Source organism: Helianthus annuus, chromosome 1, assembly GCF_002127325.2.
Source record: "Helianthus annuus cultivar XRQ/B chromosome 1, HanXRQr2.0-SUNRISE, whole genome shotgun sequence".
NCBI classification, from domain to species: domain Eukaryota; kingdom Viridiplantae; phylum Streptophyta; class Magnoliopsida; order Asterales; family Asteraceae; genus Helianthus; species Helianthus annuus.
In genome coordinates this window covers 2580789-2652877 of record NC_035433.2, presented here as the reverse complement: position 1 = coordinate 2652877, position 72089 = coordinate 2580789, and the positions used below count along the sequence as shown (strand labels likewise).

General features: G+C 39.3%; 4 protein-coding genes across 7 annotated transcripts; 3 read left to right on the top strand and 1 right to left on the bottom strand.

Annotated features, from left to right (window-relative positions):
• The first annotated feature begins 21488 nt into the window (after positions 1-21488).
• LOC118482230 lies at positions 21489-23052 on the top strand. Its single transcript, XM_035977865.1, has 3 exons — positions 21489-21763; positions 21862-21956; positions 22847-23052. The coding sequence occupies exons 1-3, from the start codon at positions 21574-21576 to the stop codon at positions 23012-23014; spliced, it is 453 nt and encodes a 150-aa protein (XP_035833758.1). The 5' UTR covers positions 21489-21573; the 3' UTR covers positions 23015-23052.
• On the top strand, positions 21549-33793 carry LOC110899387 (ABC transporter C family member 14). Its single transcript, XM_022146269.2, has 14 exons — positions 21549-21763; positions 21862-21956; positions 22847-23085; positions 27109-29273; positions 29382-29702; positions 29789-29875; positions 29969-30589; positions 30677-30841; positions 30925-31219; positions 31946-32160; positions 32244-32549; positions 32908-32971; positions 33062-33301; positions 33386-33793. Exons 4-14 carry the CDS (start codon positions 27180-27182, stop codon positions 33484-33486), a joined length of 4509 nt encoding a protein of 1502 aa, XP_022001961.1. The 5' UTR covers positions 21549-21763; positions 21862-21956; positions 22847-23085; positions 27109-27179; the 3' UTR covers positions 33487-33793.
• Positions 33794-35659: 1866 nt separating this feature from the next.
• On the top strand, positions 35660-55034 carry LOC110899388 (universal stress protein PHOS34). The gene is made up of 4 exons (XM_035977860.1): positions 35660-36150; positions 36241-36335; positions 53872-53993; positions 54701-55034. The coding sequence occupies exons 1-4, from the start codon at positions 35955-35957 to the stop codon at positions 54792-54794; spliced, it is 507 nt and encodes a 168-aa protein (XP_035833753.1). The 5' UTR covers positions 35660-35954; the 3' UTR covers positions 54795-55034.
• Positions 55035-55619: 585 nt separating this feature from the next.
• On the bottom strand, positions 55620-63262 carry LOC118482226 (caffeoylshikimate esterase-like). Of its 4 annotated transcripts, none has more exons than XM_035977855.1 (8): positions 63108-63262; positions 62727-62817; positions 62621-62653; positions 59969-60115; positions 57972-58102; positions 57106-57243; positions 56918-57016; positions 55620-56086 (listed from the first exon to the last, which is right to left on the bottom strand). In XM_035977855.1, the coding sequence occupies exons 1-8, from the start codon at positions 63120-63122 to the stop codon at positions 55739-55741; spliced, it is 1002 nt and encodes a 333-aa protein (XP_035833748.1). In that variant the 5' UTR covers positions 63123-63262; the 3' UTR covers positions 55620-55738. The 4 variants fall into 4 exon arrangements, with proteins under 4 accessions (XP_035833748.1, XP_035833750.1, XP_035833751.1 ...); XM_035977857.1 differs by having other exon boundaries at positions 55620-56083; positions 63108-63261; XM_035977858.1 differs by lacking the exon at positions 57106-57243.
• Positions 63263-72089: the final 8827 nt, after the last annotated feature.

Here is a 72089-nt window from a genome sequence, read left to right as displayed (position 1 = left end):
TGCCACGACCATGCGCGGTCCCGCATGTATCCCGCATAATCCCTCGTGGATTACTCTGACTAGGTATTGGGCGTCTGTTTTATCAACACAGCGTAGTAATGGGCCCATGAATGATTTTCGATAAAGGACGCCATCCGCCATCTCGTAATTTAGTGCTTTGTGTTGTATTTTTCGAGCTTCTGCCTTTCCTTCCGGAAGTTTTCCGTGTTGAAGGTACAAGATAATTGGAGACATCCAGGATGGATCTCCCATTTCTATGACGCTTACTTGCTTGAAATGAATGGAAGGGTTGGATAATACCTCTATGCGTACCTCCTTTGCTAAGTGCTTAAAGCTGGTAGCAGCTAACTTGCTTAGCGCGTCAGCGTGCTTGTTCTCGCTTCTGTTTATGTGATTAACTTTGAATGTTTGAAATTGGTTGATTAACATCCGCGCTTGTTCAAGGTATAACGCCATAGCTTCCCCTTTCGCATCATAACGACCGTTAACTTGTTCGGCTACTAGCTTTGAGTCAACGTTGGCTTCAAGGTTTCTTGCCCCCATTTTAAGTGCTAGACGGAGACCTGCTAAAAATGCTTCGTATTCTGCTTCATTGTTGGTACTTTGGAAATCTAAGCGTATGGCATATGTAAGTTCGTGATTATCCGGACTGACTAATCGGAGGCCTGCTCCTGCTCCATCATCATTGGAAGCACCATCTGTGTGTAAGGTCCAGACTCTGTCATCGAAAACAGGTGTTGGGTTCTGGATTGCCTCACATTCTTGTATTTTATCGATGGGAACTTCAGTGGCGAAGTCTGCTAGAACTTGCCCTTTGATTGCTGGTCTTGGTCTGTAAAAAATGTTGTAGCCTCCCAGCTCAATGGCCCATTTAGCTAATCTTCCCGCCACATCGGGTTTTGACAAGATTTGGCCTAAATGATAATTCGTGAGAACTGTGATGACATGGCCTGAGAAGTACCTACGCAAGCGTCTGGATGCGTGTATTAGTGCTAGAACCAATTTTTCTATCATTGAGTAACGAGTTTCGGGGCCAGTGAGCATTTTGCTGATATAGTAGATTGGAGTCTGGATATTTTCCCGTTCTACCATTAATACTGCGCCTACCGCTACTTCCGCGGCTGACAGATATAAGATTAACGGTTCTTTTTCTTTTGGCGCGGTCAGTGTTGGCAGCTGAATTAAACATTCTTTCATTTGCTTGAATGCTGCTTCTGCTTCAGGTGTCCATTGAAAAGGAGTTTTCTTTCCGCAGTTTCGCAGCGTACTGATAAATGGATAAGATTTTGCCGCATGATTAGCCAAGAATCTGTTGCAGGTGATGGCATTAGCTGGATGGCCTGCACTTTTTCTGGATTAACCTTAAAGTCGTCTCTTGTAACTATGAAACCCAAAAATTTTCCTTCTTCCATGCCGAAGGAGCATTTTGTCGGGTTAAGTTTTAAGTTCACGCTACGTAAGGAATCGAACGTGCGTTGGTTATTGTTGAGCATTGTCTCCTCTTCATGGCTCATGATGACGAGGTCATCCATGTATACTTTGACAGTTTTGCCAATATCCTCGCTGAAGACTGTGTCCATTAGGCGTTGATAAGTTGCGCCTGCGTTGCGTAAGCCAAACGGCATTTTCGTGTAGCAATAGATGCCTTTATCTGTGCGGAACGCGGTTTTGTCTTCGTCTTCTTTTTTCATCTGGACCTGGTGATAACCCTTATAACAGTCGAGAAAGCATTTCCATCTGAATGACGCTAGAGAGTCGACTTTTTTGTCTATCTCTGGGAGCGCGTAGCAATCTTTGGGGCATGCTTTGTTTAGGTCCTTGAAGTCGACACACATTCTCCACCCGCCGCTATGTTTTTGTACCATCACTGGGTTGGCAACCCATGTATGGTATTTCACTTCGCGTAGGATTCCCGCATTGAGTAACTCTGTTACTTGCTCATCCATTGCTTTTGCTTTTTCTTCACTGAAGCTGCGCCTCCCCTGAGCAACAGGTTCTACTGATGGTTTGATGTTTAGACAATGTTGCGCGATGTCGCGTGGAACTCCAGTCATGTCTGCTGGGCACCAGGCAAATATATCTTTGTTGTTGGACAACAACTCTTTCAGTTGTATGCGTGTTGCTGGTGAAATGGCTTGTCCTAGCAGAATGGTCTGCTCTAGGTATTCGTTGTTCAGAACCCATTTCTCTGGTTCGTTTGGTGCCGAAGATTTGACTACCTTTGCTGGTGGTTCATCGTCCACGGACATGACTTCTTTGCTTGAATAGAGAATTGCAACTCCGGTTTCTGTCGGAAATCCACAAGCAGCATGTGGAATGGAAGTGATCATGCTGAATTCTCTTTGTGACCTTCTCCCGAGCAAAATATCATGACGTGATGTTGCTGGCATGACCATGAAATTGACTGTATCTGTTCGTGAATGTTTGCCATCTGATAAAGTCACCGGGAAAGTGATTTGCCCTAATGGGAATACAGCTTCATTGCAGAATCCGGTGAGGGGAAAATCGACCGGTTCTAAACGTGCTTTATCTTCTGAATCGAGCTGTTTAAAGCACTATTCGTATATGATGTCCATCGAGCTTCCTAGATCTATGAACATATAGTCCGTTCGGTAATGACCGAAAATACCAGTGATAATCACTGGTCGTTCTTCCTGAGGGCCCCCAGGAACAACAGGGAACACGACTTGCTGTTCTCTCCAATGTTGATCATAGTTTCGTTTATTTGGTCTTCGTGACGGACCTCCTTGAACCATGTGTATTTGTTTCTGATAACTGCTATTTCTGGATTGGCTGGATTGGATGTCCCCCCAACGTGGTGTTGGTGGGTCCGATTCTGTAGTATTGATTTCTTTTCCAGATCTGATGTTTGGGAAATCAGATCTGGCGATTTGCATAACGATTGTGTCTAACGCAGCTTGGCATCTGTTAACCCAATGTTCTGGGGATCCTTCTATTTGGAAATTGTTTCCGACTTTTGGTCGAGGACCAGGTTGCCGGTGAGAAGACAAATTTTCTGCTATGTGCAAAAACAGAAAAAATGGAATGAACTGAATCGAAACGAGGTAGAAACTAGAAAAACTGAGAAAACGGTGGACGCCAATGAAGAAACACTAGATAAATGGTCGGAACCGAAATATCTAGGGGGTTTAAATCCGCATAAAAGGGTTAGCTCTCTCTCGGTTGATTCAGTTGTTGCCGAACTTCTTCTCCGGTGTTTCTGCAAAAAGAGCACCGTTAGCCTCGCCAAGGGGAGAAGAGGGTTCTCTCCTTGACCCGACTCCGGTGTGAGAATAAGTATTGGTGATGGAGAAGAGAAAGTATTTGAGAAGTGAGTGTGATCTGAGTTTATACCTGAATAGTTCTTGTATTTATAACCGGGAGTTTGGGAGGGAAAACATGTTATTGAAAAGATGACAGAAGATGCTAACGCCGTAGCGGTTATATTTTCTTCCGTTAAATTCTTTGATCCTACGTCAAGTTGCCTCGATCCGATGTGAATGCACAAGGATCGTGGTTTGATCTAAGGCTGGGGGATTGCCACATGGAAAGTGATTAAGTGGAGATCATTCTCCAATTGCATGCTTTCGTTGTGGTTTCAGGGATGCCTGTGGTAATGACACGTGTCCAGACGGTTGTAACCGTCTGGGTGGTGTACGATCATATTCTTTCTAGAAGATTACTGCTGTAATCTAGTGTGGCACCTTACCGTGTGGACACAGATGTGTAAATCCCAAGTCTGGGCAAAATAATATCCAAGTTTGGATATTTGGGCGGAAGTATTGATCTTCAGGATTTCAATCCTTTGCTAATGGAAGAAGGCGCAAGGATTTTATGCTTTCCTTTGGGCGCGCGACTATAAATTGTTGATTACTTTCTCCCTTTTGTAAGACCAATGCATGGTCGCGCAAGGTTAAAAGGTTGAAAGGCCAGTTTGTGGTATGGTCTCAAATCCTTTTTATGAGGTTTTTGGGAACTTACCCCTTCAGGTTTGTAATGTTATTATCTTTTGCTTCCGCTGTGTATTAAACTCTGATAAATTGTCTATGATGATATCAACTACGTCACGATACTCCCCACCGGGCCCACCGGTAATACGTGGAAATATCGGGGTGTGACAGGTTGGTATCAGAGCCAACATTGAGTGAATTAAACACTAGCCTTTTGTGTTTAATCTCAATGACACAGTTTGCACATTCCTCGACTTCCGAGTCTAGACAAAGAACTTAGGACTAATCCTAATTCATTTTATTTTGCTCTTTATTGTTTTTCTTTATTGTTCTTTGTTTGTTTGGACAGGTTCAACAAAATGCCACCAAGGATCAGAAGAGGTCGAGGCAAGGCGCCATTTACTAGCCATGATCATGAGGCCGGACCTTCTCACCGGCGAACTCCATCTACAACACTGGGCACAAGTCCTCAAAAGGATTGGAGGACATATCTAGAGCCTGCGACGCGATCTGTCTCGCTAAGTTCATCACCCTCTTACCATCATTCCTTTGGGCCGCAGTCGGAGAATGAGCCCAACGATTCGCACCATTCATACCTACCTCGTCAGCGGTCGGGGTCACACCGCGCGTTTCAAGACCCGACCCCATTTTTCCAAAGCCGGTTTAACCCGGCAAATCAGATTGAAGAACTAATGGTTCATAACCCATTGGGCCCCGAAGACCATTTCCCTGAGTCTCATGACATGAAGATGGATGAAGATACCGATCCTGCCGAGCCACCGTCCGGGACACCGACTCACCCAATCGAGATTTCGGATGGGTCGTCTTTTCATGGATCACCTTATCGTGGTCCAGACAGCTATGAGGCAAGATTTGCCCAATATGACTGGGTGTTTACTCCACCGCCACCACCGCCGCTAGAGCAGCAACCGCCTCCGGAGCCACCGAGGCGTAGGAGATCAGGAGCACGGATGTCTATGCGAGGGGGATTCCATTTCAGCACCCCTCAGCATTCAAGTGGCAGTCATTACCCGCCACTATACGAAGACTCGCAGATGGGTGGGCCTTCGAACCCCGTTTCCGAGGTGGAATCTGCGCCAGTCGCACCACCACCATCATACATGGGTTATGATAACTCGATTCCTACATACACCGGTGCAGCGACATACAACCCATTTGAGCAGCCAGCCCATACTAACTACAACTATGCCGAGGTTAACCCATACCTCGTAGCGGCGAACTACAATGCTTTCCGTCCTGAAGGGCCCTATGGAGGTCCCTGGACGACTGGATACCCGACCTATGGGTATCAATACCCGCCACCTCCTCAACCTCTGCAGCATCAGCAGCTGCCGCAGCCGCCACTGATACCGCCACTGCAACAGCAGGAGATTCTTCAAAGGTTGAGCCAGGTGGAACGGGAGGTTCAAGAAGAGCGTAGGAGCCACCGAGGATTTCTCAAAGGTCTGGCGAATCTAATCAGGGGGAAAAGCAGAATGGATCATTGAGATTCCTTATTTATTTATTTGTATTGTAATTTCCTTGTTTCAATCAAGTCCCTGCATGGACATCTATTTTCGTATTCAGCCCCTGTGAGGACTTGTATTTCCAGTTTAGCCCCTGCGTGGGCAAGTCATTTCTGTTAAAGTCCCGTTTAGGGCATTCATGTACTCTTTTATTTAATTATGAAATGTGTTGAATTTTAATCATCATTACATGCATAAATATAATATATAAAATAAAATAAAATATCATTCCTTTTAAAAATAAATCTGCCATTATATATTAAATAAATCTTAAATGCAAAGCCTAGTCCATGTGTCATATTAAGACAAGGGCCATGATGGTAATTCCTTATTAAAATTCAAATTCTTGTTAACATCTGAAAACATGTTAACACTCCTGGAAAAATGTGATTCGATAAAATCACATAAGTCATCCTTATATTGGACCCTTCAAATTCCTTTGATATTATTTAAAACATCCAGTAGTGATGTAATGCCTGCAAGCCATATTCATTGTCATATAAGACAAAAGACAGTTGTGGTCTTTGACTCTCTGTCAAGAAAGGTAATGAACTGCGTTCAAACCTTAATGCCTTGATTCTATAAAATCATGGCTTGAAATTTAAACTCGTCCTTGTGACTTGGCCTTTTATGCCATTATAATATTTTAATGAATTATAATTAAGGATAAATATAATGAAAATCCTGAATATATATGCTTAACAAATTAACCAATATGGTTTATTAATACCATGGTTAATAAATCATCAAGAATGATAATACTGTTATAGACTTCTGAATAAATTAATATCATTATTTTATTTAGCAATCAAGCTACATGGCAGAATCTGAAGAAGTCAACAGTCACCCTAGGGAAAAATCATGATACCACCAGAATTAACATAGCTGGTGCATAACTGCAGGCATTGATAGACAATGTCGTTACTCGAGCTCTGGACAAACGAGACAATGAATCAAGTGGTACTCGAAGCAAGACCCTATCGGTACCTCATTCCAACTCACACCCTAAGACTCATTTTGAGGCTCATAGTAAGCCACCATCTAAGAAGGATGATGGCCAGCACTCTTTAAATTAGCATAGTGTTCCGTCTAAGAAGATTGTATTCAATCAAGAACCACGTGTTAAGGGCTGTTCTTACAAGTATTTCGTCTCCTGTAAGCCTAGAGACTTCACAGGGGAGAAAGGAGCCATCGATTGCATGGCTCGATGAAATGGACACTATGGTTGATATTAGTGGGTGTGCTGAGCAAGATGTTGTGAAGTATGTTTCACAGTCGTTTAAAGGAGAAGCACTAGCTTAGTGGAGGTCTCTAATCCAAGCTACTGGAAAGATCCCATTATACAATCTGTCTTGGGATCAGTTTGTGACTTTGATCAAAGAAAATTTTTGTCCTCAACACGAGGTTGAGAAGATCGAGACGGACTTCCTGACATTGGTGATGAAGAATTTGGACTGTCAGGCATACCTTACAAGTTTTAATACAATGTCTCGATTGGTTCCATACTTAGTGACACAGGAACCAAAACGGATAGCTCGTTTCATTGGGGGTTTAGCCCCAGAGATCAAACCTAGTGTGAAGGCCTCTCGACCGACTACCTTTAGGTCTGTAGCTGATTTGTCATTATCTCTTACCTTGGATGCGGTCAGGCAGAGATCGCTTAGGAACTTTGATGCTGGGAAGAGAAAGCGTGAGGATGATAACTCACACCGTTCAGACAAGAAGCACAAAGGGAACTCTGACCACAAGAAGAGTTCCGGGTTTAGAAAGGATGATCAGAAGTCGGGTGAAAAGCCCAAGTGTAAGATTTGCAAGAAACGTCATCTAGGAAAATGCAGATACGAATCAAAATCCCAATCGCAGCCCAGGGCTTGTGGGATTTGTAAGTTGACTGAGCACAAGACGTTAGACTGCAAGAAGATAAAGGATGCGACGTGCTATAACTGTAATGAGAAGGGGCACATCAAGTCCAACTTCCCAAAGTATGCCAAGAAACCCGAAGAAGGCAAAAAGACCAATGCTAGGGTCTTTCAAATGAATGCACGGGAAGCAGTTCAGGATGATAATGTGATAACAGGTACCTTCCTTATTAATGATGTTTATGCAAGGGTATTATTTGATTCGGGTGCAGATAAGTTATTTGTTGATGATAAGTTTTGTAAATTGTTAAATCTGCCTGTTAAAACCCTAAGCATAAAATATGAAGTATAATTGGCCGATGGTACCATATAGACTGCCTCAACTGTGTTAGATGGATGTTTTATATCCATTAGGAACCACTCCTTTGTGTTATCCCTGCTTCCTTTGAAACTAGCGGGTTTCGACATAGTGATAGGCATGGATTGGTTATCTCATAACCAAGCCCAGATCGTTTGCGACAAGAAACAAGTGGTTGTCAAGACTCCGTATGGTGAGCCACTTACCATACAAGGAGATACTCAGTATGGATTCCCTAAGCAAGTGTCTATGCTTAAGGCGTCAAGGTGTATGAAGAAGGGTTGTGTCATTTACATAGCACAAGTGACTATTGATGAACCAAAGCCCAAGGTTGAAGACATCCCTGTTATTTCTGAATATCCAGAAGTATTCCCCGAAGAGCTACCTGGTTTACCCCCAGATAGGCAAGTGGAGTTCAGAATTGACATCATTCCTGGAGCAGCACCTATTGCAAGAGCACCTTACAGATTAGCACCAACTGAAATGAAAGAGTTGAGGACTCAACTGGATGATTTATTGGCAAAGGGATTTATTAGACCTAGCTCATCTCCTTGGGGAGCATCGATTCTATTTGTGAAGAAGAAGGATGGATTGATGTGTCTATGCATCGATTATCGCGAACTTAACAAGGTCACTATCAAGAACAAGTATCCATTGCCCAGGATCGACGATCTGTTCGATCAATTGGAAGGAGCAAGTTACTTCTTCAAGATTGATTTAAGGTCAGGCTATCATCAACTGAAGGTCAAAAATGAAGATGTGCATAAGACTGCATTCAGAACTCGTTATGGTCACTACGAGTTCTTGGTGATGCCTTTGGGGCTCACTAATGCACCAGCAGCATTCATGGATCTCATGAATCGCGTTTGCAAACCCTACTTGGACAAGTTTGTCATCGTCTTCATTGATGACATCCTTATTTATTCAAAGAACCGGGCTGATCACGAGAAGCACCTTCGTTGTATTCTTGAACTTCTTCAGCAAGAGAAGCTCTACGCCAAGTTTTCAAAGTGTGAGTTTTGGCTTCGAGAAGTCCAATTTCTTGTACATGTGGTTAGTAAGCATGGTATCCAGGTGGATCCCGCTAAGATTGAAGCTATCATGAATTGGCAAGAACCGAAGACGCCCACAGAGATTCGCAGCTTTTTGGGTTTGGCAGGATACTATAGGCGTTTCATTGAAAACTTCTCAAGGATTGCTGCACCCCCGACTTCGCTGATTCGCAAGAATATCAAGTTTGATTGGGGTCCTAAGCAACAAGAATCCTTTGATATCCTTAAACAGAAGTTAAGCAATGCACCTGTGTTGACATTGCCTGAAGGAATCGAAGAATTTGTGGTTTATTGTGATGCATCACACACAGGTATGGGATGTGTGCTTATGCAGAAGGGTAAAGTTATTGCCTATGTTTCTCGATAATTAAAAGTGCATGAGAAGAATTACACTACCCACGACTTGGAGTTGGGTGCCGTTGTATTTGTACTGAAGCTTTGGAGGCATTACTTGTATGGGACCAAGTGTGTGATCTATTCCGATCACAAAAGCCTTTAGCATCTGTTCAACCAGAAGGATTTGAACATGAGGCAGCGTCGATGGATGGAGACACTGAATGATTATGATTGTGAAATTCGCTACCATCCAGGCAAAGCGAATGTTGTAGCTGATGCTTTAAGCAGGAAGGAAAGGGTTAAGCCCATTAGGATCAATGCCAAGAGCATTGAATTGAGAAACAGCTTGAATGAAAGGTTGTTAGCCGCTCAGAAGGAAGTTGTGTTAGAAGCTAACTTCCCAAATGAAAAGTTGGGTGTGACTGCCGATCAACTGTCCTATGGCAAGGATGGAATTCTAAGACTGAATGGACGAATATGGGTTCCAATTTATGGTGGTCTGCGAGAAGTGATTCTTCAAGAAGCCCATAGCTCCAAATACTCAGTTCATCCTGGAAGTGATAAGATGTACCAAGATTTAAAGGCAAGTTACTGGTGAATAGGTTTGAAGAAATCTAAAGCCACTTATGTGGCCAAATGTTTGACGTGCGCGCAGGTTAAAGCCGAACACCCGAAGCCGTCAGGTTTGTTGCAACAGCCTGAACTTCCCAACTGGAAGTGGGAAACGGTAACTACGGATTTCATCACAAAGTTACCAAAGACAAAACGAGGAAATGATACTATTTGGGTTATAGTGGATAGACTGACTAAGTCAGCCCACTTCCTACCTATTAAGGAAACACACAGCTAAAGGCTTAACCTCTAAACTTCGATTCTCGAAACTCGTGCACTGATAATTCTAACCTATCCTATTACATGATACAAGACAAAGTCAATAGACATAGTGCACTAACAGACTCCCCCTTGGATATTGACGAAGTCTTCAGTGTCTAGTCTCTATCATGACACCTCTTCAGTCTTGATCATTCTGCCTTCTCATTCAGATTGTAACATTGTAAGCATCCATCAATCTTTCTCTTTGATCAGCTTCTCTTTTACTTTTACACCACGATCTCATCACTGGCTCTATCATCAACAACTTCATCAGGCTCCCCCTTTCGTCAAGCTTCCGTGCTTTTAGGGATCGACACCTAGCTTTCCATCTACAAGCTCCTCCTAGCTTCAAGCTTGTCTTCAGACTCCCCCTTAGATTCTGCTCTCGGGATCATAGTCTGGTACTTTATCTGCAAACACTCATACATTTATAAGTAACAACGTTTTGAACATTCAATTTTTCAGAAATCGTAATCTGGCAATTCAAACTTTCTAAATCACTTCTCATGAATTTGGCAGTTTCATCGAATCGTATCAAGAACTAGCTCTATAACAATATAAGCAACCAAATCCCCCACAGTTAATCATCCAAGTCCAAACTAATGACCTTGGAGATATCACAAACTGTTTTTTGATTTTTTTAAAGAAATTTCAAGTTTCAAAGTAATGAACTTGTTCTATTTACAGAAACACAATCAGCTTACTTTAGATTTTAAAACTCAGCATCTCAGACATCGGTTGTCGAAAATAAAACGAAATCAAAAATCTTTTTGTATTTTCTGAAAATATAAAGCAGTAAAATATGTACAAACATATTTACAATCAATATTTTTGTTTGAGTATGCGTCAGAGGATCATATCAGTTTATGACAAGTCACAAGTACCGTTGAGCTTAATTTCACTTTAAGAATTAAACAATTCACTTAGATTGTCGATATACTGGTCCACTTAAATTTTCAAACAAACTTCAACTGATTCAGGATACGAATTAGGTGTTTTAAGAATTTAAACTCATTCATGTGTCCCACCTCTTGAATATACTCCCGTATCCAGATCCCAATATTCAGTCTTACAGGTGAGTATACCACAGATGATATCTGTAAGGGGTTAGATGCGAGGGCCGTGAGAGCTCAGGTCGATACTTCCGTATACGCAGAGAGATGACGGCTTCGTCTTTTTGGTGTGTCCCCTTTAGAGGATCTTTTGTTTCAACAGCAATGATTATCAATTTTATTGTTTAATCAATTTGCTGAGGGCGATGCTATGTTTCAAGCATTTGCGGAAAGTATTATTCGGGGACTAGGTCAGAACTTCCATTCAGCAGAAGTCCCGGAATAATACCCCAGATATCACTGAGTATAAAGACCTAGTATTTCAGAAAGAGGGGTCCTTCAAACGAGATTTCAGGGGTTACCTATATATCGAAGTAGTGTTCCCCACGAAATACGTAAAAATTCAAACTTACTAATGTTTATATCCCGAAAAAGTTTACTAAATGTATAAAAACCTATCGGCATATCATCAGTGAAACTGTTTAACACTTTTAATCATTACAATTCTTTAGCATACTGTAACTGTCTACTGATGTACTATCATTTCCTCTTTTCTCGCAAAAACTCAATTTTGAATTTCATCATGTTTTTGACTTTTTTCAAATTTTCTAATGTTTTTGGATTTTCTAATGACAAATTTTTCTCCCCCTAAAATGCAAAAGCATTAAAAATTTGACAAACCGATACTGATCGCTTTGTCTCGCCATCCATTTTCTGCTTCTCGTGTACTGAATTACAGAAAATATAACATATAGTACTAATTACCCCCGTGATTTACAACCCATTGATTTTTTGACAGTTTGAAAACCGTTTTTCAATCTTGTGAAAGTAATCATGTTTGTTCAGCCGTGAGGGTTTCGGCGTATTCAATCAACATATATACAAAACAAAATTAAAAACAAACATATTTTTGGTTTTTAATTTTTCTAAATTTTTAGGGTTTTTGAAAACATTGTTTATTTATATACAGAAAATGTTAAACTCCCTGTTCAACCAAACCAGGGTCCAGCAACCTCTTCCTGTGCCAGGTTGTCCCAACTTCCATTTTCACAATCTTCAACTTTGTTGAGCACCTGCACATTCAAACTCTATTAATTACTTGAACAATTTAGCCCAGGTCTGTTGGACCTTAGGCATTTCAACACAGTAACCTTCATTCAATTTCAGAAAATCTTTGTCAGTTGGAACAAACACTTGTTCAATTTTAACTTCATCTTTTTCATCAACTTTTGAAATCATTGGTTTCTTCACTGACCAAGTTTGTCCTTTTGGAGTACCTCTTTTGTAAAAATGTGAATCTTTTTGAATCTTTTGATTTTGAACAACATTTTTTGGTTTCCAAAACTCTTGAGGTTTTGTCATATCAACAGATGTTTTCCAACTTTGTGTTGTTCTCAATCTGGGTGTGTGAACATTCCATATATGTCTTGAATCGAACCTGTTCGGGTTTGATTTCCAAGTTTGATTTGAAGCAAACTTGTTTGTATTGTACCTCCAAGTTTGTTTCGAATCAAATCTGATTGGCCTTGGTTTCACACCCTCAGATTTCTGTGTTTCAACATCAACAAGCTTTGGATTTGGACACTTTCGTGCAACATGTCCAATTTGATCACATTTAAAACACACTTTCTTTGAAACATCCTTGGCCTGTTGTTGTTTCTTTTTCTTATCATCAAATTTTAGTTTTTCCTCTTCTTTCAAACTTTTCCCTTGAACAAAATTCATCTTTTGTTGCAAATTCGGTTTTTCATTTTGTTTCCAGTTCTGTTTCTTTTTATAACCCAACCCAGCCTTCGTGTTTTTCTTTTTAAAACCAGGTTTGTTATAAAAGTTTTTACAACCTTTACCAACAAACTTTGAAATTTCAGATTTCTCAATTTCAACCATTTTGAAAACTTTATCAACCTTTTCTGAGATCACATTCTGAATCGGGAATACAATATCTAAGAATAGTTTGTCCGATCCAATCATGGTGTAAACCAATCCCTTTGAATCATCATCCACAACTTTCTCAGATTTTGTGTTTTTCAGGTGACCATCATGAAAATTACCTTCATCTTCATCTTGTGATTCAGACTTACCTTTTGTAGACTCATCTTTCAAAACACTATCAACAACCTTACTTACCACCTCTGAATCATCAGCTTCATCAGATTTGGTGTAAGTTACATCGATACTTTCAGGTAATTGGTCAACTATATTCAGACCTTTTGCCACCTTTTCCTCATCATAAAAAGTATAATTGTTTCTCAATGGTGGTGGTCCCTAATGAAATTCTGAACCAATACCCTTTTTACAATTGTCAGTATCTTTGTCATCTGATGTGATGTTGAAAATGCGTTCGAGAATGTACGAAGAGTTATGATAACTTTGAAGTTTGGTAAAAACCTTTTCTTTTTCAGCCAAGACTTGTTTAAGATTAGCAATTTCATCAACACACTTGTTTAATTCAAGTTGCTTTTCTTTAAACTTTCTTTCATACATTTCTTTAGTGACTAAAGTTTCAGACAATCTTTGATCAAAACTTTTGACTTGGCTCTTCAAAGTATCATAAGCTTCTTGTACTCTCTGACTCGACCATTTTAAAGAATCATACTGTTTTTGTAAATCTAGAAATTTAGTTTCTTTTTCAACACAATCGACACATTTTGCTGTACACAATTGTCGGTAAACCTCATTATCCTTTTCAAGACCTTGACATTTCTGTGTCAGTTTTTCAACTTTTAATTTCAAAATTTCTTCTGTTTCAATCATTTCTTTACATTTCATTTTGAAAACATTTTCAAGTTTGTTTGTTTCAATTTCTTTTGTTTTTATGATGTCATCTTTTTCAGTACAGGCTTTGCACATTTCTATGCAATTCCTGCACTTGTTTTCATTTTCATCAACAATTTCAACATTCGATAGATCAAAAGATTTCCTTACCTCAGTCTCTTTCAGCACTGGTTCTTCTGTCTCAGCTTTCTGATTTTCCTCTTTGTTCTCCTCTTTTTTTTCTTTTTGTTCTTCTTCTATCTTCTGCTCTTCTTCAGCTTTCTGTTCCTCTTCAGCAGCAATCTTCGCAATAATCTTCACTTCTTCAATCATCTTCTTCAATTCTTCTTCTTTTCTCTTCTTCATTTCTACCACCTTTGGTAGACTTGCTTCACAGACTTTTCTTATCTTGTTCTCCAAATCCTGCAAATATTCTTTATCAGATAACCTTCTTGTGTTGAAAGTAGCCTGTCTTGGAAGCAAATTTGTTACAGCTTCAAAATCCACTTTTGATGGGTCAACAACTGGATTACCCCGTGGATCCATGTAGCACTCCAATTCATCATTCCATCTTTTGGCTCTTTGGGCTTCTTTGAATGATTCTTGGAATTTCTCAATTTCCCATCTTTCATAATCAATTTTCCACCATCTATCAGGATCAGCATCAGCCACAAATGCATATCCAACTGCATCCTCTTCATGGCAAACTTGACTCCAGTCGTAACCTTCATCGTCATGAATAACTGCAAGAGCCCTTGATTTTTCTTCAAGCTGCTTCAATCTTGGCGGTTCTGATTTGTTCTGATGATAAATCGCTTTCTTGTAATAATCTTCTTTGAACGGGTTTTCAGAATCATCAGCATACGCATTTCTGCACTCGCGCTTAAAGTGACCTTTTTGTTTACATTTGAAACATGTCACCTTTGATTTGTCAAAGCCTAATTTGGTAGAAGGTCCACCAATAGACTTTCTTCCAGTTATCTCCATGAAGCGTTGTGCCCTCCTCACTGCACTGGCCATGCACCATCTTATGTCGATAAATTCCATCTCCTCATGATCGATTTGATCGTAATCTTCTTTTGTCAAGTTGGTGTTGCCAATTTTCCCTGCAACGAGACTTTCGTATGACTCAAGCACAAATGCCAGGAAAACCATCTGTTGTTTTGTTGACTCTTCACTGAAATTCTGTCCATTCTTCAGATCCACTGCGATATTACACTGAAATAAATTCTTTGAAGCAGATTGGCTTGAAGTGGTTGAAGAAGATCCACTGTGAAAACCACTGTGAAGACTTTCATTGTTCACTGAGTTTGAGCTTTCTGCAGAAAACGCTGTTCTTGGAGACCCAGCCTGTGGTACATTTCCTCTGTAGTAAAGCTCCACATTTTGCTAATGAGCTGGACTGTTGACTTTAGATCTCTTTATCTCCAACTCATGGCTTTCAAGTCTTTCGATCAGCAAATCCACTGTTAACTCTTCAGGCTTGATTGTATTTTTCAACATTAAAGCAAAGTATTGCCAATCTTGATCATTTGGCAATGAATCAAACAATTTATCCACCAGCTCCTCTTGAGTATATGTGATTTTGTATCTGGCCAGCTCCATCTTTAGATGTCCAAATCTCTCAATCATTTTTCAAACAGATTCATTTTTCATGCAACTAAATAGATCAAACTCTTTACGCAACAATTTCTTTTTGTTTTTTACAATCTCATTACTTCCTACACATTTTCTCTCTAACGCTTCCCACAAACTTTTCAATGTTTTCTCTTGTTCAAGTAACGAAATAATATCTTCTCTCACTGACTGTTTGATCAATGTAATCATTTTATATTCAGCCACAACATTTTTTATATCTATGTCTGTGAAATCTTTTTCATCTATTAACTCTCCTCCCTCTTTTACTGGTTCTGTATATCCATTTTTCAGTTTTAACCAACTTTCAGGAGCGAAAGCTTTTACCCAACCCTCAAATCGGTTTTTCCACCAGTTATAATCTTCAACCTTCATTAGCTTCGGTGGTTTCTGTTGACTTCCATACATGTTCTCAAACTTCAAATTTTCTGAAATCTCTTTCGAATATTCTCTCATCTCAGATCTTCTCTCTGTCGATTCTGAAGTGAACGCGTTGTAGAATGTGTTGTAAAATTCTTCACTGCTGCTTGACATCTTCAATCACCTGAGAACAAGATAACTACAATCAGTTTAAACAGTATGAAATATCTTGAAACAGACTAACACTCAGTTGACGTGAAATGATCTCGACACGACATTTCACTTTTCAAGAGAAATCACAAGTTGACACTTGAGGCGAAAACAACTTTTATAACTTCGGGCGGAATCACTTGATTAACATTTTGGAGCGGAATTAGACTTGATCTTTCGAGCGGAATTAGATTTGATCTTTCGAGCGGAATTAGATTTGATCTTTCGAGCGGAATTAGAAGACACTTTTGAGCGAAACCCCAACGTTCGTTTGAGCGGAATCACATCGGAGGTCAATTTTGGTCATTTTTAGGCCGAATTTTGTCCTGTAACTTTCAAGGTTTTGTTAATATGCACTTTTACACAGTCTGTGAAAAATTTGGCCAATTTTAACCGTGAAAACTTGTTCAAATTGAAAAAGAAGGTGTAGAAGTCAGAAAACTGATGTAATTGAGCGAAACTCTTCCTCCTGCGCTCTGATACCACTTGTAGGATCGTTGTTGGACCCAAATGAGTCGATCAGAAGAGTCTTTTATCCGAATCAAAGGTGGAATCAATGAAACGGACACTCAATGTAATTATAATGCCTCTTGTATTGATTTAACACTGATTACAACCTGAGAACAATTTGGCAGCACTTCGTTACACAATCCTGATTTTGTGCCAAATGAAAACGACGAATGCACTATTTATATTATGTTGATTTCGCTCCAAATGAACCAATGTCATTTCGAGCGGAATCAGAAGTTTCTGATTTCGCTCCAATGACCTTGGTCCATTTCGAGCGGAATCAACACCTTAACCTCTAAACTTCGATTCTCGAACCTCGTGCACTGATAATTCTAACCTATCCTATTACATGATACAAGACAAAGTCAATAGACATAGTGCACTAACAAATTTTGACACCAAACCTTTTACCCACTAATGTAATATAATAGTTTGGGATTTTTGAAGATTTTTATTTATTTTTAAGCTGAGCATAACATAGGGTTCTTGCTTTAATTCGGTAATTGTCGGTTATACCCTTTTTGCTAATAAAATGAGTTTTACATAACATTTTGATACCAAACTTTTTGCTACTAATTTTATATGATAAATAAAATATTTTAAGTCTTCTGGAATGATAAAAATATCAGCTTTTCTTATATAACCCGAAAATCGCTTAAAAGCGACTTTTTACGCGTTTAAAACGCATAGTATTAGTTAAAACTATTTTTTAAACATATAAGACTTACTATCTACTGATGTTTTTAGTAAATTTTTATACTTTAACGTTAAGCAAAAGTTTCAAACTCAAATTTCCAAATTTGACCTTTAAAGCTTATGTGAAATTACGAAAATGCCCCTACGGTGCATAGTTTGGTTATAAATGATAAATTTCACATATATGCAATACCCTACTGATATAACTTATTAAATTAAGTATTTTTACTAAACATATCAGACCTGAACCTCAGTTTAATATTTAATCTCTTTTATAAGCTTTAAAATGACCAAAATACCCCTACGGGGCATAATTTGAGTTTAAATCCATTTTGGGCATAATGGAAGGTATCCTATTGATATCACAACATATTTACAGCATATTAACTTAGGAAACCTGTTCATGACTCATTTGTTTACCCGTTATGCATTTTTCGTGTTCAGTTCGGTTTGTGTAACTAGTTTGCTTAAATTAACCGAAACGGGTCAAACCTTATCATTTTTATTTCAAAATCCAGAATGTGTTTAGTTTACCCATATTATACAAGTCTTCAAACTTGTCGGGTCTAAACCACATTCTATTCCGGTCTTCGCTTATTCTTACGTTTTGAACCGTATACTTTTCTTTAAAACTAACCGGTCTAAGTTTAAACTTAAGTAAGACCCGTTAGGAATCTAATAGGTTAATTAAAACCTTCGTTCCAGATTTAGGAGACCAGTAAAAGATACTTGCACTTGCTGATTTGTACGGCTGGGATAAATTTGAATAATTTGCTCAGGTAAATACGTTTAACTTATTTTCCCTTATACGGGCTTGGGGTACGGTATATAAAATACCGCTTGGTCGGGTATTGAATTTTTAATCATATGAAGGTTAAATCATTGAGATAACCCGTTTATTCTGTTATGTTTGTTTTAAGCCTTTGGGGGGTTAATGACCATGTCCTGGATATCCTCTGCTCATTCATTGAAATGGCCACGACTTATGCACGAGGTGTAGGCATACATCTACTGGTGCGTATGTAAAATAATATACCCACCTGTTCGAGAATAACTCGTCGTGGGATATATTATGTGGTGTGTCTATTAATATTTAACCCGGTTTTCAGCCCGGGCTACTGAACGTATAATAAACATGTAATTCTTTAATAAGTTTATTTTTAAATAATTATCCCAAGTTATAAAAGATATTTTGTGCCTTGTGCATTCAAATCAATTTTCTTAAACATTTTCAAAATGAGTCGGTTAATTGTATTTACCAGTGAAAACTGACGTATTTTTCCAAAAAGGTTAAGTGCAGGTACTAATCGAAATAGGTTGGCTTCTCCTAGCATCAATAAAGAGTCTTGCAAGCTTAGATGTTAAGAATCTGTTGAACAATGTTCCTTTTATCTTTGATCCGCCTGTGGATCTCTTACAACCGTTTTTGTAATACTTGATATTACTTTTCTTCGGTTTGTAATGGTATTATCTTTTGCTTCCGCTGTGTATTAAACTGTGATAAATTGTCTATGATGATATCAACTACGTCACGATACTCCCCACCGGGCCCACCGGTAATACGTGGAAATATCGGGGTGTGACACGTGGATGATGCCAACAACAGTGTTCTCAAGCACTCCCGTAAACACAATTATGTTTAGGGGAGAGTATTAGACATTATAAACATAATTATTCGTATGTTATATGTATTTAATGTAGGATATATTACTTATGTCTATAAGTATGTAACGATACGAACGAAATGGTATGTTGGCTGGTTGACACCGATTCAAAAGACGGTTATTTCCGCCAAGTTTACCCGCCACATAACCGCTCATCACTATGTATAAATGTTCGTTGACGGGAACCTTTTTCCGATACCAAGACAATTTATCCGCCAAAATTGTCCATCATCCAATCTCTACAAATATTGTTCAAACCAAGTTTATCATCATGAATCTGATGAAACATGATGCTTCCGCTGTTTATAATTCTGGTGTCCAACAGATTTTTGATCATCATCATCAAAACTATGGTTAATATTGCTTGTCTAATTCACCCTAAAACACTATCACCAAACGATCTACGTCAAAGTCGACTTTCTAACCACCTATCATTTGAATGTGAAGAAGATGACGACATAACTCACGCTTAAATATGTCTTAACGTGTTATGTTCAGATGAATTTGATCCGAGATGGGTGATGAGAAATGGAAGGTTGAAATTTATGAGGGTTTGGTTAGGGACAAGAGTTTTTGAAATTTATTAATATTCTTAGGGAGTAGGGGCGCCCATCACTCACCACTCGCTCATCACTCCCAACATTCAATCAATTTCCGTCATGTCATCGAGCTTTATTCCATCACTAGTGATGGATTTTAGTGGAAATTCTCATCACTAGCTCAAATTAACTAATCTTCATCATCACTCATCACAACAGTGTTCATCATCGCACATTCTTCATCATCATCACGCGTTAAATTTTTTACGCGTTTTAAAATTGGCGAGTGATAAAAAGGGGTGGCAACAGTGTGGAATTGTCTTCCACGCGTGGGGGCTCCCCGTCCCCCCTTACTATGAGTATTTTTTAAAAATTTATTTAAGAAAAAAAAAACATTATGCTAAGTTTAAAAACCTTAAGTCATCAATAACGAAACGTATTACATTTAAGTGACATCAAATATCTCTTTTATTAACAACAATGCTTACTCAATCATAATTTACACCAAATTAATCTTAGGGCATGTTTGGCTAAGCTTATTTTACCTAAAAAGGACTTTTTGTGAAAATGACTTATTGACTTATAACTTTTTAAAAAAGAGTTTTTAAAAAAGTGTTTGGATTAGCTTATGGGTTGGGAAAAACCAATAAGTCAATAAGTTGTTTTTTAAAAAGTGTTGGCTTAGCTTGTTGATGTAAAATGACTAAAAGGGACATTCTTTTATAAGTCAACAAATATAAGGAGTGTTAAATCAGGGGTAATCTGGTAATTTGGTCTTTGAAAAGTTATAAGCTGATAAAAAAGTCACAAGCCCCTAACTTCTCAAAAATGACTTTTTGATGATTTTTTCTCCTTTTCAAAAAGTCATTTTGAAAAGGATTTTTAGATTTGCCAAACACTAAAACTCCTTTTTAGTTTTTTGATTAAGTCAATAAGTCATAAGTTGGGTTGGAAAAGCTTAGCCAAACATGCCCTTAATCTACTATTTGCTTAAGATTGAATCGAAGACCTCCCACTAATGTCTTGCGGTGTACTCTAATTTCATTGGTGTTAAAGATGACATGGCAAGTTATCATGTCTTTCAAACAACTTCCTCCGTGTTAAAACCTTCTTTGGTTAACATGTTAAATTAGGCAAAAAAAAAAATTAGTGTTGTTGATTATCAATGTTTATTTTAGCTAAGAAGTTAATGAAATGATATTATTATTATTATTTATCTTATATTGAATTTAAATATTTATTTATTATTCAAATTTTTAAAAAAAGATGGATGATGTAGACTAAGAAGGTTAAATCATTTTCTTAACTTAAGGTATATCTCAAGGTTTTTAACTCTTAAGAGACAACATCGTAGTCCCCAAAAATAGTCAATATAAAACTATAATATAGAACCATCCGTCTAGTTAACTCCAAAGAAAATAGAAATCCATACGCAAACATTATTCCTTTTAAAACTATTAAAACTGAAAAATAATATTACAAAACCTATTAGGTAATAAAATAATTGAAAAAAACAATATTATAAAAATATTTGAACACTATTCATCAACACTTTTTTTTTAATATGTATAATCATATTTAAATCAACTGTTGAAATGCTTGTATTTTTTTTTAGAGATGCAAGTTGAACTTCTACTTGGTGCAGAGTGAGACATTGGTGAACAATGATAGGAGACCCATGGAAACATAGGTTCGATTCTTGAGCCAAACAAGTTTTACTGGTAATTTCACCGTCATGCCTACGGGTGAGTGGGCTACCGGGTTTTCCTCGAAATTGGTGATGAACTCGAATTACTCTCGGAATATTTCGTTTGGTCCAGTGGGTCTCCGAAAGTGCTTGGGATTGATTCTGTTAACGGTTAAAAAAAAGTGGACGAAGTGAATCACGTGTGCCTTTCAGCCGGTATCCAATTTCCAAACGAAGTCTGTGGAGGATCTACGTACGTATCGGTGATGGATCTCCGTTGAAAGTGTCTTGTGGGTCCATCTGCGTCAAAAAACGTCTCCCCAGTCTGATCACCGTCATTTTCAACTAACGCCGTTAATCCTCGTTGAAAATAGATTTTTTAATTTCTTTTCTCATTTTATTCTGGAACAAGGTTTCTCTTGCTTGTTCTAGAATTCCGGTGTGCTTAAACAAAATTATATATTCATCGTCAACTACTACACATACTGCAAACGAACGAAGAAGCAAAATCAATGGCGAACACGGAAGCAGAAGAGAAACCGGTGATGATCGTGGGAATCGACGACAGCGATCACAGTTTTTACGCACTTGAATGGACTCTGGATCACTTTCTAGCATCTTCTGCTCCCAACACTCCCTTCAAGCTAATCGTTGTTCATTCCAAACCTTCTCCTACTTCCGCTATAGGTTTCGCCGGTCCTGGTAAATCAGTTAATCATAATTTCTACTTTAATCAGTTTCTGTGTTGTTTATGTGATTGTGTGTGCTTAGATTTTGCTGATTTTGTTGTATGTGTTTAGGTGCGGCTGATGTGTATCCGTTTGTTGATTCGGATTTGAAGAAGATTGCTGCGAGAGTAGTGGAAAAGGCGAAGGAGCTCTGTCATTCGAAATCGGTTCGTAGTTTCTTTTGCTCCGTACACTTGTCTCGTTTTTTTAATCTTTTTAAGTGAGAATTTTCTTTGATGTCAATCTAGTCGGATTCTGAATCTATTATGCTGGTTGAAATTGAATCCGGTACAGAAATTTTGAGATTATGATCAAAACCTAGGTTGAATTTTCGGGTCGGGTCACATAACTAATGATAATTTGTCTTTTTAACCGGTAAAACTAGGAGCAAAAATGAGGTAGTTGACAGCAAAAAGGTTATGGTAGTGGTTTTGGATGGTGGATTAGATGTGGTTAACATGGCGCCTACGTGGAGGGTCATGGCCACACCCCTTAGCCTTACTGTTTTGAAAAAATAAGTAGCTTACTTAATCGAATTGATGTGTTTTTTTTTTTCAGCTTGTTTTTCTAATGCAACATGTATAGATTTAATCTTTTCTAAGTAAGTTTAAAAATCTCTAGAGTTGGTCAGAAAGCCGTATATTACGTTACATATAAAATAAAAAACTGCGGGGTCGGTTGACCCTGCACCCTATATAGCAGGTCCATCCATGAATGGTAGTGTTATTGAATATGAACTATATTACCCTGAAGCCTGAACAGGGACATGATTTCTTTTTATGCCTGATCATGCTTTGTGATTGAAATTGTGAACTGATTGAATTATTGGAAAACTTTTAGCTTCTAATGATTAGAATTACAGGATAAAGGCTTCTGCAATTGGAATCGTATGCGAATTCTGAATGATACTTGATCTTTTTTTTGTTTTTTGGAACTTTTAGCGCCATATGCATTTGAAAATCTTGATTGTTTTGTGTTAAAATGTTTCATTTGTTTCTTAAACTTCAATCATTTGCATTTGTTTAATTGGTTATTGAAGAAAACGTTCTCTATGTAGGTGGATGACGTGCTTGTTGAAGTTGTGGAAGGTGATGCTAGGAATGTTCTATGTGAAGCTGTAGAGACGCACCATGCTAGGCGAAGCTTGGGGGGTCGATTTTTCCCAATTCCGCGGGGGCGAAAACGTATATACCTAAAAATTTCTATACGAAGGTACTGTTCATAACACTACGCCCCCTCCCGCCCCAAGGAAGCTGCGCCCATGGTTGGTAGCCACGGTTATGGAGCAATCAAAAGGTATTCATCATTCATGTTAATAGAGCTTCATGTTATCCTATCAAACCTTTATTCTTTATTCAAGAAGCGCCAAAAAAGCATGCTTTTGGGGGATTTTTCTGGTCTTTATTGGCCTGAGGCACGCGCCTCTCGTACCCGAGGCGTTTTTATCCATCCAGCTGTTGTACGTTGAGTTTTTTGGCTTGTACATGCAAGTTAAATCATACAAAAGCCTTAGGGGCTGTTTGTTTACCTCTTAATGGGGCTCTTAATGGTTCAGACCTCTTACTGGTTCAGTACTTAATGGTTCAGACTGTTTGTTTCACGAGCAAATGTCTGAATGGTTTAGACAATTGCCTCTGAATGGTTAAGCATTATACTGAATCTGAATGGTTTTGACCTCTAATCTGAATTGGTCAGATATTTGCCTCTGAACGGTTAAGCTCTATACTAACTCTTAATGGTTCAAACTGTAGGGGTGCAAACGAGCCGAGCCCGAGCTCAACCAAGCTCGAGCTCGAGCTCGATTAACTTATGAGAGCTCGGGCTTGGGCTCGGCTCGATTCGAGCTTTGTTTTCAAAGCTCGAGCTCGGCTCGTTTGTATTTTCTCAAGCTCGAGCTCGGCTCGGGCTCGGGTCGTTTATTATCTATTAATTAGTATATTAAATAAAAATAATATAAATAATAGACTTTTTAGGCTCGCAAGCTCGATAAGTGAAGCTCGGGCTCGAGCTCGTTTACTAAATAAGCTTATTTTTAGGTTCGACGTCGGGTTGTAAAGAAGTTTAAATAAGCTTGGCTCGACTCGGCTCGTTTACACTAAGGCTTGATAAGGCTCGACGAGCCTAACGAGATTCACATGCGAGGCTCGAGCTCGAGCTCGGGCTCGATAAACAAACAAGCTTTGTTTTGAGGCTCAAGCTCGGCTTGGGCTCGATAAGGCTTGGCTCGTTTCGAGCTTTTTCTCGAGCCGATCTCGAGTAGCTCGTGAGCCGCTCAGCTCGTTTGCACCCCTAGTTCAAAGCTCTTACTGGTTCAACACTTAATAGTTCAGAGCTCTTATTGGTTCAGCACTTAACCATTCAGATGTTGCCAAACAGCCCCTTTATATATGTAATTAGCTTGCGCCTCAGGTACGAAAAGCCCGCCGCTTCTGCGCTTCGTGCATCGGTTTTAGACATCGTCGCTTGTGTGCGCCACTCACTTTTTAACTGGACATTCGAATCTTCGGTTTGAGTCGTGACATAACTAAGTAGGGGTGTTCAGAAAAAAGCCGAAACCAAATAAAAACCGTAAACTGAACCATAACAGTCTTAGCATTATCGTATATTTAGACTTGATTTGTATAGAGTTTATTTCCATAATTATTCTGTATTCATTCCCTATATAATGGGATTGTATTGTATTGTCAAGATCATCAAATCAATAATACCATAGATCATTTTTATGGTATCAGAGCTACGGCTCTCTAACCCTAATCGCCGCCGCCGTCCTCATCCCTCTCCTGTTCGACTTCGATTCCGATCATGCCAGGAGATATGGAACATCCCGAATCCTCGGCTACGGCCGCAAAACCTGTAACCCTTCACCCCGCGTATTCGGTAACCAATATTCAATCCAAAATACGCACCCTGGATGGCAAAACCGTCACCTACACCTCCTGGGTAAAACTATTCCGTTTACACGCTACTGCATACAAGGTGCTGGCTCACATCGATGGCACAGACCCACCCAAAGATACTGAACCCGAATACCCTCTCTGGGTCGAACTCGATGCTCTAGTCCTTCAATGGATTCTGAGCACCGTGTCCGACAACCTTCTTCCCCGTTTGCTGGGACAAGTCTCTACGGCTAGGGCTGCATGGCTCAAGCTTGAAAAGACTTTTCTTAGCAACAAGAAGGCACGTGCAGCCGCCTTGGAAACTCAGTTTTGCAACCTCACCCTTGCACACTCTTCGTCCATTGATGACTATTGTCAGCGCCTTAGTGATCTTGCCAACCAACTCGAAGATGTGGATCAACCTATCACCGAATCTCGGCTCGTCCTTCAACTGGTTCGTGGACTCCCACAAGAATATGATACCACGGCCTCGCTTATTCAACAACGCTGACTGGGACACGGCTCGCACGATGTTACAAGATGAAGTTATTCGGATGGACGCTCGGCAGTCCGCGGCTTCTTCTGTTCTCGTTACCCAACAACCGAATCAGGCGTCTTCATCATCTTCACAACAGCCGCAGAACAGCCACCCCAACCCGAACCCAAACCCGTATCAACATCAGTATTCTTCACGGGGACGGGGGAGGGGTAGGGGTCGGTCCAGTCGAGGAGGAAGAGGACGCGGGTCAGCCCGTGCACCATCCGGTTGGGTTCAGCAAATGCAGTCCTACCCCAACTGGGCCTGGTGGGCCACACCACCCTGCCCATACCCCACCCAGCCCGCCTGGCAGCCGAGCCCACAGTCCAAACAGCCCTCGGGCCAATCGCAGTTCACTGGTTACGAATATCCAACCCAGCCCAACATCCCCGCGGAACAGCCATCGGCCCAGTACACCGGCCTTGCAGGCCCGCCGCCATCGACACCTACTGCCCCTTACGGCTTCACTGCCTTGTGCCCGTCTGACTTAAGTGCTGCTTTCTCAGCCATGCAAATGCAAGCTCAAGACCCTGCCGGGTACATGGACACCGGTGCCGAGGCACATGCTACTCAAAACCCAGGTATGATTCAAATCCCCTCTTCATCTAGTGCGTGCAATAAACTTTTGGTCGGTAATGGCGCGTGTATTCCAATTCTTAAATCTGGGACCGGCTTTTAGACCCTTCCAAACCGAACCTACATCTTACCTAATATCCTATACAGCCCCCACATCATTAAAAACCTTATTTCCGTTAGAAGTTTTACACGTGATAATTGGGTTTCCATTGAATTTGATCCGTTTGGTTTTTCTTTGAAGGACCTTCGCAATGGAAAAATTCTCTCCCGCCACAATAGCACTGGGAACTTATATCCATTCACTGCACCGCAACTGCCGCCTGTTTCCTCACCACTACTTCCGCACCTTGGCATGAAACTGGCCCACGCGTGCCTGGGGTTTTCGGAGCTGCATTCGTGTCCGCAGGACGTGCGGGCATGCACGAGTTCAATTAAATTTCAATGCAGAAACTCATTTTTTGCACCCCCCCCCCCCTGCGCGCGGGTAGGACTTGTGGTAAAACATGTCATAAAGCTACAATGGAGTAGTAAAGACTTTACCTTATAAACAACCACTCACTTTGTCCCCACACCGATGTGGGACAAAGTATTTACCACCTTTTGAGACTTTCATTCACACACCCAACATATAAGTCCTTTGCTACTAACTATGTGTACATTTATGTTTTTTTCATTTTAAAACATGTATAAAGCTTAATTATAGCTAAATCATAGGTATTGGAGGCTACACACTTATGGGATATATAAAAAATAAATTTTATAATCACTTTGCGCTTCGCGTACGAAAAGCTCACCGCTTTTGCGCTTCGCTTTAAAAAAAGCTTTTTTAGACCTCATCGCTTTTGTGCGCTTCCCGCTTTTTTAAACCAAGGGTGGGTGATGTCGGTGGATGGGCGGAGGTGGTTGACGATGGAGGAGGTGGAGGTGGGTGGCGGAGGTTGTAGACAGAAGAAGAGATTAGAGAGAGAGGGTATAAATCTGATTTGTTTTAATTGTTTAAATTTATTTTAGATAAATAAACCCTCATGTGCAAGGCACATGCCACACTTAACTGAAAATTTTAACCTTGTTAGGGTCAAAGGACGTATAGCGTAATGGGTTTTCCAAATAAAGGATTGTGACTGTAATTATTGAAGTTAAAGGCTATCCATTGCAATTCGATACAAACATAAAGGACGAAAAATGTAATTTACCCTATAAGCTACCTTTCTAGTTAGATTCTTCATGGATATTGGTATCCGTGCAGTTTGTTTCATATATTGTCTGTTGTGTAACAGTTATTGGAATCTTTTGGTTTTCTCAATGTGACTACATATATTTGTCTTGCAGGGATGCAGATTGGTGGAGGTGTTAATAAAATTTGATAGTTTTCCCCCACGAACTGAATCTAAATCGGAAAAATGAATTCTGTTTCGTGTTCTGCAAGATCAGTTGTTGCAGAGAATGCGTCTGGAGCTTCATTCGTGCTTCAATGGCTGACCTTCATCTTCCTCTCTCCATGCCCGCAACGGGCACTTTTATCCGCCATTGATGTCATATTCTTGCTTACCCTACTTGTGTTTGCTATTCAAAAGCTTTCTTCCAGATTCGGTTCTCGCAACAATGGCGTTGAGGAACCACTTATTGCCAAAAGAAGTGGTGTCACTACCGGTTATCGGTTCAAGTTCTCTGTTGTTGTGACAGCTGTGTTAACAGTTTGTTATACGGTAGCGTCGGTGATAGCGTTCACAGGAGAAACCGAGAAGCAATGGAAGCTGATAGATGGAATCTGTTGGTTGTTTCAAGCTTTATCTTTCTTAGTAATTATGGTTTTAATCATCCATGAAAAGAGATTTAAAGCTGTTACTCATCCACTGTCTTTAAGGGTATTTTGGGTAGTTAATTTCATAGTCATTGCTTTGTTGGCTTCTTCCGGTATCGTCCGATTAGTTTCCGGTGCCGGAGATGATCCGCCTTTCAAATCCGACGACATAATTTCGTTAGTATCTATACCGTTTTCGGTTTTCCTGGTAATTGTATCCATAACTGGATCAACTGGGATCTTAGTGACGTCAGAATCTGAACCACTAAATGGTAATGGTAATGCTAATGGAAATGGTGAAGTATCGAAGGATTACGAGTTGAACAAATCATCAAGCGTGAGCGGGTGGGCATCGGCTTCGATCCTTTCGAAAGTGTTCTGGCTGTGGATGAACCCGTTGTTGAAGAAAGGGTATAAAAACCCTTTGAAACTAGAGGACATACCGACGCTTTCGCCTGAGCATAGGGCGGAGAAAATGTCAAAGCTTTTTGAGGAGAATTGGCCTAAACCTCACGAGAACTCGAAGCATCCTGTTCGACTGACGTTAATTCGTTGTTTCTGGAAACATATCGTGTTCACGGCGCTCCTTGCGATCATTAGGTTGTGTGTTATGTATGTTGGGCCGTTGTTGATCCAACGGTTCGTAGACTTCACTTCCGGGAAAAGCACTTCGCCATACGAAGGGTATTACTTGATACTAATCCTTCTTGTTGCAAAGTTTATTGAAGTGTTGTCATCCCACCAGTTCAATTTCAATTCCCAGAAGCTTGGAATGTTGATCCGGTCGACACTGATAACGTCGTTATACAAAAAGGGGCTGCGGCTGTCCTGTTCGGCTCGACAATCACACGGTGTGGGACAGATAGTGAACTACATGGCGGTAGATGCTCAACAACTTGGTGATATGATGCTTCAATTGCATGCTATTTGGCTTATGCCGGTTCAAGTGTCGGTAGCATTAGCTATACTGTACACGTACCTCGGCGTGCCATCTTTGGTGGCGTTGGCCGGGATATTAGCGGTTCTGTTGTATGTGATTTTCGGTACTAAAAGGAACAACAAGTTTCAGTTTAACATAATGAAAAACCGTGATTCGAGGATGAAAGCCACCAATGAGATGCTTAATTACATGAGGGTGATCAAGTTCCAAGCATGGGAAGAACACTTCAACAAGAGGATTCAAGCGTTTCGCGAGTCTGAATACGCGTGGCTTACCAAATTCATGTTTTCAATCGGTGGAAACTTGATTGTTTTATGGAGCGCGCCTTTGTTTGTCTCCTCGCTCACTTTTGGAAGTGCGATTTTGCTCGGGATCCCACTTGATGCCGGGACAGTGTTCACCGCCACATCATTGTTCAAGAACTTGCAAGAGCCTATTCGTACGTTCCCTCAATCCATGATCTCCCTTTCTCAAGCCATGATCTCGTTAGGAAGATTGGATGCCTTCATGTTGAGTAAGGAGCTCGATGAGGAAGCGGTGGAGCGGCAGGAGGGTTGTAGTGGCAGCACGGCGGTTGAGGTCAGAGATGGGTCTTTTAGCTGGGATGATGAAGCCGCTGATGGTGCCGTCGTCAAGAATTTGAGCTTTGAGATCAAGAAAGGTGAACTTGCGGCAATTGTTGGAACCGTGGGGTCCGGGAAGTCATCTCTTCTATCATCCGTTATTGGCGAAATGCACAAAATCTCCGGAAAGGTACCACTAAACTTTATTAGAACTGATCGCTAGAGCCTAGACGAGACCATAACATAGAAATCTTCATAAGAGTGACCCATTGTATAATGTGATTTGATGTTATATCAGGTGAGAGTATGTGGGAGCACTGCATACGTTGCACAAACAGCATGGATACAAAACGGGACGATTCAAGAGAACATTTTGTTCGGTTTGCCAATGGATAGACGGAAGTACAAAGAAGTGATCAAGAACTGTTGCTTGGAGAAAGACTTGGAAATGATGGAATTTGGAGATCAAACAGAGATCGGCGAGCGGGGGATTAACCTCAGCGGCGGCCAGAAACAGAGGATCCAACTCGCCCGAGCGGTTTATCAAGATTGCGACATTTATCTTCTTGATGATGTCTTTAGCGCCGTTGACGCTCACACGGGTTCCGAAATATTTAAGGTGATCATAGTAGCACCAAAGTTTCTTCATTTGGTTTCGGAGGTTCGGTGCTAGTTCTCACAGTTTTTTTTTAATTATAATTGCAGGAGTGTGTGAGGGGGGCTCTAAGAAATAAAACGATCTTACTCGTCACGCACCAAGTTGATTTCCTCCATAATGTCGATCTTATCCTCGTAAGTATCATAATCTTTGATTTAAGTTTGCGAGTTACGGTTTTGATTGTTTGGCATACTTTCATACTTGATATTAACTTGTAACGGTTTTAGGTGATGCGAGATGGGATGCTTGTTCAATCAGGAAAGTATGACGAACTATTAGAATCCGGTTTGGATTTCAAAAATTTAGTTTCCGCTCACGAGACCTCCATGCAGCTAGTTGAAATGGAACCTACCGCATCGGATAGCCCCTCCCCTAGACCTCTTCAGAAATCTCCTAGCCTAAACCCTCGGGAAGAAGATCAAAAGGCGTTAGAACGATCGAAATCTAGTTCTATAATCGGCACATCAAAGCTAATTGAAGAAGAAGAGAGGGAAACCGGAAGAATCAGCTTAGGTGTTTATAAGGTTTATGTCACCGAGGCCTTCGGATGGTGGGGTGTGATTGCTGTTATGACTTTTTCAATCTTGTGGCAAGGATCACAGATGGCGAGTGATTACTGGTTGGCGTACGAAACCTCTAATGAACGCGCTTTCAACCCTTCGTTGTTTATAGAAGTGTATACAGCTATAGCTGGTCTTTCATTGGTTTTGGTATGCGGTAGAATTGTTTCTTCGACGTTTCTCGGACTTAAAACTTCCCAGATATTCTTTAAGCAGATTCTTTACAGCATCCTTCACGCTCCAATGTCGTTTTTCGACACTACACCTTCCGGAAGAATTCTTAGCAGGGTAAAGTTTCTTAAATGTTTATTTTCTTTGGTAGAGGTTATTTTCTTAGATGTTTATTTATAGAGGTTATTTGTTTGAAATATTCAGGCATCAAGTGATCAAACGAACCTCGATGTCTTCCTTCCGTTCATGATGAACTTGACTCTTGCGATGTTCATAACGGTGTTTGGCATTATCATCATCACTTGTCAGTATGCGTGGCCGACGGTTTTCCTATTGATTCCTCTTGGTTATCTCAATTTTTGGTTTCGGGTAAGTTTAGTCTGTGTTGGTAAATTCGCATACGTTAAGGTAACTCAAAGATCTGATTTGAACTTATGATTGAATTGTTTTAGGGATACTATCTTGCAACATCTCGAGAAATAACACGACTGGACTCGATTACAAAAGCACCCGTTATTCACCATTTCTCAGAGAGTATCTCGGGTGTTATGACAATTCGGTGCTTTAGGAAGCAAGACAGGTTTGTTCAAGAAAACGTTGATCGCGTGAATGGAAACCTGAGAATGGATTTCCATAATAACGGATCCAACGGGTGGTTAGGTTTCCGTTTGGAGTTTCTCGGTAGCTTATTTCTGTGTGCTTCCACCGTGTTCATGATCATCTTGCCTAGCAGCATTGTTAAACCAGGTCAGCTAAAATTTTCTATAGGTTCTATGCAGTTAATATCGTTGATATATTACCGTATATATCGTTTATCGGTCCCCATGTAAAATATCGGTGTAAATATCGGTCAGAATATCAGTACCAATATTATCGCCGATATTGTCCGATATATCACCGATTTTCCCGATATCAATACCTTTCTTCTTATTGCTACTATTAGTGTTTTAAGTCTTAATTGTTAATTGTTAGTGTTTTGCAAGTTGCAAAAGGTTAATTTCTTAATGGTAGGAGAGTATACTGAATTGTTAGTGTTAAATTGGTATATATATATATAGAGAGAGAGAGAGGAAGGTTAATGTACAATACGGCTTAACGTAGATCACGTACGACAGGTAATTATGCACGTTCATTTTAAAATAACACACGTTATAACTCAAAAATCCAAAATCACGCATGTTGAAACACAATAATCACGCATATTGAAAACATTAATCACGCATGTTATAGAACAAATCACGCACGTTGTTGTACGTGAATTACGTTAAGCTGTAATGTACGATATACTTTTTCTATATATATAAACTCTCCATGATATTAAAATTATTGATGATATCCCACCGCGATAACCTATATCTCAAATATCAGTCCTTGACCAATATCCAATTTTTACCGCATTAACTGCATAGCTTGTTGGTTTTTGTTTTATTCTTTAGAGAGTTGACTAATATTGAAATGTGCTATCTTGATCAGAGAATGTTGGATTATCACTCTCGTATGGATTGTCACTCAACGGCGTGTTGTTTTGGGCTTTATACATGAGCTGTTTTGTTGAAAACCGAATGGTTTCTGTTGAAAGGATTAAACAGTTCACCAACATACCCTCAGAAGCCGAATGGGTGAAAAAAGATAACCCCCCTCCTTCAAACTGGCCTTCTCATGGTAACGTAGAACTCAAAGATGTACAGGTAACTTACGACTTCCTAAATCTAATCTCGCGTGTTGTCTGTTTTAATGCTGAAGTTTCTTGAATGTTTGTTTGTGAGAACAGGTGAGGTATCGTTCCAACACGCCTCTAGTTATTAAAGGGATTACGCTAACCATTAAAGGCGGTGAAAAGATCGGTGTTGTTGGTAGAACCGGTGGTGGGAAGTCAACTTTGATCCAGGTTCTGTTTCGGTTGGTCGAGCCATCTGGCGGAAGTATAACCATCGATGGCATCAACATCTCGACTCTCGGATTACACGATCTCAGGTCACGGTTCGGGATCATTCCTCAAGAACCGATCCTATTTGAAGGCACAGTGCGAAGCAATATCGACCCCATCGGTCAACATTCTGATGAAGAAATCTGGAGGGTAAAATTATTTTCTTATCTTCATATGGATGCATTGACTGTAGTTTTTATAAAGAGTTAGTAACGTTTTTTGTCCCTATGCTTTGTTGAAAATAACCGTTACAGTCCATAAGTTTAAAAATTGCCAAAACAGTACCAGTACTTTCACTTTTGTAACAATTACAGTCCACCTCCGTTAACCCCATCCTATTTACCGTTAAATTTTTGGTGAAAAGACTAAAATACCCCTAGGTTAAAAAAAGTTAATTACGTTTTTCGCCCCTATGGTTTGCTGAAAATAACTATTACAGTCCATTAGTTTAAACCAATCATCTTCTACTCTCTCTCTATCTCCATTGATGTAAGAACTTGTTTTGCAGAGTCTTGAACGATGCCAGCTTAATGATGTTGTAGCGGCAAAACCTGGAAAATTGGATTCGGCAGGTACTAAAAACCAATCCGAAGATACGTTTTTTCTTGTTTAACAAAAGTTGGGTTGTGAGTTTAAACAAACATATTGGTTTTGTTACTTAGTTGTCGATAATGGCGATAACTGGAGTGTGGGACAACGACAACTTCTTTGTTTGGGAAGAGTGATGCTGAAGCACAGCAAGTTGTTGTTCATGGACGAAGCAACGGCTTCGGTTGATTCACAAACAGATGCGGTAATTCAGAGAATCATACGCGAGGACTTTGCGGACTGTACCATCATTAGCATTGCTCACAGAATACCAACTGTCATGGACTGTGATCGCGTTCTAGTCATCGATGCTGGTAACTCTCGTTCTTATCTAAAACAACACGTGTTGAATTTGTGATTCTGTGGTTTTGAAGTTGAACTTGTTATGTTGTAAACAGGTTACGCGAAAGAATTTGATAAACCTTCACGGTTGATAGAGAGACCTTCGCTGTTTGGAGCTTTGGTTCAGGAGTATGCGAACCGGTCATCTGGTTTATAAACAGTTGGAATTAAATGAAATCATAAGGTGTTGAAAGCTTGTGATTGGCAGTTTTGATGATGAAAGAAGAAATCTCATTTTATGGGATTATATGGTATAATTAAGTTATTTTAAGAAGGCTTAATAACTTGTATTATAAATCAAATTTATAAATCAAATTTGACATTCTACTCTTTCAGTTCCAGCATATGTTAGGTCAGTGCAGTGTGTGCATCCCACACTTTCTAACTTGTATTATAAAGTGATAAAAATAATATCACCAAACAGTATAAATATGGTCATGTGCACCATGTGAGTTGGTTGGTTTCATGGGTTGTTTTGCAGGGTTGGTTTAGATTCATTGACCCTATTGTCCTTTAATGAGCATTTATTTGGGGGTGGGTACCTTATCTTAATATCTTTTTGTAATATATTCAACACCCAATCATTATATCCATTGCATCATAAATATTTGTGTTGTCACTAAAATGAGCTGTCTACTGATTGAACATAATCAATCGAAGGTTCTGAAGCTTCAACAAATAAAAATAAAAAGAAATAGTAGAAAATAGAATGTTGCAATGACTCAAACCAAAGATCAGTTTACTAACAAATAAGCACAAAAGTTTCATTTGGGATTGTAAATATTTTATATGCAAATATAACGAAAGAAAATTTTTTTGGCCACGCAAAAATTTTGGGCCATGTTCGATGATGACACACCCTGAAGACCCTCTAAGACGGCCATGGCAGGGCCATCTATGAAAATCACATAATAAATTTCGGCCATGTGCAAGGTAAAGGAATTTGGGCCCTATTCATAAATTCAAATAATCAAAGTCTAAACATCAATTTCTAAACATTGGCAAATTGGGCCACAAAATCACAAATCCAAATTTCTGAAAAGGCCAAAAAACATTTTTCGTTCATAAATTCAGGCCCTGTAAGATTATTTTTTTTAGAAAAAACAAACAAAAAATTTTTTTAGATTTATAAATATATTTAAAAATTTCCGGGCCCTGTTTCGATTTGGGCCAGAGTGGTCACCCACCCAACACTTACGGCCAAAGTTTTGGCGACCACAAAGCTTAACTAAAATGGCTTCAAACACCAAATTAAAGGTACTGTTATGTTTCTCCATCTCACAATACATAAAAAACTAAACCATACTTGGTAAGATTGGAAGTCTTGTCAATCAACACTACGATTTGTGATCATCATCAAAACCTATGGTATTGCTTCATTCCTCATGGTTAATATGTTCGTCCAATTCACCCCAAAACACTAACGTCAAACAATCTAGTCAAGGTCTGTGGACATAACTCACGCTTAAACATGTCTTAATGTGTTGTGTTTTTATTACTTTAAGACATGTTTAAAAGGGATGAATGGAACTATGGAAGGTTGTCCCAAGATGGCCAAAGATAGAAGATTATAAAAGTTCGGTTAGGGACGTAGGGTTTTTTAAATTTATTAATATTTCTTAGTAAGTAAGAATATTTTCAAACTATAAATAAATAATATTTGGTGTTTTATGAAGTTGTACTCTAAGCATAAGGAGTTTTTCAAAAAAAAAAAAAAAAGTTAATTTTTCATTTTTAACCCAAAGATTTCGTCCTTTGCATTTTAACCCTTTTATTTTTATTTTTTACTTTTAACTCAATATTTTTCATCTTTTGCAATTTAATACTAACATTTTTTTTATTTTCAACTTGATCCCCAATATTTTTCATCTTTTGCAATTTAACTCTAACACTTTTTTATTTACACCTTTGATCTCCAATACTTTTCATCTTTTGCAAATTTTCCGTTTTACGTTTCTAATTAATTTTTGCGAGTTAACACGCCGCAACGTGCGTGTGAGGTTCAACGTTTTTTCGTTTATTTTTCCCGTTTGGCAGATTCGTCGCAACGCGTCTATCTTTCCCTACTTGACAGGTTCTTTTTTCTATGTTTTACATTTCAGTCTAATTTCTTCGAATTAACATGCCACAACAGATGTGCGTGATTCTACGATTTTACGTCTGTTTTTCGTTCGATGTTATTTTTACCTTTTTATTTATTGATGAGCTATAAGGTTTTCTTATAATTAACTTGATGTTTTTTTTTTATAAAATTACTAAAACTACCTCAGATAAAATAGAAAGCCATACGCAACATTATTATTCTTTTAAACTGTATATACCAAGTGCTTAATGTGCACGACTTGAATCCCGTGTCCGTATCCAATTTCCAAACGAACTCTCTGGTGGATCTACGTACGTATCACGGATCTCCACTGAAAGTGTCGTCTGGGTCCTACTCTCATTTTCAACTAACGGCGTTAGTCTTCGTTTAATTATTTGTTTTTCCTTTTTCGTCTTTTTCTGGAATAAGTTTCCTCTTGCTTGTTCTAGAATTCCGGTGTGCGTATATACACATTATAATTTTATTTATACATATATTCATCGTCAACTACTACACATACTGCAAACGAAGAAGCAAAATCAATGGCGAACACGGAAACAGAAACAGAAAAGAAACCGGTGATGATCGTGGGAATCGATGACAGCGATCACAGTTTTTACGCACTTGAATGGACTCTGGATCACTTTCTAGCACCTTCTGCTCCCAACACTCCCTTCAAGCTAATCGTTGTTCATTCCAAACCTTCCCCTACTTCCGCTGTAGGTTTCGCCGGTCCTGGTAAATCAGTTAATCATAATTTCTACTTTATTATTATTATTCAGTTTTTGTGTTGATTGTGTGTGCTTAGATTTTGCTGTATGTGTTCAGGTGCGGCTGATGTGTATCCGTTTGTTGATTCGGATTTGAAGAAGATCGCTGCGAGAGTAGCGGAAAAGGCGAAGGAGCTCTGTCATTCGAAATCGGTTCGTGGTTTCTTTTGTTCCCTACACTTGTTTTTCGTTTTTTGGATGCTTCCGATTTCGATTCTGAATCTATCATGCTGATTGAAATTGAATTTGGTATCAAAATTGTGAGATTGTGAACAAAACCTAGGTTAAAACGGTCCTTGTGTGTAGACTATCATCAGGTTTTTGTATGTCCATTACGTTCGTCGATTTGTAGAAGCTTAGGCCAAAGGTAGCTGTGTTTTTAAAGCGCGCCTTAGGCACGCTTAAGCGCCAGACGCAATAAGGCTCACAACCTGGGGCTTTTTCGCTCAGAGTCTAGAGTAATTACAAGAAGCGCCAAAAAAGCATGCTTTTGGGGGATTTTTCTGGTCTTTATTGGCCTGAGGCACGCGCCTCTCGTACCCGAGGCGTTTTTATCCATCCAGCTGTTGTACGTTGAGTTTTTTGGCTTGTACATGCAAGTTAAATCATACAAAAGCCTTAGGGGCTGTTTGTTTACCTCTTAATGGGGCTCTTAATGGTTCAGACGTCTTACTCGTTCAGTACTTAATGGTTCAGACTGTTTGTTTCACGAGCAAATGTCTGAATGGTTTAGACAATTGCCTCTGAATGGTTAAGCATTATACTGAATCTGAATGGTTTTGACCTCTAATCTGAATTGGTCAGATATTTGCCTCTGAACGGTTAAGCTTTATACTAACTCTTAATGGTTCAAACTGTAGGGGTGCAAACGAGCCGAGCCCGAGCTCAACCAAGCTCGAGCTCGAGCTCGATTAACTTATGAGAGCTCGGGCTTGGGCTCGGCTCGATTCGAGCTTTGTTTTCAAAGCTCGAGCTCGGCTCGTTTGTATTTTCTCAAGCTCGAGCTCGGCTCGGGCTCGGGTTCGGGTCGTTTATTATCTATTAATTAGTATATTAAATAAAAATAATATAAATAATAGACTTTTTAGGCTCGCAAGCTCGATAAGTGAAGCTCGGGCTCGAGCTCGTTTACTAAATAAGCTTATTTTTAGGTTCGACGTCGGGTTGTAAAGAAGTTTAAATAAGCTTGGCTCGACTCGGCCCGTTTACACTAAGGCTTGATAAGGCTCGACGAGCCTAACGAGATTCCCATGCGAGGCTCGAGCTCGAGCTCGGGCTCGATAAACAAACAAGCTTTGTTTTGAGGCTCAAGCTCGGCTTGGGCTCGATAAGGCTTGGCTCGTTTCGAGCTTTTTCTCGAGCCGATCTCGAGTAGCTCGCGAGCCGCTCAGCTCGTTTGCACCCCTAGTTCAAAGCTCTTACTGGTTCAACACTTAATAGTTCAGAGCTTTTATTGGTTCAGCACTTAACCATTCAGATGTTGCCAAACAGCCCCTTTATATATATAATTAGCTTGCGCCTCAGGTACGAAAAGCCCGCCGCTTCTGCGCTTCGTGCATCGGTTTTAGACATCGTCGCTTGTGTGCGCCACTCACTTTTTAACTGGACATTCGAATCTTCGGTTTGAGTCGTGACATAACTAAGTAGGGGTGTTCAGAAAAAAGCCGAAACCAAATAAAAACCGTAAACTGAACCATAACAGTCTTAGCATTATCGTATATTTAGACTTGATTTGTATAGAGTTTATTTCCATAATTATTCTGTATTCATTCCCTATATAATGGGATTGTATTGTATTGTCAAGATCATCAAATCAATAATACCATAGATCATTTTTATGGTATCAGAGCTACGGCTCTCTAACCCTAATCGCCGCCGCCGTCCTCATCCCTCTCCTGTTCGACTTCGATTCCGATCATGCCAGGAGATATATGGAACATCCCGAATCCTCGGCTACGGCCGCAAAACCTGTAACCCTTCACCCCGCGTATTCGGTAACCAATATTCAATCCAAAATACGCACCCTGGATGGCAAAACCGTCACCTACACCTCCTGGGTAAAACTATTCCGTTTACACGCTACTGCATACAAGGTGCTGGCTCACATCGATGGCACAGACCCACCCAAAGATACTGAACCCGAATACCCTCTCTGGGTCGAACTCGATGCTCTAGTCCTTCAATGGATTCTGAGCACCGTGTCCGACAACCTTCTTCCCCGTTTGCTGGGACAAGTCTCTACGGCTAGGGCTGCATGGCTCAAGCTTGAAAAGACTTTTCTTAGCAACAAGAAGGCACGTGCAGCCGCCTTGGAAACTCAGTTTTGCAACCTCACCCTTGCACACTGTTCGTCCATTGATGACTATTGTCAGCGCCTTAGTGATCTTGCCAACCAACTCGAAGATGTGGATCAACCTATCACCGAATCTCGGCTCGTCCTTCAACTAGTTCGTGGACTCCCACAAGAATATGATACCACGGCCTCGCTTATTCATCAAAACAACGCTGACTGGGACACGGCTCGCACGATGTTACAAGATGAAGTTATTCGGATGGACGCTCGGCAGTCCGCGGCTTCTTCTGTTCTCGTTACCCAACAACCGAATCAGGCGTCTTCATCATCTTCACAGCAGCCGCAGAACAGCCACCCCAACCCGAACCCAAACCCGTATCAACATCAGTATTCTTCACGGGGACGGGGGAGGGGTAGGGGTCGGTCCAGTCGAGGAGGAAGAGGACGCGGGTCAGCCCGTGCACCATCCGGTTGGGTTCAGCAAATGCAGTCCTACCCCAACTGGGCCTGGTGGGCCACACCACCCTGCCCATACCCCACCCAGCCCGCCTGGCAGCCGAGCCCACAGTCCAAACAGCCCTCGGGCCAATCGCAGTTCACTGGTTACGAATATCCAACCCAGCCCAACATCCCCGCGGAACAGCCATCGGCCCAGTACACCGGCCTTGCAGGCCCGCCGCCATCGACACCTACTGCCCCTTACGGCTTCACTGCCTTGTGCCCGTCTGACTTAAGTGCTGCTTTCTCAGCCATGCAAATGCAAGCTCAAGACCCTGCCGGGTACATGGACACCGGTGCCGAGGCACATGCTACTCAAAACCCAGGTATGATTCAAATCCCCTCTTCATCTAGTGCATGCAATAAACTTTTGGTCGGTAATGGCGCGTGTATTCCAATTCTTAAATCTGGGACCGGCTTTTAGACCCTTCCAAACCGAACCTACATCTTACCTAATATCCTATACAGCCCCCACATCATTAAAAACCTTATTTCCGTTAGAAGTTTTACACGTGATAATTGGGTTTCCATTGAATTTGATCCGTTTGGTTTTTCTTTGAAGGACCTTCGCAATGGAAAAATTCTCTCCCGCCACAATAGCACTGGGAACTTATATCCATTCACTGCACCGCAACTGCCGCCTGCTGCTTGTTTCCTCACCACTACTTCCGCACCTTGGCATGACCGTCTCGGCCATCCAGGAGCCCAAGTTTTAGATGTTTTAAGTCATACTTTCAATTTTCCATGTAATAAAGACCATCGGTCTAAGTTTTGCAACTCTTGTCAACTTTCGAATAGTAAACGTTTGCCTTTTTATGCTTCAAATACGTACACTTTTGCACCATTTGACATTATTCACTGTGATTTGTGGACTTCACCAGTTCCGAGCAAAACCGGCTATAAATATTACATGGTTCTTATTGATAATTTTTCACACTTTGTTTGGGTTTATCCTTTGAAATTTAAATCTGAAACGTTTCCAACATTTGTAAAATTTCATCGTCTTATCCACACCCAATTTAACCGTCTTATCAAAACCTTTCAGTGTGATTTGGGAGGCGAATTCGATAACAATGCATTTAAAACTTTTGCTCAACAAAACGGTCTACTTTTCCGTTTTTCTTGTCCCCAAACTTCGTCCCAAAACGGTCGTGCGGAACGTATGATTCGTCGCTTAAACGACATCATACGTGCCCTCCTTATTCACGCCAACCTTCCTCCCTCTTTTTGGGTGGAAGCTCTCCACACTGCCACATACCTCCACAACATCCTACCTACTAAACGCTTAAACTTTTTTACCCCAACTTTTGCCCTTTACCTTCGCCACCCCACATATGATCACTTACGAGCGTTCGGGTGTGCCTGTTACCCAAACACGTCGGCCACTCAACACCACAAACTTCATACCCGAGCCATTCGTTGCATCTTCCTTGGTTATCCACCGGATTTTCGTGGATACCGTTGCTTCAATCCCACCACGGGTAAGGTTCATATTTCTCGTCACGTTACATTTGACGAGACTACCTTCCTATACACCATTCCCTCTTCGGCCACTTCTTACCAATTTCTCGATGACCAATTGCCTCCAACCTTTACGTTTTCACCCAACCCAATTATCCCCACCTCACCACAGCCCGCCCCACATCCCGACCCTCCACAACCACCTAAACCGACCCAGCCTATTACCTATTCCCGTCGACCCCGTTCGCAACCACAAACCCAACCATCCTCGGCTGCCCTTTCACAGCCCCGCTGCCCTTCGGCCCCACCCGGGTTTCCAACTTTGCAGCCCACTTCCTCTTCGGCCCAACCAAATCCAGCCCAACCCACCAACCCTTTACCAGCAGCCCCCACCGTCCCCTTATCGGCTCCCACCAACCCGCATTCCCAATCCTCTAATGTTCACCCAATGTCGACTCGGTCCAAAACTGGCTCGCTAAAACCTCATCCGCCACTCAACCTTCACACGTCCACCATCTCACCTATACCCACTACATATGCCAAAGCCTTCTCAGATCCTAATTGGACACACTCCATGCAGGCTGAGTTTAATGCATTGCAGGAAAATGGAACATGGAATTTGGTTCCACGTCCGACTGACCGACCCATCATTCGTTGTATGTGGCTTTTTCGCCATAAGTATAAGTTGGACGGGTCCTTAGAACGCTATAAGGCGCGTTTGGTGGTTAACGGTAAGTCTCAGACTGTTGGGATTGATTGTGAGGACACATTCAGTCCGGTTGTTAAACCGGCTACTATACGTACGGTTTTATCTTTGGCCGTTTCGCGTTCTTGGCCAATCCATCAGTTGGATGTCAAGAATGCTTTTCTACATGGGCATTTGCAGGAGACGGTATTTATGCATCAGCCCCCGGGTTTTGTGGACAGACGGTGCCCGAACTTTGTGTGTCGACTTAAGAAGTCTTTATACGGTTTGAAACAGGCCCCTCGAGCTTGGTACACTCGTTTTGCTACTTACATTCTATCACAAGGGTTTCAAAGCAGTGTATGCGATACTTCCTTGTTCATTTACAACAAGGGCCCTCACGTCGCGTATTTATTGCTACACGTGGACGATATTATTCTCACCGCATCCACGGATGCTCTTTTAAAGGAAATTATTACTTCACTCTCACGAGAGTTTGCCATGACAGACTTGGGACGGCTACATCATTTTTTGGGCATTAAAGTAACACATCAAAACAGTGGCTTGTTTCTCTCCCAGTCGCAGTATGTAAAGGATATTATTGACCGAGCTAACATGTCTTCGTGTAAACCCTGTGTTACTCCTGTGGACTTGTCGTGCAAACTTAGCGCTACTGACGGGGCTCTTTTCCACGACCCCACTTTATACAGAAGCTTAGCCGGTGCTCTACAATATTTGACGTTTACCAGACCCGATATCTCATACGCTATTCAACAGGTGTGTTTGTTCATGCATGAGCCACGTGATCCGCATTTATTTTATGAAACGTATCATACGTTACTTACAGGGCACGATTTCATATGGGATTCGGATAATCAAGTCTGCTGTACATTCACTTGTCGCCTACTCTGATGCCGATTGGGGCGGTTGTCCTGATTCACGTCGTTCCACCAGTGGCTATTGCGTCTTCTTGGGTGATAATCTTCTTTCGTGGTCTTCTAAACGTCAGCCCATTGTCTCCCGTTCGAGTGCTGAGGCTGAGTATCGCGGAGTAGCTAATGCGGTCGCTAAAGCAACATGGTTACGTAATTTGCTTCTCGAGCTTAATGTTCCATTACAGCGCGCCTCGGTGGTCTATTGTGACAACGTCTCTGCCGTTTATCTCTCGAATAAACCTGTTCAACATCAACGAATGAAACATGTTGAGATTGATATACATTTTTTACGTGAAAGGTTCGTGTGGGGCATATACGGGTTCTTCATGTTCCGTCCTCAGCTCAGTACGCCGACATCTTCACTAAAGGATTATCTCGAGAGTTGTTCCAGTCATTCAGATCCAGTTTAACCGTTTGCTCCGCGCCCGATCAAACTGCGGGAGGATCTTAGCATTATCGTATATTTAGACTTGATTTGTATAGAGTTTATTTCCAGAATTATTCTGTATTCATTCCCTATATAATGGGATTGTATTGTATTGTCAAGATCATCAAATCAATAATACCTGACGACGGGGGTAGCCCAAGGATAAACAAAATGATTAATATGCAAAGAGCTTAAAAGGTTGAAAGGTTCATCGGATGAAAAGCTGTAAAATGAGGAAATCGAGAAACAGTAATCAGTCATGTCCAAGGACTAGTCTCACCAACCCATGCTCACCAACTCACAAAGTCAGAGCAGGTCTGCACAGGCACACTCTATTAACCAGGGGTCCAAAGCCTTCAACCCCAAAAGGGGAAACCCTCCATATGCAAACAGGTCTCGCTAGTATAGTTTATGCCATTTCAGGAGGAGTCTTCCACTATAAGAGGACAGCTCCTGAACACTTCAAAGACATTCCAATGAGCACAGAGATTCCTTAATCTCTAGTCATTCAAAGAGTTCTTTGTCACTCCCAAATAACTCTTCATCAGATTCATCTCATTCATTCTATTTGCTTTCTTTTCTGGATTCGAGCTGGCCTCGAAGAAGGAACCTCAAAGCAAATAACAAGAACATACTAGTGAACCTCCTTCCACGTTTTGCAAACGTGGAGGGACCCCGCGACCTGCGTTAGGCAAAACTGAACCCTTCAGCCCTTTTGCCTAACCAGCTTAGCTACCATCCTTGGTCCCGTGTTTGTTGAATCAACAAGTTGGCGCCCACCGTGGGGCTACGCCGCTGTTTCTCCTCAAAAGAGACCTGGTACGTGTAGCTCCTTTCATTCAAAACCACCATGTCAGAAAGTGGATCTCCGGGAGAGGTAAACCAGATCCCTAACACCTCTACCCCGGGAAGTGGTCAAGCTCACACAACAATAACAACGCCTTTTTCAACTCCGGGGAGTACACCCGAGTTTCTTACCTTTAACACACCAACCCCATCCAGATCTGGAGCTCCGTCTCCCAACGTTGGTGTGTCAGACACTCCGGCACGTGTTGAACTTACCCCCGAGGGGGTCGCTAATAACTTCCTTGAGCTAAGATCACTTCTTAACCAACATGTGAACAGAGAAAGGGAAAAAGGTGTAAGGATTCGTCTAGATTACGACGAACCTGAGCCAACGTTGTCTCCTGGGCCACCTCTACCACCCTTCGTTACAAGAAGTGAAGCCGGTCCCAGCAACCCTTCAAACCTTCACCCTTATCTGTCCACTGTGACAAACCCCACTGTTCATCCTATTCTCTCTTCCCAACCAACTGTTAGTGGTACTCCTCTGGGACACGAGTTAACACTCGACCAACTCCTACAATCCCCGGTGACCAGTTGTCTCACTTCTCTAACTACCACATGGGAGCAAACCCTATCTGTGCTCCCTTTAGCACGAAGTGCCGTTGCCAGCACCCCTCTTGGGGTAAGTTGCTCAGTTGGTCCGGGAAGCCTTCAAGGTTTCAATTTCATACCCAACATGATGTCTCAGATGATGGCCAACTTCCCCTGGCAACACTTTATCAATCAAGTGCTTGCCACCCAGGGAAACCATGGCAATAACAACAACGTAGGTACGAGACATGAAGAAGATCTGGCTAAACCTTACAAGCCAAGTAACCTTTCATGCTTTTCTAGACAGATAGCTGATTATGATTTTCAGTCTAAAATCAAGATGCCAGCTCACATCAGAACGTATGATGGGACTGAAGATCCCGAAGATCATCTTCAGATCTTCACTGGAGCTGCTCGAATAGAAAAATGGACGAACGCTGAATGCTGCCTAATGTTCATGCAGACTCTTGTTGGGTCCGCTAGAATCTGGTTCAACGACCTATCTGCTCAAAGCATTCGAAGCTTCGACGATCTCAGCAGAGGCTTTCTGGCAAACTTCTCCCAACAAAGGAGGTACGTTAAAGACGCAACAGTGATCTTTCAGATAAAACAACGCGATGATGAAAGCCTACGGGCATTCATTGAACGATACAAGAAGGAAGGGCTAACCTATGTGGGGGCTGATGAGAAAATGAGGGTTGCCGGTTTTATGAACGCCATAACCTCCAAGTATCTCACACGAGATTTCAATAAATCTCTGCCCAAAACCCTGGAAGAAGCCCTTGAAAGAGTCGAGGCTCACATTCGGGGAGAGGAAGCTGTGGATATCAAAGAACAAAGAAAAAGGCGCCCAGCCAGAAAGAGAGGAAACTTTAACTCTTACGACAGACGCTCAAAGGGTTCAGACCCTCGAAGGGTTGAAGGGCGAAACCCTTCAAGCAGAGATAAAGGAATGAGTTTCACTCCCCTCACCAAAACCCCTCAAAAAATCCTGGCGACGGAAGAAGTCAAGCAAAACTTTAGACCTCCCAGACCTCTTCCCAAGAGTCGAAAAAATGAGAACTCCTCTCAGTTCTGTGAATTCCATGAAGAAAAGGGACACCACACCAATGACTGCTTCCAATTGAAAAAGAGAATTGAAGAGGCTGTTAAGTCAGGAGAACTCGCCCATTTGGTAAAAGGGGTTCGAGACAAAATGGCTGAAGGCAAAGGGAAGGAAGTAAACATGGTATATTCTGACGAAAAGGTCCCTTACAAGAAGCGACGGTTGGAGGATTGGGAGCTTCAGTGTGTCTGCTTCCCCCCAACAAGGAAGGACCCACTCCCTGGTCCCCTTGTGGTTGAAGCCATCGTGCGTACCTTACAAACATGCAAAGCATACATAGACACGGGAGCAGCCACTGAAATCATGTTCGAGAAGTTTTTCAATCAACTAAGCAACGAGGAGCGTTCAAGGCTTCAACCCTCCGGGACCTCCATAAAGGGCATCGCTGATGTAACCCTGAAGCCTTTGAGGCAAATAACCCTTGATGTCTGTCTTAAGGAGGGATCAAAGGAAAGAACCCGATCACTAACCTTCGTGGTTATCAACATCCCTTCCAACTATGACGTAATTATAGGGAGGCCCGGACAATGTGCATTCTACATGGCAGTGTCCGTTGGCCATGGCACTGTCAAATTTCCCACTGAAAGAGGAATTGCAACCCTTCAACCCTCTCAGGAAGCTTATCTAATCGAAGGGGAAAGTTCGGGCGGTGAGAAAAACAAGCAAGGGTTAGTCATCAACCCTAAATACCCCGAGCAACGAATAAGGGTCAACCCCAACCTTTCTCAAGAGACCCTTTCATACCTTGAAAAACTGCTGAAACATCACAGCGATGTATTCGCCTGGTCTCCCAAGATATGACTGGGATCCCTCGAAGCATTGCTGAACACGAACTAAGGATACCACCCAATGTAAAGCCGGTGGTTCAAAAGAAAAGAAGCTTGGCACCCGAGAGAAGCCTGGCAGCTTGCCAGGAGGTCGAAAAACTCGTATCAGCTGGCATCCTCCGAGAGGTCAAGTACCAATCATGGATTGCAAATCCTGTTATGGTCAGAAAACCCGACAACTCTTGGAGAATGTGCATAGATTTCAAAGATCTTAACAAGGCTTGTCCCAAGGATTGCTACCCTCTCCCGAAAATCGATCTCAAGGTTGATTCTCTCACGGGGTATCCGTTTAAGTGTTTTCTCGATGCATACAAAGGTTATCACCAAATCCTCATGAAGAAGGAGGATGAAGAAAAGACAGCCTTCCACACCGACAAGGGCATTTTTTGTTACCAAAAGATGCCTTTTGGCCTCAAAAATGCGGGTGCCACCTATCAACGACTCGTCGACAAGGCCTTTGAAAGCCAAATCGGTAGAAACATGGAAGCATATGTCGATGACCTAGTGATCAAAAGCAAAACGGAATACCAAATGCTTGACGATATCCAAGAAACCTTCAACAACCTTAGAAAGATTAACATGAAGCTTAACCCGGAAAAATGCTCGTTTGGGTTTGATAAAGGAAAATTCCTAGGCCACATCGTTGGAAAGCAAAGTATCAAAGCCAACCCTAACAAGGTAAAAGCTGTCCTTGAAGCTAAACCACCAAGAACCAAGAAGGAGGTTGAAAGCTTGAACGGGAAGCTTGCAGCCTTGAAGCGTTTTACCTCAAAACTGGCAGAAAGGTCTCTACCATTCTACAAGACGCTCAAGAATTGCTCCGATAAAAGAGATTTCAAATGGACCGATGAAGCTGAGGAAGCCTTCAATCAAATGAAGCAGCACCTTGCTTCACTACCAGATATTGCAGCACCAGAAACTGGGGAGCTCATATCGGTGTACCTTTCAGTTGCCGACGAAGCCATCAGTGCAGTTCTCACTATTGAAAGAGACAAGGCTCAGGTACCCGTTTATTTTTTCAGCAAAACTCTAAAACTAGCTGAAACCAAATATCCTCCCCTTGAAAAACTCGCCCTAGCCTTGGTCCAAACAGCCAGAAGGCTTAGAAGATACTTCCAAGCACATCCTATACAAGTGGTCACTGACCAACCTGTCAAGAATGTGCTTGAAAAACCTGAAAACTCAGGTAGATTGGCAAAATGGGCAGTGGAACTAGGTGAACATAACATCACCTATGTCCCACGAAAAGCAATCAAAGCTCAGGTCCTGGCTGACTTCCTGGTCGAAGTCCCAAGCCAAAAGACTGAAGAAGTAAATACCACAACCATTGAACCCTCCAACCCTGAAGCCTGGAAACTATTCACCGATGGGGCTTCAAGTGTTGAAGGGTCAGAAGCTGGTGTAATCCTAATCAACCCTGAGGGGCTAGAATTCACATATGCTCTTCGTTTCAACTTTCAGACCACCAATAACGAGGCTGAATACGAAGCACTGATCGCTGGTCTCCGGCTAGCCAAAGAAATGAAAGTCAAAAAGCTTGAAGTGTTCACTGATTCACTACTAGTATCAAGCCAAGTTAATGACAGCTATGTCGCCAAGGAGCCAAACATGAGAAAATACAAAGAAAAATCTAAGGAGTTAATAAACACCTTCCAGGCATGCAACATTAAACAGATTCCGAGATCCCAAAACAAAAAGGCCGATGCCTTGAGCAAATTGGCATCTCTCACATTCGCCCACCTCACAAAAAAGGTGTTGGTTGAAGTGTTGAAGGCCCGGTCGATTGATGAATTGGAAGTACAAGATGTGGTCACCGAGGAAGATCCAAATTGGATGACTCCTATCAAAAAATTCCTTCAAAACAATGAACTGCCCAATGATCAAACGGAAGCTGAAAGGGTCAAGATCAAAGCAAGACAATATGTGTTGCAAGGAGAAACTCTCTATAAAAAAGGTTACCTTGCACCATTGCTAAGGTGTGTAGGCCCCGAACAAAGCAAGTATTTGGTTAAGGAAGTGCATGAAGGAATATGCGGAGCTCATTTTGGAGCTAGGTCGGTGGTTGCAAAACTCATGAACTTGGGATATTTCTGGCCTTCAATGCATCGTGACACCGTCGAGCAATTGAAGAAATGTGATGCCTGTCAAATCCACTCCCCAATACCAAAAAGTCCCAAGCATGACTTGGTCCCCATAACCTCAGCATGGCCATTCCATAAGTGGGGAATGGACATTTTTGGACCATTCCCTCCAAGCAAAGGGGGAGTAAAATTCCTGTTGGTAGCAATTGACTACTTCAGCAAATGGCCAGAGGTCAAACCCCTTGCCAAAATCACAGAAAGCAAATCATAGACTTTGTATGGGAGAATATTATATGCCGCTATGGGCTGCCAGGGGTAATTGTCACCGATAATGGGAAACAATTCGCTGAGAAACCCTTCAGCCTTTGGAGCAAGGAGTACAGGATCAACCAAATCTTCAGCTCAGTGGCTTACCCGCAGTCAAATGGTCAGGTTGAAAGGACCAACAGAAGCATAGTGGAAGGCATCAAAACAAGATTGGGGAGATATGAAAGTAATTGGCTGGAAGAATTGCCTAGCGTTCTATGGGCAATCAGAACAACAGAAAAAGCAAGTCACAGAAAGACACCTTACAGCTTGGTATTCGGATCCGAAGCCGTAATCCCCGCTGAAATAGGAGTTGTAACCCAACGAATTGTCAACATGGATCCCGAAGTAAACACACAAGAGACTATGTTGAACTTACAACTCCTAGAGGAGGCACGGGATCAAGCAACAATACAAGAAGCCAAATACAAGCAAAGGATGGAAAGCTATTACAACAAGAAGGTCAAGAACGAACGATTCAGGCCAGGGGATCTAGTCCTCAGAAACAACGAAGTAAGCAAAAAAGAAAATCAAGGGAAACTAGGCCCGAAATGGGAAGGTCCATACACCATCCTCGAAGCACACAAAGGAGGGTCCTACAAGCTGGGAGATCTGGAAGGCAAAAGGCTCCCAAGGCACTGGAACGGAAAAACCTTGAGAAAATTCTATGTTTAGAAAGTTTGGTTTGTAGCAAAACAAAAACCTTTTGTAAAAGCAGATGTTGCTTGAATGAATGAAGTTACTTTATCAAACTTGTCTTTCTATCCTAATATCAGGTTGAGAACCTTGGAAAAAAACTCCATGGCAAGGGCCATGTAAGGGGATGAGCTCCCAGGCCATATCGCTCAATAGGTTCAAGGGTTGAATGGACCTATATAAGGGGTGAGTTCCTAGATCAATACAACTCCATGAGACTCATCAAAGAAAAACAACAATGTCTCATAGACAGGTTCGAACAGCCTACACCAATCGTTCCTTAAGTCTAAAAAGTGTACTCAATAAATAGACTTACGAAATCAAACAAATTACAACGAAATGAAGAATAGGATAGATACTACGTCTTGATGATAACCACTAAGGCAAAGTGACTGCAGCACTGAACCCTTTAAAGTGTAAAAAACATAAAGACAAAGTAAACAAAGACAAGGCAAGAAAATAAAAACAAGGGACAAAAGATAAACGAACTTATCAACTAACCATGCAAACCAAACCAAAAGTTACCCAAATTTCAAGCCAACAGAAAACAAGCTTGAAAGGTTAAAGGCTTCAACCCATTAACAACTACACAAAAAGCCTGAAGGGTTGAAACCTCACAAGACAAACCAAGCAACTAGAGCAAACAAAAATAACACAAACAACAACCATCATGTTATAGTTAGGAAGGCCATAAAAGACCTTCAGAAAATAGTCAAAGCAAGCCCTAGTGACTTGCAAATAAAACTAGTGTTCAAATGGCCATACAGGCCCAACCAACCACAGGAACCTTAAGGGTTCCCAAAAACCTAACATTGTTTAAACCATTACAGACATAAAAGTGTTTGCTAAGAAAGCTACGAATAAATATCAGTTAATAGAAGGCTTGGAACCTTCAACTTTAGACTTCTTGGCTTTCTTAGTCTTCTTCATCTTAGCCCCTTCTTCACCACCTACCGCGGAGGTCTCTAAACCAGCATCCTTTGAAGCCTCAGGCAAACTCGAGAGGGTATCATCACTATCCCCAGAGTATGACCTCTTCCTTGACAAGGAATCCAAAACCTCAGCACAAACTTTCTCATTCAACCCCTCAGGCTTCAATCCCTGTAAAACAGACAAAGGCTTACCAAAGCAAGAGGATACCTCATGAATGTAAGGGTAGGTTAGCCTCTCCATCTGCTCAACAGAGGCCTTGAAGATATCAGAAGCCTCGGGGCGAAACATGGGTGACTTCTCCAAAGGTTGTCCAGATTCATGAAGTTTATAGCCAGCAGTAAGGCCTTGATGCTTCCCCAGGTTCAGCAGCTTTGTGTAAACATCACCAAGGGCAGAGTTAAATTCCTTGGAATGCAAAAGGTAAGTAACCACCTGCTGGAAACCATGCTCGATCAACCATTGATTGTCCGCAGTCACCTGACCAACTGAAGCTTTCAACCCCTCCTTTTCTTCACGAAAAGCCTGCTGCTGGATGGACAAGGCCTCTCGATCAGCCTTCAACTTCAACAAGTTTGCTTCAAAGCTCTTCCTCAGGTCACCCATCTCAATATCATGCATCTTCTTCAAACCATCAACCTCCTTCTTCCACGCTGCCTCCTTCTCTGCAAACCCTGCCACTTCCTTCTTCATTGATGCTAGGGAGGATTTCATCTTGTCCTTCTTTTTAGAAAAATCCTCATACTCCCGCATCCTTTGGCGAAAGCGAGTAATCCCTTGGGGAAGCATGGAAGCAAGGTTACAAGTGGTTAAAACCATGCGAGATAACATAAAGTCATCGTCCATCTCAGCAATGGTTTCACGAACAGAGGGAGGAGCAAGATGACTAAGAGCATCCTCACAAACGGCAGCATCCTTAAAGGTATCATCATTCTTCACTTGCCAAGCAGGCACATAAACACCTTCAGGGTCCAACCCTCCAGCGTCCCTGCTTGAAGATTCTTGAACAGGAATAACCTTCTTACCTCGAACCTTCTTGCCATAAACAACCAACTCCTTATCTTGTTCAACACCCGCTTCAACCTGATCCTCTGAAACCTCAATATCATCAGTCAAATCCACAGTCAAATCCACTGGCTCAGTGGAAGTGGATTGAGGCCCAGCTTTCAGCAAACGACGAGAAGATCGGCGACTTGAAGACTTGGGGGCAGTAAACTTGGTAAAACCCTTAACATTGGCAACATTAGCATAACCCGTGCCCTCAAACCTTTGCTCGGAAGTTCTCACCACAACATTCTCACCCGGAACAGTCGGGGCATCCTCAAAAACAACATCAGACGTGTCGTCACTTTTGATAAAGTCCAAAGCAGACATAACTGGCAAAAAACAAGTAAAGAAAAATAAGTCACAAACAAAGTAAAGTAAAAAGGCATAAAGGGGGAAAATGCATACCAAGACCATTTCTCATTAACACCGGATCCCGATCGGCTTTTGCCCAAATATTACTAACCCCTAAAAGCACTAACAAATGTTCGGGAAAGGGACGAACCCTCGAAGGGCACCCCCGAATGGCTGAAAGAAAGGCATCATTCAATTCAGACTCAGAAGGCTCCGGATCATTGAGAACAGCATCCGGACGCCTCCATACCATTTTGAAAGGAATGATAGAATCAGAAACCCAGAAAAACTGATCCTTCCAGGATCCAAGGGTTGTAACCATGGATGAAATGAGACAAGTATCAACCTTTGTCGTTTCAAAAGTAGACCAATCGCCATTTTTGGCTAAACGAAAAAACCTCCGGAAAAGCAACAGAGAGGGATCATAGCCAAGAGCACGACAGAGCACTTCAAAGTGCAAAACCCTAGCCATTCCTTTTGGATGAACTTGCCCAAAAGACACTCGGTAATACTCAAGCAAGTTTAGAACAAAAAACGAAAAAGGGTAACGAAGATTGGACCATTGAAAATGGCGACAATACAAAGCAATCGAACCAGGAATCGGTTTGTCAATAGAAACATCGCAAGAAGGGGCGGTTGGATTAAACTTTTTTATCAATACCATATTCAAGGCAAAACAGGTCTACTTCCTCTTGTGTCATTCGAGAAAATGACCTCGCTAAATCCTTAAGGGCACCCATGATTGAACAAAGCAAAAACGAAAATGAAGGAGAGAAACTAACCTGAGGAAGGAAACTATGAATGATTGAGAGTAAAGTGAAGAAATTTTCTAAACACAAAATAAATATGATGATAAAGTAGGGGTAATAAAGGTAAATAAATGGTACCTGCAAAACCGCCGCCTGACACATGTCAATCAAATCAACTGTCAAATCGTTTCAAATTCAAAATTCAAAAAAGTAACTGCCTCAAACCTTTCAAGCCTCCAAGCAACGAACCCTTGAAGCCTTTAAAAGACATGCATAAAAGTCAGAAGTCTTTGAGTATACTACCCCAAAAACCTCTGACTTGGGGGGCTGACGACGGGGGTAGCCCAAGGATAAACAAAATGATTAATATGCAAAGAGCTTAAAAGGTTGAAAGGTTCATCGGATGAAAAGCTGTAAAATGAGGAAATCGAGAAACAGTAATCAGTCATGTCCAAGGACTAGTCTCACCAACCCATGCTCACCAACTCACAAAGTCAGAGCAGGTCTGCACAGGCACACTCTATTAACCAGGGGTCCAAAGCCTTCAACCCCAAAAGGGGAAACCCTCCATATGCAAACAGGTCTCGCTAGTATAGTTTATGCCATTTCAGGAGGAGTCTTCCACTATAAGAGGACAGCTCCTGAACACTTCAAAGACATTCCAATGAGCACAGAGATTCCTTAATCTCTAGTCATTCAAAGAGTTCTTTGTCACTCCCAAATAACTCTTCATCAGATTCATCTCATTCATTCTATTTGCTTTCTTTTCTGGATTCGAGCTGGCCTCGAAGAAGGAACCTCAAAGCAAATAACAAGAACATACTAGTGAACCTCCTTCCACGTTTTGCAAACGTGGAGGGACCCCGCGACCTGCGTTAGGCAAAACTGAACCCTTCAGCCCTTTTGCCTAACCAGCTTAGCTACCATCCTTGGTCCCGTGTTTGTTGCATCAACAATACCATAGACCACTTTTAAACAGTAACCGAATAAACCGATCCGAATAACAAATTCGGTATGTGGTTTGGTTTCTAACTGAAACCGAACTGTGAATATGGTTTTTGGTTCCACATATTTTTTTATTTGGTTTATTCGGTTAATTTGGATAACCAAAAAACTGTTAATTTAATTAACTATTAAATAAAAACAATAATATTTATTAAACGATATACAATTTATTAGCCCAAAATACTAAATGTTTGACGATTATTTATATTTTGTGGCATTAGACTTGTTGACTATTTATAGTTTCTATGATCGATGTTTTGAAGTTTTAACTTTGTGGTTATATGTACGACTATTTTATGGATGTGTTTGTTTTATTTTGCTATGAAACTTTCTTTTATTTATATATTGTTAGGTTTAAATTAGTTGTTGACTTGATGTTCAGAAGTTGGAGCACAAACATAAATATAAATTAGGAAAAAAGGTACTTAGGTACAATTTGATTAAATTTGGTTTAAATTGGTTTATTTGGTTTCTAACCGAAACCAAACCGAATTGAATTTGGTTTGATTCTGTTAGCATATTCCTAATTTGGTTTGGTTTGGTTTTTGGTTTGGGGTACAAAATTTTGAAAACCAAATAAACCATAAACCGAACCGATGAACATCCCTATAACTAAGAGGTAAAATGAGGTAAACATGTACGCGAAAAGGTTATACCTTTCAATAAATTTTTTTAATCGGATCGATACTCATGTTTTTGCTTTTCACTTTATTTTGCCAATTAATATGTATATAGATTTAATCTTTTCTAAGTTCAAAAATCTCTGGGGTCGAGTTCAAATATCTCCGGGTTAGCACCATATGCATTTGAGAATCTTGGCTATTTGGTGTTGAAATGTTTCGTTTATTTGTTTATTTATCGCTTTAATCACGTGCACTTGTTTGGGTTGGTTATGAAAGATCCTTTCTCTATGTAGGTGGATGATGTGCTTGTTGAAGTTGTGGAAGGTGATGCTAGGAATGTTCTATGTGAAGCTGTAGACAGGCACCATGCTACTATGTTGGTGGTTGGTAGCCATGGTTATGGAGCAATCAAAAGGTATTCATCATTTTTGTTAATAGAGCTTCACATTATCCGATCAAACCTTTATTCAATTACTTGACAGGAAAACCTAATGATTCGAGTTCCAAATTCTATAACCCAAACACGACCCGTTTAGCTCATTTATCTATACTAGTCAATCTGGTTGGCGGTTTGACCTGTATAATTAAAATTTGGAAAAATTACAAGTTTTGTCCTTTATCTTTATACCACTTTTCAGGCAGTGTCCTTTTTAACGAATGTTGACAGGCGGTGTCCTTTACTAGGTATTTTGTTGCAAGTTTAGTCCTTTACATCCAACCCAGTTAAAAGACCCTGTTAATTGTTGGGTGTAAAGGACTAAACTTGCAACAAAATACCTAGTAAAGGACACCGCCTGTCAACAATTAACAAAGTTTTTTAACTAAGTTGGGTCTAAAGGACTAAACTTGCAACAAAATACCTAGTAAAGGACACCGCCTGTCAACATTCGTTAAAAAGGACACCGCCTGAAAAGTGGTATAAAGATAAAGGACAAAACTTGTAATTTTTCCTTAAAATTTAAACAGGTCAACCCGAACACGATCCATTTAGTTAGGTCAACACGAACACAGGTTTATATACGATTGTGTCCTACTACGGTCATATCAGGAATTGCCACTTCAAATTACTTATGTTTGGAAATTATGTACATATTTAAACACCACACAAAATTCTTTATGTAGGGCGGTTTTGGGGAGTGTAAGTGACTATGTTACTCATCATGCGCACTGCACCGTGATGATTGTGAAGAAGCCGAAGACCAAACACTCTGGTTAGCTTTAACCCGAGTAAGCGACGATGATTGTTTTCACTATTTATATTCTTCCTAGTCTTGGCTTTAGAAGGTTAAGACATGATTGGCTTGTGTCAACTGCCTGCAATTTGAAACTACTTTGATCTTTGTTGCAATATATTTGTGTGTGTGTTTATCAGAAATGTATGATCATATTATGGATTAATCCATTTTTAGTTGTATAAAAAATGATGCCAATATGATTTGGATCTTGTGGAGAGCAAGCAATGATATTGGTAACTAGTCTTTTTAAAGTGACAATTGTAGGCAATATTTCAAGAAACAGCTAAGTTATTGACTGATGTCGAAGGGTCAGTCAAAAAAAATACGAGTAAAAACTCAAACCCAGCTACCTTATTAGACAGGGTAAGTCATAACCATCAAATAGAAAAACATGAAACCCTAGCACCAGCCACTCTCTCCTCCTAGCCTCTGCCACTCCTCCACCACCGTCGAACCCTGCCTCCGCCACTCCTTCACTGCCGTCGCACCTCCTGCCTCCGCCACTCCACCACCGTCGCACCTCCTCCAACACCGCCACTCTTTTCGGTTTATTTTAGCAAAATTTAAAAAACAGTCTTCTTCTTCTAGACTGCAGAGGTTTGGTTCACCTCTTCTTCTACAGATGTCTGCAGATGTGGTTCGCAGACTGCAAACGTTTTACCTCTGAAAAAACAAACTGTACCAAAATTCTGTATATTGATTTTTAGTGGTTTGAACGCTCGCTCATTTTGAAAAATATACCAGCCCCTTAAGATTTTATCGGCGGTTTATGTTAATTTTGGGATGAAACAAGAAGTCCCTCTAAATGATTAAGTAGTTTTATTTGATGTGACAATAGATATAGCATTATATAATGAAGGTGTGAAGCTACTTAACTACAGGCACTCTTCAACTTGAACAACAAAAACAATTTGGTTGCCGATGGTTACATAGCGGAATGCAACCGCGGTGTTTTCCTACCACACGTTTGTTGTACCGGTGATGATGTCGCTTTGCCTTGACCGGCCCTAGACGCAGTGGCTGATGTATTGCTACATGTGGAAGTAGTTGTCCTATCGTCACTAGATCGCTTGTCAAGCCAAGAAATAATGTCACCAAAAACAATATCGATGTTGTGGTCGGTCTCTCCTGCGGTCAAGCCGTGCCACATTCCCGGGTATAGTTTTATGGTCTTATCTTTACTACTCGCTTGCGCGTATAAAGCCTTGCTTACTTCTGGATCCGTCACTGTATCAGCTTCTCCATGTAACACAAAAAAGGGTATTGTCACCTGCTAGAAAAGTCAAAGTCAACCATGATTGACTCGTGACGAAAATCATATGAATAGCCATTTTGATTAAACATAATACCTAAATATCCATTGAATTTTTCTTTAAAACTATCAACTTGGGGGGTTACAAATGATTATATCTAATCAACATACGCAGGGCCGGCCCAGAGCAAGTGCCGGGTGGGCGACTGCTCTAGGCCCAAATCGAAATAGGGACAGAAAAAATTTATAAATTTTATATATATATATATTTAAAAAATATGTATGTTTTTAAAGAAAAAACTTTAAGGGCCTGGATTTATGAACCAAAAACGTTAAAGCCCAACTGTTTTTGCCAATCAAATTCAGAAGACCAACTGTTTTAGTGTGTAATGGTTAATGACTTGGCACAAATCAATAAACATACATAATGAATTAACGAATAGTGCCCAAATTTTTTATCTTGCACAGGGCCAAAACTTTTTTTGTGATTTTCGAAGACGGCCCTGAACGTACGTTACGACGTCACACGCATAAAGATTACGCAAATGACACAACTTATGGCAAGTCACAAGTGTTGCCCCAACGCCACGACATGTGTCAAGCAACTATTGGTTGCAATTTTAATCGGCGAAAAAAAGACTTTTACGCCATAGGCGCAAATATGGCTAAGTTTTACGCGACATGGTGAGCATGTCTAGTATTGATTGAGTTTCCTTTTCTTAAAAGACGTGTAACGGCTATAGATGTCGATGGTTATTTTGGTAATGTATCAAGTCAAAATGGTTGTTCGCGTGATCTTCCCGGCCAATAAAGCCGATGGTCAACGCAAGGAGGGTAATTTTGTAAAATAACCTCACTCAAGGTGTGTTCAAGGCTCATGCTAGTTCTTAGCAACTCAAGAGCTGTTTTAAGCCTGGGCTTCTCTTGATAAATCAACTTGTTCCCGCGAATCTGTACGCATGTGAATTTACCGAATTAGCCTTGGTTGAATATGAATGTAAGAGGTAGGATGAGGGGTAGTAATGTAATTTAACTAGGACCTCTTGTCTTTTAAGAGGGTCCTTGAAAGCAGCCTCAATGACATCCTTTGTAGGGACAATTTTCCATGTAGGAATCAAGTCTTCTACTCTTGTTAGTATGTTTATCACTAGTGGGTGTGGCTTCACCTTCTCTGATATCTATTATTAAAAAAGTAATTAAGTTAAAAAATAGTTTTTTTATAATTATATAAAATAAATAGATAAAAGAGTTAAATACCATTTTAGTCCCTATGGTTTGGACCATTTTGCCAGTTTATTCTAAAGGTTTCATTTTTCGCTTGTGGGTCTAAAAAGGTTTCACCGTTGCCATTTTAGTCCACTGAATTAACTTTATCCATTATTTCTGTTAACGAGAACGGCAATTCGGTCGGTCATTTTATATGGCAGAATTGCCCTTATAGTTCACAAAATTACATATACAATGACTGAATTGCCCTTCTCGTTAACAAAAAAATGGATGAAGTTAACCGGACTAAAATGGTTTGGACCATTTTGTCAGTTTAGTCCAAAGGTTTCATTTTCGCCTGTGGGTCTAAAAAGGTTTCACCGTTGCCATTTTAGTTCAATGAATTAACTTCATCCATTATTTCTATCCATTATTTCTGTTAACGAGAATGGCAATTCGGTCATTTTATATGGCAGAATTGCCCTTCTAGTTCACAAAATTACATATACAATGACCGAATTACCCTTCTCGTTAACAAAAAAAATGGATAAAGTTAACCCAATGGACTAAAATGGCAACGGTGAAACCTTTTTGGACCCACAGGCTAAAAAGAAAACCTTTGGACTAAACTGACAAAATTACCCAAACCACAGGGACTAAAATGGTATTTAATTCTAGATAAAATTAGCCCTTAGTTTACCTTACACATAGGAGCCACAAGAACAGCACCATGCCAGAAATGTACATCTTTTTTGTGTACAAGAAGGGCAACTGCACCACCCATTGATTCTCCATACAAGAATCTCTTTTTGTTCTTGTATTCATCTTTTCCTGACATACAATATTTCCGTAAGGAAAATTGGATTCTAATAATCCCTAGTAGACGTCGTAACCATTGGCAGTCTCACCTTTCAAATATTTTGCCTCCACTGGTCCTCAGTTTAACAGAGTTAAGTTTTTTTTCCAAATTACAAACTGATGTTTTAGGGGATTTTAATCGACTGATGTAAAACTTACCTCGAAACGGAGCTCCAAACGGCTTGATTTTTGTCAATTGGAAATTTAAACACCCGAATTGAAGCACCATTTTCGTCGTTTAAAGCACCGTTTCGAGGTAAGTTTTACATCAATCGACTCGTATCATCGTTCTGATTAAAATCCCTGTAACCTCAGTTTGTAATTCGGAAAAAACTTAACTCCATTAAGTTTTTTTAACTAAGGACCTGCGGAGGCAAAATACTTAAAAGGTGGGACTGCCGATGCGAATAAACAAAAGTAGGACTGTCAATGGCCAATGACGTCTACTAGAGATTATTAGAGACCAATTTCCCTTTCCATAAAAGTATATTATTTGAAAATGTTAGGTGAATCGATGTCATAATTCGAAAATGTTAAGTAAATATGTATCACTTGATGGTCGGATACATATATCTATACTATATAATAAAAGAAACCAATATGGGACACATGTCATTCATTAGAGCCATCTATTTTTTAGTTTTCTCACCTTTATCTCCTACCTAATTATAGATATTTAATATTAATTAAAAGATAATTATAAAATTAAATTTAATATAAATTTAAACAATTCGTATAAGAGATAATATAATCTTTTGAAATATTTATTAGATTTCAAAATTATTTATCTTGAAATTAACAAAAGACGTACACTAAATATAAATTAATATAAATGTAACTTTTTTCATTATTTAATATATAAGGATAAGTTATAATTTTGGCCCCTGTGGTTATATCACTTTTACCCTTTTAGCCTAAAAAGAAATTTTTTAACATTTGAGCTCCTAACGTCTTTTTTTCTAACACTTTTGGCCCCCAGCGTCTTTTTTTCTAACCCTTTTGTCCCGTAAAAGTAAATGGATGGGGTTAATGTTTGGGGCCAAAAGAGTTAGAAAAAAAGACGTTGCGGCTCAGATGTTAAAAGATTCTTTTTTAGGCTAAAAGAGTAAAAGTAATATAATCACAGGAGCCAAAATCGTAATTTACTCAATATATAAAATTAGATTTACTCAACCCGTACAATACATGAAGTTCTTAAAAATATAATATTTTTATTATTTAATATATAAAAGTACATTTATTCAACCCATGTAATAAACGAGATTTTTGAAGATATATTGTTTTATTATTTGGTATATAAAATTACATTTTTTCAACCCGTGTAATAAACGAGGTTTAAAAAGATATATTTTTTTTATTATTTGGTATATAAAATTATATTTATTTAACCCGTGTATTACACGGGGTTCTAACCTAGTAACACAATATAAAAACAAAGGTTATATAACATATAAGACAAAAATATTATATCTAATTGTTTGAGTGTGTTACAACTTACAAGTTAAGTAGTATGATGATAAGATCTGGTTAGATTTTTAAAAAACCTGTCCGATTATATAACCATAGATATTAAAAGAATGATAATGTAGAATAATCATGGTTGTAGAAATCGCTAGTCGGCCGGTGGGGTGAGGACTAGAGATTAATCGGGATTAACGGGGATTAATCGGATATAATCGCGATTAATAGTAATTAATCTGAAATTAATCGAGATTAATCAGCAATTAATCGAGGATTAATCGGCGTCTAGTCGGGATTTTTACAACCATGCTTCAAAACTTAACTCAAACTCAAACGCTCTTGATAAGAAACGATTTGCTTTTCATCTCTAAGACGTACCAGAAACGAGTTTAAAGTAGTTGCAACAATCATTAACGATGTCATCGAACTTTTTGATGTAACAACGAGCACCCATGGACCGCCCATGTCCTTCATAATCGATCCCAAACACTGCGTACCCGTAATTAGCTAGCTTGGTCCCACATCCTACAAACGAAGTTCGATTAACAGCTAATTAATTCATTATGAAAGTAATTAAACACCACAAAAAAATCAAAAACCGTGTCAGATAAGATGATACGTTTATACAATTACTATGTAGTATAAATCCACAATATTACCCATTACCCAAAAACCTTAATATTTTCCTTAGTTAAGAAAATATCAGAAATACATATATTAATGCAATAAAATGGTAATCATTGATTCATTTCCCTTCGTTACTAGGGATGGCAATCAAACCCGAACCCAATGGGTAAACCCGAAACCCGACACATTTGGGACGGGTTTGGCGCCAGTTAATCGGGTTTGGGAATGGTTATTGTTTTTTTCACGGGTTTGCGACGGGTTTGGGATTTAGTGATATACCCGTTTACCCGACCCAATTACCCAATAAAGTATACCCGTTTACCCGATTGTATACCCAATATAATTTCTTTTATATTATTAATATGTATATATATGATACATCCATTTTTTACACATATAGGTATTCTATTCCGTATACATTATAGTTATTTGATATATAGTTTTATAATAACAATACAAAATATAGTCGGTTAGTAGTTACCCAATAGATACCCAATGGGTTTTGAGATGAGTATACCCAACGAGTAACCTTTTTAAATTAACGGGTTTACCCGAAACCCGCGGGTATACCCGATACCCGATGGGTATTTACCCGCTAGAAACCCGACGGGTTTTGAGACGAGTTTGGGACAAGCTTATCTAATCGGGTTTGGGTTTGGGATTACCTAAACCCGTCCCAAACCCGACCCGTTGCCATCCCTATAATGGTTACCTTCTTGAATGTGATATGTTTTTCTTTAACTAAAATTTAGAAAGAAAAAAATAATAAAAACATGTTTTTTTTGGTTGAGCACATTGTAGTACTATCAAAGTACAAAATTAATAGCATTGAATTTGAAATTGAAACCGCCTATATAAAAACTCAAAACTGAAGAGATCATTTAATTTACACCCAAAATAGTTAGGGTCCAATGAGTGGTTAAACACTTGAGAGTGGCAAACTAAAAAAATCAATCAATAGAGTGTGTCACGTCAATCAGTGAAAAGTGTTTAAACTTTGCTGAAAAGTGTTGACAATGGTTAGACACTTGGTGAAGTGGTAAACTTAAAAAAAAATGTGATTGGTTGAGATTGGAATGGACCCCACCCCACACTACCCTCTCTCTCTCTCATACACTCTCTTCACCGCACGGCAAGCACTCACCGAATTGGCAAATCTTTGATCGGTAAACTTAAGATGGCATTGGTTTGCCACTCTTTGCCACTTCGGTAAACCCACTTTACCGAAACCACACCGTATGCCCTTATTATTGGTGTATTGGTCCAACTTTGATATGGAAATCAATAAATCATCATAATTAAATCTACAAGGAAAATAGTTATTATAACTTTTTTAAGTTAAACAATCAAATTCAAATGTCACCATGGCATTGATTTTATTAATTGTAATAATACTTCAATCATATTGGATTTGTTTGTTTTATAAAAATAATATTAAGCTGGTGGGTGTGGAGGTGGTCCCGTCACGTAAGTGGTCACGTCATCGGGGGCCATCACCTCACCTAAGCGATGGCCTGGGGTGTGGGTGATGAGGGGTGCAAACGAGCCGAGCTCAATCGAGCTCGAGCCCAAGCCCAAAAACAAGCTCGTTTAGTAAACGAGCCCGAGCTCGAGCTTCGCTTATCGAGCTCGAGTCGGCTCGTGAGCCTAAAAGAGCCCAATGTGTATTTAATTATTCATTAATATATTACATATATGTATTTAAATATTAATTGTTATTATTTATTAAATTATATAAAATACCTAAATTTTATACGAAATAATAATTATAATTAATAAATAGAAAATGAGCCGAGCTCGAGCTTCAAAAAAACTACCTACGAGCTCAAGCTTTAGAAACAAAGCTTGAATCGAGCCGAGCTCGAGCCTAGTTGAGCTCGGCTCAGCTCGGCTCCCCCTCACACAGCCCCGTCACGATTGCATATATACAAACAAACACACAGTGTCGTCTCATGCGTGGGTTGGGTGACGAAAGTGACGCGACGGACCGGAGGAGGCAGTGGTGCCTGGCCTCAACGGGCCGGGGACACACCCCACACCCACCAGCCTAACTTTTTTATTCAAGTAATATCACCAGGTGGGACCAAAGGAAGGTAAAGAGGGTCCATCAACCCTCAGGTCGTAAGAATTTGTTGCCTAAAAGACGAGTTTTCTTTTTAGAAAATGCGAGTTTAATCCTTCTAAACGATGCACTGATAAAAGACCTAAATGTTTTAAAAAACAGGCATTTTGTTAAGAAAAGTTAATGTTTTTACTATATATAAAACTTCCATGCGGTCTCATTTTAAGGGAAAGTAACTTTTTTACCACATGTAACAATATAATAAACCAACATGATCAAACATTCATACTACCAAAAAAATGTAAACAGAAACTCAATTGCATATGAAAAGATCAATTAACCTTTCATGAAGTCACCACATTCCATACCATAACCTGCAAAATAACCATTAACAATTGATAAATCTTACATCACTAAACCCTAAAATCACAAACATGTGTAAGAGACCATGGCAGAGGAAGACAAGTGCTTTTGGAGAAGAAAGTGGCAGCCATCTGCAAGTGAAAAGCTGAACTCCCCTTGAATTCTTTATATACTCCTATAAATTCATAGACACCATCAGTAAAGATTCATTTTTTTTATCATTAATTCATGACACCCATATGCTAAAGATTCATTTTTTATCACACCCATTTGATAAAGATTAAATCTTTATCACTAATTCATAACACCCATATGATAAAGATTCAATCTTTATAACGAATTCATGACACCCATCTGATAAAGATTCATTTTTTATCATAAATTCATAAAACCCATGTGCTAAAATCAATCATTGTGCATTAAAAACTGAAAAATCAAGCAAACAGCTATGAACAGAGAGCAAACCTCTTGATACTCCATTAATGGCGGTTGTGAGGTGGAATATGTGGCTCAAATAAATAAACAAAAGAAGACAAATACAATGAAAATATGGATGGTGATCCCAGTTCCCAAGAAGTATACAAGCACCATGTCCTGTGTACCCATAACTTTCAACATCATCATGATTGGTGACGTGGGTGTTTAGTTGGATATATACGTATAACTCATACGTTTTGAATATTAATTTTATAAAATCAACCCAGATCTTTAAAATCGTAACAAATAAAGAAAGTGTTGTCATGAATTCGTGATAAAAAATTGAATCTTTATCAAATGGGTGGCATGAATTCGAGTTGATATGAAATTTATAATAGAGTTCTAATAAAGTTTCGAAGAAACACTAAGTCTAAAGTGTAGGGTTTAGGCTTATGGGCGATGTGGTCTCGATAAAAGAGTTAATTTTCAAAATTTTTTTCATCAGTGACTGGCTTTGTTATAAGAATCGATCTACAAAATAAAAACAATGTGAAGCTCGTTACGAGGAGGGGTGGAGGATTCTCCTTGGAACCACCTTCTGGCGTGATAATAAGTATTGTTAAAGAAAGTACACAAGTGTGTTAAGAGTAAGAGAGTGAGAGAGCCGATCCTTAAACTTGTGATAAATAATATATATATATATATATATATATATATATATATATATATATAGGACAAAGATCCGTTAGGAACCACCCTTTATTGCGAGAACCGCGAGAACCAGTGTGAACACAAACAGTAATAGCTAAAAAAATCTAAAAAACACCCAAAAAAATTTTTTTTTTATTTTTTTACTATTTTTTATATAAAAATCGCTACTTTTAGTATCCAAAAAAAAAAATTTTTTTTTTTTAAAAATTTTTTTTTGCTACAAAAAGTAGCGATTTGAACATAAAAAATAGTAAAAAAATAAAAAAAAAAAATTTAGATTTTTTTTTGATTTTTTAGATTTTTTAGGTTTTTTGTGGGTTTAGTTTTTAGCATTTTAGCTTGGGGGTGGGGGGGGGGGGGTTTAGGTTTTTGGGTGGTGGGGGAGGGGGGTTTAGGTTTTGGGGGGGGGGGGGGGGGGTTAGGTTTTTTTTAGGTTTTTTGAGGGTTTTAGTTTTTAGCATTTAGCTTGGGGGGGGGTTAGGTTTTTTTTTTTGGGGGGGGGGGGGTGGGGGGTTTAGGTTTTTGGGGGGTGGGGGTTAGGTTTTTTTTAGGTTTTTTGAGGGTTTTAGTTTTTAGCATTTAGCTTGGGGGGGGGGGGTTAGGTTTTTTTTTGGGGGGGGGGGGGGGTTAGGTTTTTTTTTGGGGGGGGGGGGTGGGGGTTTAGGTTTTTGGGGGGTGGGGGTGGGGGTTAGGTTTTTTTTAGGGTTTTTTTAGGTTTTTTTAGCTATTTTAGCTTGTGTTCACATTGGTTCTCGCGGTTCTCGCAATAAAGGTGGTTCTCGCATGAACCTTACCCTATATATATATATATATATATATATATATATATATAGAGTAGGGATCCTACGGAAAGTGTGTTTTTCCTAAAAAGTGTAAAAAGTCATAAAACACAATAATTTCAGGCATAAAACACACCTAAAACTCACAAATAATAGAATGAATATTACTAAAACACCATATTCAAACTCTAATAGTCCATAAAAACTTCAAACACACCATCGTAGAACTGTGAATATAAAACACACAATGCTAAACAACATAAAACACAGTAATATTTGTCATTCCACAATCAGAGCCTTAACATCTAAAACACAACACAAAACCCACATACATGATGTTTTAGTAATCTTTATCATATTATTTGTGGGTTTTTGGTGTGTTTTATGGTTGACATTACGGTGTTTTATGACTTTTTACACTTTTTAGGAAATTTGGACTTTCTGGCCAACTCCTATCCTATATATATATATATATATATATATATATATATATAGTAGGAGTTGGGTGGAAAGTCTATTTTTCCTAGAAAGTCTAGGAAGGAATAAGAATTGGACATGTGTCATTGAGGGATTTTAAGTAGAAGAGCTATCATGTAATTTCACATTCTAATTTTATTTTTGGAATGTATCTTCATTAACTAAAATTCCATGATTTTCAGAATTTTATTATTTTCGAATTCAAATCTGGAAGTCAATGTGTTTATCTGAAAACTATCAGCATGTTCTTAGTGATGTGTGTTACCAGTTAGAGAGGTTGAAGTCAGTGTGTTTTAACACTCTGAAGTCAATATATAATCAGGTTGTGTTTTAACAGTTCTTTTGCATTTTAACAATCTGAATGTGTTTTATGTTATTGTCTATGTCACATTACATTGCATATTCCATTGTTCAGAAGATTACTGGAATTTATCAGCATGTTCTTGGTGCCGTGTTTTAATAGTTTACAGGGCTAAAGTCAATTTTTTATAGATCCCACAATATAAAGATGGTAAAACACAGGGTATGAATCTGATTGCTGTTAAAACACAACTGTATGAATCTGAATGCTAAAACACAACTGTATGAATCTGATTGTTGTTAAAACACAACTGTATGAATCTGAATGCTAAAACACAACTGTATGAATCTGATTGTTGTTAAAACACAACTGTATGAATCTGAATGCTAAAACACAAGTGTATGAATCTGCTTGCTGTTAAAACACAACTGTATGAATCTGTTTGCTGTTAAAACACAACTGTATGAATCTAAATGCTAAAACACAACTGTATGAATCTGCTTGCTGTTAAAACACATCTGTATGAATCTGGATGCTAAAACACAACTGTATGAATCTGAATGCTAAAACACAACTGTATGAATCTGCTTGCTATTAAAACACATCTGTATGAATCTGCTTGCTATTAAAACACAACTGTATGAATCTGTTTGCTGTTAAAACACATCTGTATGAATCTGAATGCTAAAACACAACTGTATGAATCTGCTTGCTGTTAAAACACATCTGTATGAATCTGGATGCTAAACCACAACTGTATGAATCTGCTTGCTGCTAAAACACAACTGTATTAATTTGCTTGCTGTTAAAACACATCGTCGGGAAAACGGAGATGATAAGAACAATATTTGAATGGTGATGATGAACTCGGAGATGGTGGAGATGGAGAAGTGTTTTAATTTGATCCGGTGCTCTCCATCGTTTCTAAAGTTATATTCTTCCATGATTGTAGTTATTTTTGGTAGGGATTGGGGTTTCCAAGATGGGTTTGGAGAGAGAGAAAGGGAAAATCGCTTGAAATTAGGAATTGGGCGGTTATCTAATTGATTTAAAACATGGCCATTGACAAAATTGCCCCTACTCATTTAAAACAATCAATTAATTAAACTCAAATATTACAAGATTGCCATTGATTTAATCTCAACCCTTAAACACACCAATCGGATGGACCAGATCGCTTCCTAGACTTTCTAGGAAAAACACACTTTCCGTGCGAACCCTACTCATATATATATATATATAGGGGAAGGTTCATTTGAGAAGAAATTTAATGTGAGAAGAAAAAGAAGAAAGGGCATATTAGTAAAATGCTATTTCATTTATAACTCATATCATTAATTTTTCTCTCTTTAATTAATTAGTCAACTATTTATTAATTATCCTACATATAATCTACAAAACCTACACATATCAAAATTTTCCTACATATACCCTACATATTACAGAATTTTATCCTACACAGTCGAAATTTATCCTACACACCTCGAAATATATCTTACACAACTCGTGATTTATCCTACACAACTAGTAATTTATTCTACACTTTAAATTAAGTTGTTTTTTTTTTTAATTTGAAAAAAGTATATATTTTAAAAAGGAGTTACAAATTTAATTTAACTAGTTATTAAATGAGAAGAATACACATTAATGATTTATTAAGTTTACCAATATACCCTTATATTAAAATTAAATACAAATATTAAATGAAGTAAAATGAAGTATTCTTATTGGTTGAAACTTCTTCTTTTTTCTTCTTACAAAAAAAATCTTCTCATTTGAACTCTCCACTATATATATATATATATATATATATATAGGAAAAGGATCATGTGAGAAGTGATATGCTAGTTGAGAAACTTGAGAAGCATTCTGGACCACACATTTTTCTAAGCCTTTCGTAATATACACGTATGTATAGTTTAAAATTGACTATATACATATATGTATATTGAGTTATACACATATGTATATAGTCAATTTTAAACTATACATATGTGTATATTACGAAAGGCTTAGAAAAATGTGTGGTCCAGAATGCTTCTCAAGTTTCTCATATAGGGTGGACTTCTCTTAGGATCCCTACCCTATATATATATATATATATATATATATATATAGGATAATGCTAGATAAAAAACCCTAAAATTCTTAGAAAACTCTGGAAACCCAAATGGGAAGCCATTTTTACCCAACCTCCCGACATTTTTTTTTTTTTTGAAAAAAATTACACATGTAATATACATGTTTTAGAGTGTTTTGGGCCAAAAAAACAAAAAAGCGCCGAAGGGATTTTTTTATAAAAAATAAACAAATTTCAGCTCCTAACACGTGTTAAGCAAAAAATCCATAATTTCGCTGAAAATTGCTGAAACTTGTTTTTTTTTTTTTTTAAATATCCCTTCGGCGCTTTTTTGATTTTTTTGGCCCAAAAGTCTTAAAAACATGTATATTGCATGTGTTATTTTTTTCAAAAAAAAAAATGTCGGGAGCTTGGGTTTTCTCGGGTTTTTTATATATATAGGGTTTTCTATCTAGCCCTACCCTATATATATATATATATATATATATATATATATATATAGGGGAAGGATAAATCGAAAACCCATATGAGTTGAGAAAACTCAGAAAACCTTTGTAAAAAAACCATGTAAACTCAAGAAACATTTCTAAAAAAATAGGAAATGTAATATACATTTATTTGAACATTTTTAAAAAAGAAACACAAAAAAACACCAAGTAGTTTTTTTTTTAAAAATGTTACAAAATTTCAGGTTACATAATATATATGTCCAAAAAAAATGTAACATACAAATTTTCAACATTTTTTAAAAAAAATAGTAAGCGTTTTTTACATTTTTTTTCATAAATAGGTCCGTGTACATTTATATTACATTCCCTATTTTTTTTAGAAAAAAATAAAAATGTTACATAGGGTTTATTTGGGTTTTCTCAACTCACATGGGTTTTCGATTTATCTTTTCCCTATATATATATATATATATATATATATAGGGAAAAGATAAATCGAAAACCCATGTGAGTTGAGAAAACCCAAATAAACCCTATATATATATATATATATATATATATATATATATATATATATAATGTAAGTATCTATAGAAAACCCACTTTAATTTAGAAAACCTGGGAAACTCAAAGCTCCCGATGTTTTTTTTCTTGAAAAAATTTACACATGTTATATACATGTTTTTAAGGGTTTTGAGCAAAAAAAATCAAAAAAGCGCTGAGTAGATATTTAAAAAAAAAAAATAAACAAGTTTTGGTATAACATATGTTACAAATATTATAACGCATCATAATAATTATATCTTTAGCTATTTCATATTAATTTAAAAGTTTAATATTTCTTTACGGAACAGTTACTATGTAAGGTTGGTTTGTTTATAAAAAAATCAGTTTTTACGCATGACCAATACTATGTGGCATTGTCCAAAGTAAAAAGTAGAGATGACCTTAAGCTATTGATACTTGTGACACCTGTGTCACTGCAACCATCAAACAAATACCAAATTAATGAAATATTGTGTTTCATACTTTGGATTTGTAAAAATATGTGTATCGTTTGCACATATCAATTCTTGTTCGATTTCGGGCTTTAAATCGCTTTCTAGAAGATTATACGCGATCTGATGCGTAAATATAACCAGTTTAATGCAACAAACACTCCGGAACAGTGACATAGGCTTAACATACCTTACATAACTTAGAAATAAGTTTTGAGTGGTTTGGTGTACAGGAATCAAGTTTATTCGCTTATAGGGACTAAATTTGACAAACTGTGAAAGTATGCCAATTTGTACTGTAACGAACAATCCGGAACTTGATCATAAGTTAAATATGCCCTAAATATCCTTTACATAGCTTAGAAATAGGCTTTGAGGTGTTTGGTGCGCAAAAATAAACTTTCTTGATCAATAGGGACTAAAAGCGTCAAAAAGTGCACAAGTTTGCATTTTCGCGCATATCTTACGTTCTGAATATATTTGGACATCCAAAAATTTATGTAATCATTAAAATATTTTATTTTAGTGATTGGCATGATAAAATTCCATTTGTCGCTTAATTTGGATCGTTTATGCGTCCGTTACGACTTCCGTCGTAATTAACCGAACAACGCAATCTTACGACCAAACGAACCGACATCCGACATATTTTTGAGCATGTTTCATGTCCACTATGTTTAGGCATCATTATAGGGCCTTAAAGTTGGCTTAACGGGCTTTAAACGTGTCAGAAATGAGCTTAGAAGCATGTAGGGACCAAAACTGCAGCTTTTGAAACTTATTTGCTGATTAGAGGCTCAGGCGGCCCGCGTAAGATCTCCCTTACTCTTACGCGGCCCGCCTAAAACTGTCAGACCTGCAAAAATCAATTTTCCAGCTGTTTACAGCTGTTCCACCTGATTTTCCCACTTGCAAATGGTTTTCTAACAATCTATGGACCATTTTTAGGTGCCCATGGTTTTGCAAAACCATGGGTGCATGTGTACGGCTGAGATTAAAGCTCGGTTTTCGAAAAACAATCTTAACGGTTGTACGAAAACTATATAAACCCCACCCCCTTCACTCTCAAACCCATATTTGATCTGAGATTTCTCTAAGTTGAGGTGATAATTCACTTCATACCTGAGAATACTTGGATCAAATCTCTTTGGACCCTTTGTAAGTCCTCTTTTGTTCTTTTTATGCGTTTTTAGCTTAAAAGTCAAACTGCGTTTGACTTTCAGTTCGTTTGAACTTCATAACGTGAGCGTAATCACGATGGTTATAGCCCCTAGTGACTATACCTACTGATTACCACGTTATCTAGGCTTAGTGACGAGTCGTAGTTTCGGCCAAAATGCGTATTCTTGCGTATTTTGTAACCAAACTACTTTTAGGTATCAAAACCGTTTGTTTTGATACCAAACCTGTTTTCCAAATTCGTTAAACATGTTTTAACATGTTTAACTCGTCACTTTTTAGATTTGTGCTTATATAGGGTCGTAAGGTAAGCGGTCTAAACAATCGCTTATACTTTCGAACCCGACCCGTTTGGTCGATCATTAGGATCCGACCAAACACATTAGGCGACCATAGTTGTATAGGGAATAACCTTCCGAGGTTATACCTTATGGTCACTTCGTTTAATTAGTTGTATGATAGGTAGTTTATATGCCATAGGTAAATGACCAAAATGCCCTTTTCACACATAAATTCATTTTAAGCATATGTAACCTAAATTTTAACATCTAAACTGATTAGGTAACATTTTTAGACATGTTAAGGTATATAATACTTGTAATAGGACTAGTTAGGCGTTCCAAACGCGTTTTACGCGAACGACGCGTTAAAGTGGCGTAAGCTATCTTAACGAGTCGTATTGGGTCGTAAGCACTTAGGTTAGGTTTCATTTTAGTATGTAGGCTTTGTTAGAACATATCATATGAGTTCCAATACTCATTTGGTTTACGAAACCTCATACTATTCGATCTTCCGATTTAGGTCCGTTTATTTACATAGATACCTATATTAGGTGCCGTTTGATTTCCGTGATCCCTCTAGCTTTGCTTGGTTGTTATTCAAGACTTCTAAGCACCCTCAAGTGAGTACATAGTCCCCTCTTTTACTGTTTTCAAACTGTTTTGGGGTGAAACACATGTGCCTACTTGTTACTTTCGAGTTTTCCATGTTATTCATATCATATGCTTGCTATGTTCATTAGTACACTATTAGTACATGATTTCATTATGTTTTGCTATGTATGTTCTCTTAGCATGCTAGCACATTGTTTTACATTACATTTTGTTGCATATGCTCATCCAGCATATGGACACATGGTTTTACATTTTGAACCGTTTGTAACTGTTTGATCATGTGAACCGTTTGTAACTGTTTGATTGTGTGAACCGTTTGTAACCATTTGACTATGTGAACCGTTTGTAATCATTTGATTGTGTGAACCGTTTGTAACCATTTGACTATGTGAACCGTTTGTAATCATTTGATTATGTGAAGCGTTTGTAACCGTTCGATTATGTGAACCGTTTGATACTGTTTGAACCGTTGGGTTAGGGAAGTGATTAGGTAATGGGGCGGGTGTAATGTGTTAAAAGCATGGTGGATACGCCGCTGGTACTTCCTATATATAAGCGCTTTTAACACATTATATATCATTGCGTTATCTAGATCACTTGGGCAAGGTTATCTAACAAAGTTATATTACAAGGTTTTTCTATCAATATATATATATATGCCATTCGAGTTTTATTTCAAAAACGATTTACAATTCGGGCTTAATAAAACAAATGTTTTGGAGTTAAGAATCATGGCTATGAGATTTTATAAATTATAACCAGCTTGATTTGAGTTGGTTAACTATGTCGCAATACCATACTTTTTCAAAAACAAGGTTTTTAATTAAGTATTGCAACATGTAAAACGAGCCATGAATCTGACACTCAAATAAAACCTATGTACTCGCCGGCATTTTTATGCTGACGTATTTTCACATGTGTTTCAGGTACAATAGTTGATGATATTTGATGATGATATTGGTGTATGCTCACAAAGGAATGGACAAGGCCTTAGTGACTTAATAACAATGAAAGACTATTTGTTCATGTTTTGTTTCTAATTCCAATGTAATGTAATACATTTAATTCAATAAAACGAAACTGTTTAGTCCATGGTTGTGAAACAATGATTCTGTTACAACACTCCCCGACGTTTCCGCCACGTTTTGTTGTTTTACGTGGTC

Bases quoted from the DNA above. Each gene is read 5' to 3' on its own strand.
- LOC110899388 (XM_035977860.1), top strand. From the start codon at position 35,955: ATGGCGAACACGGAAACAGAAACAGAAAAGAAACCGGTGATGATCGTG. The intron at 36,151-36,240 runs GTAAATCAGTTA...GTATGTGTTCAG, and splicing joins TGTAGGTTTCGCCGGTCCTG to GTGCGGCTGATGTGTATCCG. The intron at 36,336-53,871 runs GTTCGTGGTTTC...TTCTCTATGTAG, and splicing joins AGCTCTGTCATTCGAAATCG to GTGGATGATGTGCTTGTTGA.
- LOC110899387 (XM_022146269.2), top strand. From the start codon at position 27,180: ATGAATTCTGTTTCGTGTTCTGCAAGATCAGTTGTTGCAGAGAATGCG. The intron at 29,703-29,788 runs GTGATCATAGTA...TTATAATTGCAG, and splicing joins CGGGTTCCGAAATATTTAAG to GAGTGTGTGAGGGGGGCTCT. The intron at 29,876-29,968 runs GTAAGTATCATA...TAACGGTTTTAG, and splicing joins ATAATGTCGATCTTATCCTC to GTGATGCGAGATGGGATGCT.
- LOC118482230 (XM_035977865.1), top strand. From the start codon at position 21,574: ATGGCGAACACGGAAGCAGAAGAGAAACCGGTGATGATCGTGGGAATC. The intron at 21,764-21,861 runs GTAAATCAGTTA...GTATGTGTTTAG, and splicing joins TATAGGTTTCGCCGGTCCTG to GTGCGGCTGATGTGTATCCG. The intron at 21,957-22,846 runs GTTCGTAGTTTC...TTCTCTATGTAG, and splicing joins AGCTCTGTCATTCGAAATCG to GTGGATGACGTGCTTGTTGA.
- LOC118482226 (XM_035977855.1), bottom strand. The intron at 62,654-62,726 runs GTCTCTTACACA...GTTATTTTGCAG, and splicing joins ACTTGTCTTCCTCTGCCATG to GTTATGGTATGGAATGTGGT. The intron at 60,116-62,620 runs GTTAATTGATCT...CTTCGTTTGTAG, and splicing joins ATGTGGTGACTTCATGAAAG to GATGTGGGACCAAGCTAGCT.